This window comes from Moschus berezovskii, chromosome 15 (assembly GCF_049115385.1).
Source record: "Moschus berezovskii isolate FMDL1 chromosome 15, NW_MosBer_1.0, whole genome shotgun sequence".
NCBI classification, from domain to species: domain Eukaryota; kingdom Metazoa; phylum Chordata; class Mammalia; order Artiodactyla; family Moschidae; genus Moschus; species Moschus berezovskii.
In genome coordinates this window covers 86239851-86311939 of record NC_142474.1, presented here as the reverse complement: position 1 = coordinate 86311939, position 72089 = coordinate 86239851, and the positions used below count along the sequence as shown (strand labels likewise).

Here is a 72089-nt window from a genome sequence, read left to right as displayed (position 1 = left end):
CAGCTTTTAAATTTTTAATTTTTTAAAAATATATTTATTTGGTTGTGTTGAATCTTAGTTATAGCATTTGGGGTCTTCACTGTGCTGTCCCCGAGCTTCCGTTGTACTGCACAGACTCTCTAGTTGTGGCTGGTGGATTCAGGAGCATGGGGGCTCAGTAGTTGTGGCATGCTGGCTTAGTTGCTCCATGGTATGTGGATTCTAGTTCCCTGACCAGGGATTGAACCTGCGTCCCCTGCATTACAAGACAGATTCTTAACCACTGGACCACCAGGGAAGTCCCAATTTTTAACTTTTAAATTAAAATTGTATGTGTATATTTAAGGCGTACAACATGATCTGGTATGCAGGTACCTAGTAAAATGATTATAATAATCAAGCTAATCAACATATTCATTTAATCACCCTGGAATTGTTAACTTTTTATTGTGGTAAAATCTAAACTCTTAGCAAATTTCCAATATTCAGTCCAGTGTTATTAACTGCAGCCATCATGCTGTACACTAGATCCACAGACTTAGTCATCTTGCAACTTTGTACCCTTTGACATCTCCTTGTCTTCCCCACCTCCACACCTCTGGAAACCACCATTTCGCCCTCTGCTTCTCCATATTTGACATCATTAGAGTTCACTATGGATGGAGGTTTGTGACATTGTACAGCAGACAGGGATCAAGACCATCCCCAAGAAAAAGAAATGAAAAAAGCAAAATGGCTGTCTGAAGAGGCCTTACAAATAGCTGTGAAAAGAAGAGAAGTGAAAACCAAAGGAGAAAAGGAAAGATATAAGCATCTGAACACAGAGTTCCAAAGAATAGTAAGGAGAGATAAGAAAGCCTTTCTCAGCGATCAATGCAAAGAAATAGAGGAAAACAACAGAATGGGAAAGACTAGAGATCTCTTCAAGAAAATTAGAGATACCAAGGGAACATTTCATGCAAAGGTGGGCTCGATAAAAGACAGAAATGGTATGGACTTAACAGAAGCAGAAGATCTTAAAAAGAGGTGGCAAGAAAACACAAAATTGTGTAACAAATATCCTCACAAACAAGATAATCACGATGGTGTGATCACCCACCTAGAGCCAGACATCCTGGAATGTGAAGTCAAGTGGGCCCTCCAAAATATCACTACGAACAAAGCTAGTGGAGGTGATGGAATTCCAGTTGAGCTACTTCAAATCCTAAGGATGATGCTCTGAAAGTGCTGCACTCAATATGCCAGCAAATTTGGAAAACTCAGCAATGACCACAGGACTGGAAAAGGTCAGTTTTCATTCCAATCCCAAAGAAAGGCAATGCCAAAGAATGCTCAAACTACCTCACAATTGCACTCATCTCACACGCTGGTAAAGTCATGCTCAAAATTCTCCAAGCCAGGCTTCAGCAATACATGAACTGTGAACTTCAGGATGTTCAAGCAGGTTTTAGAAAAGGCAGAGGCACCAGAGATCAAATTGCCAACATCCACTGATTCATGGAGAAAGCAAGAGACTTCCAGAAAAACATCTATTTCTGCTTCATTGACTATGCCAAAGCCTTTGACTGTGTGGATCACAACAAACTGTGGAAAATTCTGAAAGAGATGAAAATACCAGACCACCTGACCTGCCTCTTGAGAAACCTGTGTGCAGGTCAGGAAGCAACTGTTAGAACTGGACATGGAACAACAGACTGGTTCCAAATAGGAAAAGGAGTACGTCAAGGTTGTATATTGTCACCCTGCTTATTTAACTTATATGCAGAGTACATCATGAGGAACTCTGAGCTGGAAGAAGCACAAGCTGGAATCAAGATTGCTGGGAGAAATATCAATAACCTCAGATATGCAGATGACACCACCCTTATGGCAGAAAGTGAAGAGGAACTAAAAAGCCTCTTGATGAAAGTGAAAGAGGAGAGTGGAGAGGTTGGCTTGAAGCTCAACATTCAGAAAACAAAGATCATGGCATCTGGTCCCATCACTTCATGGGAAATAGATGGGGAAACAGTGGAAACCATGTCAGAAGTTATTTTTTGGGCTCCAAAATCACTGCAGATGTTGATTGCAGCCATGAAATTAAAAGGAGCTTACTCCTTGGGAGGAAAGTTATGACAAACCTATATAGCATATTAAAAAGCAGAGACATTACTTTGCCAACCAAGGTCCATCTAGTCAAGGCTATGGTTTTTCCTGTGGTCATGTATGGATGTGAGAGTTGGACTGTGAAGAAAGCTGATCACCTGAGAATTGATGGTTTTGAACTGTGGTGTTGGAGAAGACTCTTGAGAGTCCCTTGGACTGCAAGGAGATCCAACCAGTCCATTCTAAAGGAGATCGATCCTGGGTATTCATTGGAAGGACTGATGCTAAAGCTGAAACTCCAATACTTTGGCCACCTCATGCGACGAGTTGACTCACTGGAAAAGACTCTAATGCTGGGAGGGATTGGGGGCAGGAGGAGAAGGGGACGACAGAGAATGAGATGGCTGGGTGGCATCACCAACTCGATGGAGGTGAGTTTGAGTGAACTCCGGTAGTTGGTGATGGAGAAGGAGGCCTGGCATGCTGTAATTTGTGGGGTCGCAAAGAGTCGGACACAACTGAGCGACTGAAGTGAACTGAACTGAACTGATGTTTCAGTCAGTCTGTTCAGTCTTTCAGTCCTGTCCACCTTGACTGTGAGCCACCTGCTTGGCTAGACCGCCCAGGGTCTGCTCAGTCTTATCTCTGGGAAGAGGGTGGCGCCTTCACATGCAGGAGTCCCAAAACCCAGGAGACAGAGCCCTCCTCCGAGGACAGGACACCCCATATATCTGCAAAGCGGCCAGAGCCAACCACCAGCTCAGCCTGCTCGTGTTCACACACTTCGCTTCTCGACGGTTTTGCAAGGAAACTGTGCTGCACAGAAGATAGAAGTCTGGAATCTTCCCGAGCCACATCTGTCTTCCCTCCAGTCTCCCCTCCCTCCTGACCAAACCTCTCATTTCTCTGCTCCACTTCTATCCAAGGACCTGGGGCCAGAGCACACTTGGGAATTGGGTGGGGAGGTACGACACAGTCCCGCCGTGGACTCTGGACCCTCACGGGTCTTCTGAGGGCCACAGAGGCCTCCGGATTGGTAGCCTCCCCACCCCCACCCCCCGCCAAGCATCACCTCCCAGGCCCCTTGCGGAGTGCAGCCTCCATCTCTCTCCCCCTCCTCACCCGAGGCTCTTTCCTCCAAGAGAAGGTCTCTGAGAAAAGGTAACCAATTCCACTGGGAGGCCCTGCCAAATACACTGAGCCTGCTGTGCCTGTGAGGTAGGTTTTCAGGAACCATTCCCAACCTCCTGAGCCAGCATATTGCCCCCACCCAGCCCACACTGCCCACAAGCCCTGCTACGAGGCCCTGCCTGTGCTGCTAAGTCACTGCCGTGACCCCTTGAGAGCTGCCTTCTGGAGACATGTCTCCCTCCCTGGCACCAGCTGCTGCTGCCCACTGTCTTCAGAGCACAGCGGCCCCTCCTGCCCCGCAGCAGCTTCCTCTTCTTGTCTCTCACTCTCACTGACACACAGGGGACTGGTGACAAGGCACCATGCTTCTCCATCTGAATCCCTCAACCGTGCCAGGCCTTCGTGTGCTGGCACCAGTGCCCTCCTCCTTACCCAAACCCCCAAGAGCAGGAGACCGTGTCCACCTCCTCTTCCTCCACTGTCTACACAGTCCTCCTCACACTCACCTCATCCACCCCGGGAGCAGAGGTTCTCCACCTCTGACAGCACCAGCGCCTCACCCTGGAGGAGCTCTGCCAGCAAGTCTGGTCATGTCCCCTATTCGCTCTGCAGGGCACGTGCTCTTCTTGAACTCCACCCGCCGTGTTGTCAGACACAGGGCCAGTTTCTGGCTCTGCCTTTGTCTCAAATGTTATCCCCTTACTCTAGAAGAAGGCTGGGTGGGGACCCTGGACCTTGAGGATCCCCTAAGCACACAAACACAGAAATATGCGTATGGGCGCCAAACGGTCTCCTAAGTCAGGATTCAAGCAGCAGTCATTTTTCTACAGATGAATGAATGTCACCAGTTAAGTACTTTAAAAACCTTTGCTAAAGTTTATCTCTTACTTGTGACCATTTTCCATGAAGAAGCCAAAGAAACAGTTAAATACTTATTAAGAATCACTGCCCCTACAACAATGAGTAAGAAAAACTCAGGATGCTCAGTAATCTGCTTGCCTCATTCACAAACCAGGTGATTCTTCCCACCGCAGCCAATGGCAAGTCATGTCCCAGTCTCCATTCATGTAAAAAAGACTACAGGTTATTAAACTTCTGCGACTTTTAAGAAACATCAGTGTCACAGTCTGTCAGGCCCCTCAAATGAATACACCCAAATATCAACTGGTAGGCCCCCACTTCCAAACCTCTGCCTGTGGTTTTGAGTTTTGTCGATACTGTGACCACCACTCTCCCTGGTACCAAGTTCACCCCTAAGGAATGATGCTTGTCTCTTCCCTCTCGCTGGCCACGAAGGTACAGGTTCCTTGAGGTGCGACCATGAGCAACACCCAGTCATACTGTCCACACACCAGACAGGCGCTTGTCACACTCGACAGTACTGAGGGTAGCTGCCCAGGGGAGCAGCCTCCTGTGGTGGAGGGGATCCCCTCGCAGCCTAGTCTGTTCCAGTTCGGCTCTCAGGGTTTCCAGGTTTAGAATCAGCTAGTTCTACGAAACAGAAAATGACACCTGCACCGCTTGCTTTCCGGGTGTAAAATGACTTGCACCAAAATGTGCATAACAAGTTACATTAGTAGTTATCAACTCCGAACATTTTAATTCTGAGAAAATGTTCTCTAAGCGTCACATAGCAAATATAAACAGTCAGAACAATATTAACCCTTATAAACCGTAATGAATAAGAAGTTCCATCTCAGGTGTAGAAAAGCTTCTGGAGGAAATATGGCAAGCCATTAACAATGATGACGTCTATGGAGAGAAGCTGGACTTGGGGCGGGGGTTCGGGTGGGGGGGCCAGGACTCACTCTATTGCCCTCACTCCTCTCATTGCTTTAAACTGTCTCCATGGAGCTCACCTGCATTCTGAGGCATTCCTCACATTCACTCCTCTACACCCCACTTCACTTCCTCGCGGGGTAAAACAAGTCAAACGGGCCTAGTTTCCAAGTCACTCCACTCAACCTGGCAGCTCTGTACTGTCGGCCAGGGCAGTCACTCGCCTCGTGTAGCCCTTGAGCACGTGAGACAGGCCTGTGCAAAGCTCTATGTGGAAATCACACAGAAGATTTCAATTCTTGCAGTGAAAAAAGAACATAAAGTAGCCCGTTCATTCTTAGGAAATTTTGGATTGTGTATGTGGCTCATATTATCTTTCTGACAGACAACACTGTCCACGTGAATGGCTAATGCTTTGTCTCAGCTTTCGGGTGAACCCAGAAAGGACTACTCAGAATTCTGAACCACACACAATGGCCACACATGCTAAATCCATCTATAATGCAAGCACATTCAATGTTCAAAACCAGAAATAGTATACACGATACAGCAGTCGACTAGCCATAAAGAAAACGTAACTCGACTTCTGCTAAGCATCTGTAGTGACTGTAACAACGAACCCAGCTCAATTCAGCTCTTAACAAATTTCTAAAGGATTTAGAGATTTAAGTACCTTGTTGTTTTGCATTTCTACTTGCTTTTTCGCATTTTCAACTTCCCATAGGAGAGAAATCTGAAAAAGATACACACAGTGCTTTAGGGTCAATTCTTACAGATGCTATGTGGGCTGCGGGATGGCTACTCTTCTGTCTGACAGCATAAAGCACCTCGGGAGGAGGGGTGGACCTCGCGCCCAGAGTTAAGTGCTGTCATGAGGCTGGATGACAACTTTTAACACTAACTTGTACACAGACAATCTCCTCCTTCCATGACTGATCTTTTCGATACAAGGAGGCCAGGTCCCTGGGGTAAGTGAAACTGCTTTATACTTTCTTTCAGCTTTTGCAGTTCAGTGGTCACTCAGGAAGCTGGCGCAGGTTTCACATGCCAAATTCAAACCTGAGACAAAACTATCCCAGCCTCAGGGCCAGCCCACATGTCAGGATGAAGTGAGGGGACTGCCCTTTGTGGTCTCTAGTGAGATGTGTGTTTCATCTTGGGTTTTGTGGGGGGAAAAAGTGCTGCAGAACTTGTAGTGACCACTGGTCTCTCTCAGACAAGCGTTGCCCAAGCACCAACCTCAAGGAAGATTCTGGGCCTCGTTTTTAGGGCACTGGTGCAGCTGGGACAGGTTTTCACTGAACCTGAACCAGAGTGTTGCCGACTGAGCTGGTCTGATGGAGGTTCTCAGACATTTTCCAAAGCAAATGAAAAGAGAGAAGGCTGGAGTTGGAATAAGAGAATGCTTGCTTTTAGTTTATTCAATTTTTTCTATCACATTATGTAAAAGGTCCTGAACTAAACTTAATGATTTGACTGTGTCAGGCCTCAGCTGCACAACACGGGATTCCTTTGTCGTGGTTGCTGCGTGGCATGTAGGATTGAACCTGCATCTCTGACCTTGCAAGGCAGACTCTCAGCCACTGGACTGCAAGCAAAGCCCCAGAAATAAACTTCTAAGAAAGAAATGAAGGGGTGAGGGTTGACCTAGAAGAAAGTTCTAGCACGGCAGCTGGTAACACCGGGGCCATCGGTGGATCCGGCTCACTGATGTTTTCTGTAAGGATTGAGGGCACACATCTATGTCTGTTCCTTTATACACTGCCTGTGGATGCTGTCACACTTATAGACTAGCATGAAATGCTGCTACTCAATTATTCATAACCAGTAAAGACATTCACTCTGGGGCCCTCTATGGGAACAGTTTTCCAACTCCTGTCCTGAAGTTTTCCCACACACACAGACCAGGCCAGGCCAGGCCAGATGCTCCTCTTTCTAAAGGGGCTGTGAAGTTACCTCACCTTATCCTCCAGGGCAGCCATTTTCTCCTTCAGATGAAGCCGAATCCTCTCATCTGATTTGGATAGAAGCTTATCCACAGTGTCTGATAAGCATTTATTGTGTTCTTCATTCATTTTTTTCTCTCTGTCTTGCCTAAAACAGGAAAACCAAAAACTCATAAACTTCAAGAGCAAGTATGGTGTTTCTTTTAAAAGTATCAGGGAGCTGCGACGTGAGCCGCCTGTGCCCTGGTTCCCGAGGTGGTCCCCTCCCACGGCCAACTCTGGTGGGCTCTTGAGCATCACCAGAGCAGACTGGCAGGTGTAGAGGGAGGCAGGGACTTCACTTGTCAAAGGTCACTCCCAGGTGGCCAAAGTATTGAAGCTTCAGCTTCAGCATCAGTCTTTTCAATGAATATTCAGGACTGATTTCCTTTAGGATTGATTGGTTTGATCTCTGTGCAGTCCAGGGGACTCTCAAGAGTCTTTTCCAACACCTCAGTTCAAAAGCATCAATTCTTTGGTGCTCAGCCTTCTTTACGGTCCAACTCTCACATCCGTATATGACTACTCAAAAATCCATTTCTTTAAGTAGGTGGACCTTTGATGGCAAAACATTGATCTTAGTTTTTTTTTAATGTTCCGCTTCAAGAGATTTTTTTCACTCTCTTTCAAGTTCATCAAGAGGCTTTTCATCAAGATCCTCATCGCTTTTTGCCATAAGGGTAATGTCATCTTCATATCTGAAGTTACCGATGTTTCTCCTCATAATCTTGATTCTAGCTTTTGCCTTATCCAGTCCAGCATTTCTCATGATGTACTCTGGATATAAGTTAAATAAGGAGGATGATAATATACAGCCTTGACTTACTCCTTTCCCGATTTTGAACCAGTATGTTGTTCCATATCCAGTTCTAACTGTTGCTTCTTGACCTGCATACAGATTTTTTCAGGAGGCAGGTCAGGTGGTCTGGTATTCCCAGCTCTTGATGAATTTTCTGTGATACACTGAGTCAAGGGCTCTGGTGTAGTCAATTAAGCAGAAATAGATGCTTTTCTGGAACTCTCTTGCTTTTTCAATGACCCAACGGATGTTGGCAATTTGATCTCTGGTGCCTCTGCCTTTTCTAAATCCAGCTTGAACATCTGGCAGTTCACAGTTCACATACTATTGAAACTTGCCTTGGAAAATTTTGAGCATTACTTTGCTACCGTGTGAGATGACTGCAATTGTGCGGTACTTTGAGCATTCTTTGGCATTGCCTTTCTTTGGGATTGAAATGAAAACTGACCTTTTCCAGTCCTCTGGCCACTGCAGAGTTTTCCAAATATGCTGGCATATGGAGTATAGCACTTTCACAGCATCATCTTTTAGGATTTAAAATAGCTCAACTGGAATCCCATCACCTCCACTAGGTTTATTCGTAGTGATGCTTCCTAAGGCCCTCTTGACTTCACATTCCAGGATGTCTGGCTCTAGGTGAATGATCACACCATCGTGATTATCTGGGTAGTGAGAATCTTTGTTGCACAGTTCTGTGTTTTCTTGACACCTCTTTTTAATATCTTCTGCTTCTGTTAGGTCCATACCATTTCTGTCCTTTATTGTGCCTATCTTTGCAGGAAAATTTCCCTTGGTGTCTCTAATTTTCTTGGAGAGATCTATAGTCTTTTCCATTCTATTGCTTTCCTCTATTTCTTTGCACTGACCACTGAGGAAGGCTTTCTTATCTCTCCTTGATATTCTTGGGAACTCTGCACTCAAATGGGCACATCTTTCCTTTTCTCCTTTGGCTTTTGCTTGTCTTCTTTTCATAGCTATTTGTGTGGCCTCCTCAGGTAGCCATTTTGCCTTTTCGTATTTCTTTTTTTGGGGGGATGGTCTTGATTACTGCTTCCTGTACAATGTCACCAACTTCCATTTATAGTTCTTCAGGCACTCTGTCTATCAGATCTATTCCCTTCAATCTATTTATCACTTCCACTACATAATCGTAAATGCTTTGATTTAGGTCATACCTGAATGGTCTAGTGGTTTTCCCGACTTTCTTCAATTGAAGTCTGAATTTGGCAATAAGGAGTTCATGGTCTGAGACAAAGTCAGCTCCTGGTCTTGTTTTTGCTGACTGTATAGAGTTTCTCCATCTTTGGCTACAAAGAGTATAATCTGTCTGATTTCGGTATTGACCATCTAGTGATGTCCATGGGTAGAGTCTTCTCTTCTGTTGTTGGAAGAGGGTGTTTGCTATGACCAGCGCATTCTCTTGGCAAAACTCTATTAGCCTTTGCCCTGCTTCATTCTGTACTCCAAGGCCAAATCTGCCTGTTACTCCAAATATTTCTTGACAAATTAAGGTGCCTGAGTGCAAAGTCACTTCATTCCTGTCCCACTCTGTGCGACCCTATGTGCTGTAGCCTGCCAGGCTCCCCTGTCCATGGTATTCTCCAGGCAAGAACAGTGGGAGTGGATTGCCATGCCCTCCTCCAGGGGATCTTCCTGACCCACATAGTGGCACCTGCAAAGCTGCACAAATTAGGGGGGTGTCATCTGTATTTTCACTTTGTAATCTATGGCTCTATACTATTAAAAGACTCTTACTTCTTGGAGGATCTCTTCAGTATTGAAATGTTGCTGCGATGAGCTGTGACAGATGCCAGGATTCGTGGCCTCTGGAGTAAAGGAATTCGATCCAGAGCCAGTGATGAGGCTTGATCGCTCAGAGATTTTTATGTAATAAAGTTTTATTAAAGTATAAAAGAGATAGAGAAAGCTTCTGATATAGACATCAGAAGGCAACAGAAAGCGTGCCCCCTTGCTAGTTTCTAGCAAGGAGTTATATGTGTATTCATATTAGCAAGCTGCTAATTAGAGAAAAGAAACATGGGACTCTGTGGGAGAGGGTAAAGGTGGGATGATTTAGGAGAAAGGCATTGTATCATGTATATTATCGTATGTGAAATGAATCACCAGTCCAGGTTCGACGCATGATACAGGATGCTTAGGGCTGGTGTATGGGGATGACCTGGAGGGAGGATATGGGGAAGAGGGAGGTGGAAGCGGGGTTCAAGAAAGGGAACACAGGTATACCCGGGGTGCAAAACCAACCAATATATTAATGTAAGGTAATTTGCCTCCAATAAAATAAAAAAATAAAAAATAAAGATACTGTGAAAGTGAAAATCACACAGTAGTACCCTACTCTTTGTGACCCCATGGACTGTCCATGGAATTCTCTAGGCCAGAATACTGGAGTAGGAAGCCTTTACCTTCTCCAGGGGATCTTCCCAACCCAGGGATCGAACCCAGGTCTCCTGCATTGCAGGCAAATTCTTTACCAGCTGAGCCACAAGGGAAGCCCTAAAGATACTGTAAATATCACTTAAAAAAAAAGAGAGAGAGAGAGAAAAGAAACACCTCAAACCTGAGAGAGTTGCACCAGGCACCTCACCCACAACATGCATTTCGAGATAGCATGGCACAAGGTGAGTCATGCCTGGCCATAGAACAATTGACAAGAATCTTAAAGAACGGCAGATTTCCAAGCAAGTACATAGTCTTTTCACACATTAACATAGTTTAAGGAAGACATTTCCATGAGAAAAATGCATTGGTGAGTGCTAGATTTGAGATCAAGTTAAGTTCAGGGAGAACCAGGTATTGTCATGACAACACAGAATTATAAAAGAAAAACGGAATAAAAAAAGTCCCCCAATTGCAGTTTTATTTTCTCATGCCACTTGGGCACCTCTCACCTGCCTACAGAGGGTATTAGCTCTCTGAGTATGTATACGGTTTTTTGTGTTGCATAAGCATGAATGGGGTTACCCAAATTTCACTCTTAATAAATTATCTGAGTGAGAATCCAGAAATAAAATAAGAGCGGAGATCTCTGAATTGGGAGGCACCTAACAAGACAAGAGTCTTTGAAATAGTGCTTTATGTAGTGGTATCTGAGTCAATAATGAAACTTGTAACAGTAGTGGCCTGGATTCTTCAAAGAAATGATAATAACACTGGCTATAAAATCTGTCTTATCTCCTGGTAGGCCTTATCACACCTCGTCACTGGACCTGACTTTTTTTCCCTCAGGCTTTCCTAGGTGTTCTTGCTCATTTTTCATGTGAAACTTAGAATCAGTTTATCCTGAAAATCAGTCTGAAGGGCTGTTAATTAAGATTGCATTAGATGTTAGACTAATGAGAAGTGACATTTATGTGATATTCATTCTGATCAGGAAGAACTCTGTGTGTCTTCACAATGATCCAAGAGCTTGCATGTGTGTAGTTTCCTCCAGATTGTGTTGAAGTTTCCTTTCTGTTCCCTCTGGAAACACTGGGCATCTACACTGGAGATGCGGTGTGAACACATCAGACACAAATTCCTGCCCTCGGACTTTTGGCTACCTAAAATCATGAAGTTATTCCCCTATGTCATCTACTCGTTTTTCTTTCCTTTCCACTTAGGTTTACTATTCTCTTGGAACTGACTTTTGTTGGATTGATTTTGTTCCATCTAGATGGGCAGTTAATTAAGCTGCATTTACTTAAAATCAACTTGCCTGCTCACTGGTACTGAGTCAGTGAGTGAATGAATGAAAGTCACTTAGTCGTGTCCGACTCTTTTCAGCCACCTGGACTGGACACGCCATGGAATTTTCTAGGCCAGAATACTGGACTGGGTAGCCTATCCCTTCTCTAGCAGATCTTCCCAAACCAGGAATCAAGCTGGTGTCTCCTACATGGCACGCAGATTCTTAACCATCTGAGCTAGAAGGGAAGTCACTGGTACTAGTAGTGTAATAAAGCAAGCGCTCATGTATGGGTAGAACTAGATATATCTCAAAGACAGGATCAACTTTATTTTTCTTCAGTTCATGTCTGGAGCTGGTGGAAGGAAGGAGCCAAGAATGGAATCGTTGTTTGGGCCTGAGAAACAGTAAGTGGTGACTACTTCAGGGGAGGGGCGGGGGGCACCTGGAGGAACAGAGTAGAGGCGAAAAGTCATGGCTGTGGGCCCTGCTGATACTGAGGCAACTCTTAGACTTCAGAATGAAGATGGGAGGTAAGCAGGTGGAGATGAAAGTATCAAGTTATATCTCTGAGCACCATTCCCTTTACAAAATTAGTTCTCTGAAAGCAAAAAGTATTAAGATCCTCCATGTAGTCAAAAATCTGTGTACACTTTACAGTCAGCCCTTTATAACCTCGGTTTAACTTCTGTGAATTCAAAAACCATGGGACATGTCATAGCATGTATTTATTTTTAAAAAATACAGGTGTGAGTGGACCTGTGCAGTTCAAATCTGTGTTGTCTGAGGGTAACTGTGTGTGTAACGAATTTTGTTTATCCACTGCCCATTGATGAACATTTGGGGTGCATCTCCCTTTTGTCTGTTCTGAACGGTGCTGGTATGAATGTTTGTGTACAAGTATCTGTTGGAGTCCCTACTGGCAATTCTTTTGGGTATAGACCTAGGAGTAGTTTTGCCAGCTCATATGTCAAATTTAACTTTTTGAGGAATGTGTGAACTGTTTTCCACAGTGGCCACATCATCTTCCATTCTCCCCAGCAAGACACAGGCTTCCATTGTCTCCACATTCTCCCCCCACTTGTTAATCCGGTGCACTCTTGTTATATTCTGTTGTTTCTGATCTTTACATTGAAGCTATCTTAGATTCGAGATAGTTTCTCATTGTGGTTTTACCTTACATTTCTCTAGCCTATCCCTTAATGTGACAAATCACATTAAATATCGTTTTGAGAGAGTCATTTCCTAGGCAGATTGGTAAGAAGTCTAGGGGTCCCCAAGGAGAGAGGGGTCTGGAATTCTCGAGAAAAGAACAAACTTATGTTTCCTCTGCATTTCTTAGGATTATTCATCCTGCCTGAGAAGAGTCTCTAGATTCAGTTCAGTTCAGTTCAATTGCTCAGTCGTGTCAGACTCTTTGTGACCCCATGAATCACAGCACGCCACATCCCTGTCCATCACCAACTCCCGGAGTTCACTCAAATTCATTTCCATCGAGTCGGTGATGTCATCCAGCCGTCTCATCCTCTGTCGTCCCCGTCTCCTCCAGCCCCCAATCACTCCCAGCATCAGAGTCTTTTCCAGTGAGTCAACGCGTTGCATGAGGTGGCCAAAATATTGGAGCTTCAGCTTTAGCATCAGTCTTTCCAATGAACACCCAGGATCGATCTCCTTTAGAATGGACTGGTTGGATCTCCTTGCAGTTCAAGGGACTCTCAAGAGTTTTCTCCAGCACCACAGTTCAAAACCATCAATTCTTCGGCAATCAGCTTTCTTCACAGTCCAACTCTCACATCCATACATGACCACTGGAAAAACCATAGCCTTGACTAGACGGACCTTGGTTGGTAAAGTCATGTCTCTGCTTTTTAATATACTATCTAGGTTGGTCACAACTTTCCTTCCAAGGAGTAAGTGTCTTTTAATTTCTGGGCTGCAATCAGCATCTGCAGTGATTTTGGAGCCCCAAAAAATAAAGTCTGACACGGTTTCCACTGTTTCCCCATCTATTTCCCATGAAGTAATGGGACCAGATGCCATGATCTTAGTTTTCTGAATGTTGAGCTTCAAGCCAACCTTTTCACTCTCCTCTTTCATCAAGACGCTTTTTAGTTCCTCTTCACTTTCTGCCATAAGGGTGGTGTCATCTGCATATCTGAGGTTATTGATATTTCTCCCAGCAATCTTGATTCCAGCCTGTGCTTCTTCCAGCTCAGAGTTCCTCATGATGTACTCTGCATAGAAGTTAAATAAGCAGGGTGACAATATACAGCCTTGACGTACTCCTTTTCCTCTTTGGAACCAGTCTGTTGTTCTGTGTCCAGTTCTAACTGTTGCTTCCTGACCTGCACACAGGTTTCTCAAACCTGACTAATTTTCCAGTGGTCATGCATGGACTGTGAAGAAAGCTGAGCGCCAAAGAATTGATGCTTTTGAACTGTGGTGTTGGAGAAGACTCTTGAGAACCCCTTGGACTGCAAGGAGATCCAACCAGTCCATTCTAAAGGAGATCAGTCCTGGGTGTTCATTGGAAGGACTGATGCTAAAGCTGAAACTCCAATACTTTGGCCGCCTCATGTGAAGAGTTGACTCACTGGAAAAGACTGATGCTGGGAGGGATTGGGGGCGGGAGGAGAAGGGGACGACAGTGAGATGGCTGGATAGCATCACCAACACGATGGAGATGAGTTTGAGTGAAGTCTTAGAGTTGGTGATGGGCAGGGAGGGCTGGCGTGCTGTGATTCATGGGGTCACAAAGAGTCGGACATGACTGAGCGACTGAACTGATTGCATTTTTCATTGTATATTGACTTTTTTATTTCTTCTAGATCCTTGTTAAGCCTTTCTTGCATCTTCTCAATCTTTGTTGCCAGGTTATTTATCTGTAAATCTAATTTGTTTTCAAGATTTTGGATCATTTTCACTGTCATTATTTGGAATTCTTTATCAGGTAAATTCCTTATCTCTTCCTCTTTTGTTTGGATTGGTGGACATTTATCATGTTTCTTTACTCGCTGGTTATTTCTCTGCCTCTTCATCTTGCTTATATTGCTGTGTTTGGGATGGCCTTTCTGTCTTCTGCAGTTTGTGGAGGTCTCTTTATTGTGGAGTTTCCTCGCTGTGGGTGGGGTTGGACGGGTTACTTGTCAAGGTTTCCTGGTTAGGGAACCTTGTGTCGGTGTTCTGGTGGGTGGAGATGGAATTCTTCTCTCCGGAGTACAATGAAATGTCCAGTAATGAGTTATGAGATGTCAATAGTTTTGGAGTGACTTTGGGTAGCCTTTATATTGAAGCTCAGGTCTATTTTCATGTGTTACTAGAGAATTTGCATGGTATGTCTTACTCTGGAACTTGTTGGCCCTTGGGTGGTGCTCCGTTTCAGTGTAGGTATGGAGACATTTGATGATCTCCTATCAATTAATGTTCCCTGGAGTCAGGAGTTCTCTAGTGTTCTCAGGATTTGCACTCAAGCCTCTGTCTCTGGTTTTCAGTTTTATTCTTGCAGTAGCCTCAAGACTTCTCCAACTATCAATTCCAAGGTGGTTCCCACTGTTTCAGCTTCTTCTGTTTGCTGGTCTCTTCAGTGTCTAATTTCTGCCCTGACACAAGGGGGCAGTGGTGGACACTTTTTTAGGCTCCCTTGTTCAATTGTGCTGTGGGGAGGGAGGAACACTGCAAACAAATATCACTCGCATTTGTGGGGAGTGATCGCAGTGTCTAGGCCACACTGGGTTTGCCCCCACTCACGGGCTCACGGTGTGTGTGCTTTCCCAGTCTATACTGCTTAGGCTCTAGGTTGCTCTGTCGGGAACTGTCTGAGGCAGGCCCTGGGTTGCATGCACTTCCCAGGTCTAAGCCGCTCAGGTTCAGGTACTCGGGTACTCCACAAAGGTGAAGACTTGGTTGGGTCTGCGTTTTGTGCCCTTCCCTGGCCCGAGCAGCTCAGGTGACCGGGTGTTTGGCGAGCACAGTCACTGCGATTTATCACCTCCCCATCCCTGCTGCTCGGTTTTCTGGGTGTACAAGCGGCACACCTTCTCAAGCAATGTCAACCGGCCAGAACGAAGCCTGCTTGCAGTTCGGTATCGGATGCCTCTTTGGAGCCGCGATTGCCCTCTTCTGGCTCTGGCTGCCCTCCCCTGCCTGTTTCGGCAGGGGATGGGGGATGGGCCGTCTGCAACCGGCTAGCCCTGCTCAGTCCCCCGCTCTGTGAACGGGTCCAGCGGTGTCCCAGGTCAGGGCTTTTCGCCTTTTCCTGTGCTATTTATTTTTAACAACTAAGGAAATTCTGACATGTGTTGCAAAGTGAGTAAAGTTTGAAGTCATATGCCAAATGAATCAAGCTAAACAGAAATGGACAAATAATCTATGATTCCACTGTGAGATGCGCAGATAAGTCCACAGCAAACACAAAGTAGAATAAGGCTGCAAGGGGATAAGGGGCGTTGGACCTGTTTTACTTGGACAAGGGCTAGTGACCCTGCATGATGATGGTGGTGATCAGTCTGTCAGCCAGTTCAGTCACTGTGTTTTGTCCGATTCTTTGTGACAAAGGCCTCCCTGTCCATCACCAGCTCCCAGAGTTTACCCAAACTCATGTCCATTGAGTCGGTGATGTCATCTAACCATCTCATCCTCTGTCGTCCCCTTCTCCTCCTGCCTTCAATCTTTCCCAACATCAGGGTCTTTTCAAATGAGTCATCTCTTTGCATCAGGTGGCCAAAAGATTGGAGTTTCAGCTTCAACATCAGTCCTTCCAATGAACAACCAGGACTGACTTCCTTTAGGATGGACTGGTTGGATCTCCCTGCAGTCCAAGGGACTCTCAAGAGTCTTTTCCAACACCACAGTTCAAAAGCATCAGTTTTTCTGCGCTCAGCATGAGGCACAGGACACAGCCAGCAGCAACACCTTCTCACACAGATTTCCAGTCAGTGCCTGTCAAATTTCTGCACCCTTGGTTTCTCTCCTTTGGGTCTGAGAGCTCAAGCCCTCATGAAATTGAGGTGTTCTCCTTCTCAGAAAATGGAACCCATCACTCAACCTCATGCCGCATTCTGCCAGCCAAGGCTATCAGCTCCTCTTACTGAAGAGCCATGTGTCACACGTTTTCTATATAAGTCCTCAAATTAACAACAACAATGCCAACGAGAAGGTCTTGGGTGGGGGAGGGCTGAGATTATATCACCAGATGCACCAGACTGCCGGCTGCTAAGGTGTGTGGCATCAAGTTCCCACTGGCCTGACATCTTGGAGGTCATGTCCTCAAACTGGTGACAAACACCTATCAGGGACACTCTGGCAACATGATCAGCAGGTAGTGAGACCTGGAGGGAAAAGTAGAAGTGGACAGAAGGTGGATCCTGCAGCAAGAGCAGATTCTCCGAGTTGCTGTCCTTGGCACGTGCTATGCTTAGTTGCTCAGTTATGTCCGACTCTTTGCGACCTCATGAACTATAGCCCTCCGGGCTCATTATCCATGGGGATTCTCCAGGCAAGAATACTGTACTGGGGGATCTTTCCAACCAAGGGATCGAACCCACATCTCCTGCATTGCAGGCAGATTCTTTTACTGTCTGAGCCTCCCCAGAAGAGAAATTGTAAATGGAACTGAGTAAAGGTCAGGTTATTTGACCAGAGACCAAGCCCTTGGCCTCTGAAAGTTCTTGAATTTTTATTTGCTTTGCTCTCACTACTCTTTCTTGACTTTTGAAGAACTTCAGAAGGTTAGGGGGTAGGGAGAGAAAGGAGTGAATGATCAAGGAGAATTGGAGTCCTACATCTAAACTATGATCCTAAGATATTGTCAGTTATAAAAAGACATCCACCTCCAAGAACCCAACTCAGGAGATATTCTGAGTTTGAATGTTGCCAAAGAAATTTTCATTTGTTTCTTCCATATTGCATAATGCACCCTCCTTAATTTTCAGTCTCTAAAATCTAAATTAATGTGGATATCTGCTTCCAGCAAATGCAGTCAGTGTTGTCTTGCCACCACCAGTATGCATAAAACCAAAGGAAGAAACAGAAGAGTAAAAAAGGAAAACACAGTACAGCTTCCAGAAACCAGACCCTTTCCCAAATCACCACCTTTCCACAGCCATCTTGCTTCCTCCCACGTGTCTCAATCTGCTGTTATAATTCAACTGCAAATACACATGTGTGCTCAGTCACTTCAGTCATGTCCGACTCAGTGCGTCCCCATGGACTGTAGCCCTCCAGGCTCCTCTGTCCATGGGATTCTCTAGGCAAGAATACTGGAGTGGGTTGTCTTGCCCTCTTCCAGGAGATCTTCCTGACCTAGGGATCAAACTTTTATCCCTAGTCTTCTGTGTGTCCTAAATTGGCAGATGGGTTCTATACCACCAGAGTCACCCAGGATGCACCCTGCTAAAAATACACTCAACAGGAAATGCACTCCAGGCTTGTTTGGTCTGTCATCAATCAAAAACCATCAAGATTTGGCAAAATCTGAAAAATTCAAACAATAAAAACTTTGTAAAGACAAACCATACTCAAGGAATCTGCATGCCCATGACCAGTGCAGCCACAAACAACTCCACAATGGAAAGTCTAACTCTTTCTGGGGAGAGAGGTGCCCCACTCTCAGCCTGATGGTCGTTAGGTCCCCCAACATGGCTTTTGCTCTAGGCCAAAGCTGTCCAGTGAGGTGTACTCTGGAATACAAATTCAAGGTCCATATAAAAACTTAAATTTTCTAGTAACCACGTTTAAAAACAAAAAGAAGCAGATGAAATTAATTTTCAAATTATATTTTAATCCAGTAAACAAAAAAAATATTATCATTTCAACATATGATCAATATGTCACAAGTCATGGCTGGCATGCAGATAAGTCTGACCTTATTTTGATGACTAAATACATTTCTTTCTAAGACAAAGAGCCACTCTTAGGATGGGAAGCTAAAATGGGAACCCCTTTACCTTGGGAGTAAGCCTGTCAGGTAAAATACAAGACATCTACTTAAATTTGGTTTTCAGTGAATAATTTTTCAGTATAAGTACATCCCAAGTATTGCAGGAGATGGACTTCTACTAAAAAAAAAAAGCTTTCATAGTTTCCCTAAAATTCAAATTTAACTGGGATTCCTCTATTTCTGCTTGGTAAATCCAGCCACCTAAAAGGCATGATTAGAACGGATTCCTTCTTTAGCTAAAAGAGGGTACATCAGTGGTGAGTGAAGACAGCTCTCTCCCATCAGGGCCAGAGTTATGATCACGGGAGGATGACGTGTCATCAGGTGGCCAGTAGAGCAGTAGAGTTCGGAAGTGTAAAGGTGTGTCTTCTTTGGCCCGGCACAGACCACAAGGTACTTGCAACCCCACAAAAGAGGAGGAGATAAAGGCAGGAGAGATGAAGGCAGAGGGAGAAAACGTGGCCAGCTCAGGAAGCAGCAGCAGGTGATGGTGCCCAGAAGGCCACAGGCCAGCCTGCTGGGGAGCCTCACAGTTCCAGGTGTGAAGCACTCTTCCCAGGGTCCAGTGGTGATCACACCTGCAGAAAAGGGCACAGCTAAGCAGTAGGGGGTCACTGAAGCCAAGTAGGTACTCTGCTCCACCCTTGTTTCTTTTTCATGAAGTTACAAAATATCCATACAACCTGTACTCCCGGGAACCTTGTACAAAACCTTGATCTTATTGCGGCATCTGCACCTTTCCAACCTGCTGTAGGATTCTCTTCACGAATAAAATTGTCCTTTATTTTTACTTTATGTACTAAGAACTCTCACAATGGGTGACGAGAGAGAAGAATCGTGTCCAACTTAATAGATACTCCTTAGTGTCTTCCAAGTGAGAGCAGTGACACATGTCCCCCAAATTCCTAAAAGTCCTAAAAATTCCAAAACAGTAGTACCTGGTTAAAGCTAAGGGGCACAGTGGTCCCAGAACCTTGGGGAAGATGTGTTTCAGGTTGATTTAGTGTTGAGCAAGTGCAAGGCTTGGAGGAATGATTCAGAGTGTCTCATACAGTAGATTAGGGTGGACCTTTAGAATCTCCATTTTTAACCACTTCCCAGGTGATGCTAACACTGCTGGTCCAGTTATGACCCGTTGAGAACCACTGACTTAAACAAGGAGAGAGCTTCCACAGAAACTGAAACGGCACTTTTGGAGACACTTACTCTATTCTATTCTGAGAGCTTCCTCACACGGAAAATCCAGATGCCAACCTGAAAATTAGCAGAGTAGCTCTTCCACAACTAAGGATGTAAAGAAAAAAACCACATGGAGATGCATTGGAAGGGCAGAGATGCAGTCTAGTCAGGACCCATACTCCTGATGGGTGACCCAGAATTAGGAGGGGACATTTCCAAATTGGTATCTTCCTGGGGAGGACATGCTGAGCACCTGAACCCTGGTAACCTGAATGAGAAAGATGAGCTCCCATAATATCTTGATTTGAAACCAGCAGAACTAAGTCTGGGAGAGAGCTTGGGGCTGTGATAAGCAAAGACCCAATGCTTAATAGGTTAGTGCTAAACTTACTGACGCTGAATGTTGGGACAGGTCACATGGGAAGAATGATGTACTAATTTTAGGACACGTGCCAAAGGGGCAAGGATTTCTTGAAACTTTCTCCAGGGATGAAGTCACTGACTGATGACATTTTAAAAAATAAAAATCCTCCCTATACCCAGCTGGTCCAGTGCTAGCAGGAGACATTTCTGACATTCCCCACTTAGCTTGTTAGCACTGCTTGCCTTGCTAGTCTCTGTGTTCCCTGTGGAACAGACATATCCAACCTAGCAATGTTCGCAATGCTCCTCCAAAATGGCTTCACCCCCAAGGGCCTGGATTCCCCCAAAATAGCTTCCTTTCCTACCACTCACAGTGGGTGGACTCAGCCATGACTTGCATCCCCTCAAGGTGATTCCCACTCCTGGTCACCTCCAGCCAGAAGTACATCTGCAACTGTTGATGTGGGGCTCACATTCAGCTGCACTGGGGGCCAGCCAGACCCACCAGCATGCCCAAAGCAACGCGGGTACATCTAACAGGACACCACACTCAACCTACAGAGGAGACACCCTGGATTTCCTGTCTCTGGTGACCTGGTGGAACTCTTCCTTTGGGCTGCACAGGAGACACTCTACATAAATCCACTTATTCAACATGGAGACATAGTTCATCTCAGTTCAGTTCAGTTCAGTCGCTCAGTCGTGTCCGACTCTTTGCAACCCCAAGAATCACAGCACGCCAGGCCTCCCTGTCCATCACCAGCTCCCGGAGTTCAATCAAACTCATGCCCATCGAGTCGGTGATGCCATTCAGCGATCTCATTCTCTGTCGTCCCCTTCTTCTGCCCTCAATCCTTCCCAGCATCAGAGTCTTTTCCAGTGAGTCAACTCATCACGTGAGGTGGCCAAAGTATTGGAGCTTCAGCTTTAGAATCAGTCTTTCCAATCAACACCCTACCTAATATTAATGCGTAGAAACAAAAAGGCAAAATAAAGAGACAAAGAATCTATGCTAAGTGAACAGCTATAACATAAAGTCAGAAAAAGAACTAAACAAGAAGGAGATAAATAACCTACGTCAGATGACTGCAAAGTAAGGATCATACCTGGGTCTTCCCTGCTGGTTCATTTGCTAAGATTTTCCTGACAATGTAGGCGACAAGGGTTCAACCTTTGCTCTGGAAACTAAGATCCCAGGCTGCGGGGCAAGTAAAACTGCATGTGACAGCTATTGAACTCATGCACCCTAGAGCCTGTGCTCCACAACAAGAGAAGACAGAACAATGGGAAGCCCACGCACCAAAGCTAGAGTGTAGCCCCCAACTCCATGCAAATAGAGAAAGCCAATGACACAGCAAGACCCATTGGTCCCATTAAATCAATGAATAAAAGATGTTTATTTCTATCAGGGAAAGCATGAAAGAACGGAATGAGAACCTCCACAGACAGGCAATAAGTATAAAAAAGAACTGATTATAATCGAAGAATACAATAACGGACATGAAAAATACAGCAGATGAGTCAGCAGATTAGATGATTCAGAGGTCAGATCAGTAAGCTGAAACACACAATAGTGGAAATCACCCAGTTTGAGCATCAAAAAGAAAAAAATAAGTCAGAAAACTGAGGATGGTTTAAGGCATTTGGTGGATAATATCAAGCATACTAATATTCATATTATAAGGATTCAAGGAGAAGAGAGAGAGAAAGATAAAATCTCACTTGAAGAAACAATGGCCGAAAATTTCCCTCTATTGTTGAAAGAAACACGCCCAGGTCCAAGAAGCACAGAGAGTCCAACACAGAGTAAACCAAAGTAGAAACATGCCAAGGCATATATTAATCAAAGTAAAAAGCAGAGACAGTACTTTGCCAACTAAGGTCCACCTAGTCAAGGCTATGGTTTTTCCAGTGGTCATGTATGGATGTGAGAGTTGGCCTGTGAAGAAAGCTGATCGCCAAAGAATTGATGCTTTTGAACTGTGGTGTTGGAGAAGACTCTTGAGAACCCCTTGGACTGCAAGGAGATCCAACCAGTCCATTCTAAAGGCGATCAGTCCTGGGTGTTCATGGGAAGGACTGATGCTAAAGCTGAAGCTCCAATACTTTGGCCACCTCATGCGACGAGTTGACTCAACGGAAAAGACTCTGATGCTGGGAGCGATTGAGGGCAGGAGGAGAAGGGGACGACAAAGAATGAGATGGCTGGATGGCATCACCAACTCGATGGAGGTGAGTTTGAGTGAACTCTGGGAGTTGGGGATGGACAGGGAGGCCTGGTGTGCTGTGATTCAAGGGGTTGCAAAGAGTCGGACACGACTGAGCAACTGAACTGAACTGAACTGATCTACCTTCAGAGGAGTTATAATGTATGAGAAGTCAGAAATTCCTGATTCAGTAATATCATCTCACTTCTTTTTCAGTGTTCTTGTGCCAATAGTACCCCTTTTTTAAAAATTTAGCAAGGTGATAAATGATAGGAAAGCTTGATATGACATTTATTATATACATATAATATATATCGTAATGTATAGTTATCCTGCTTTTCACACATCCATATTTACATCATGCAAATGGTTTAAAAAGTTAAAATTATGATCATAAGATACATGAAGCGTGTAGACAATTAGCATCTTAATACCAGTATCAGAACTATTTGAAACCAAGGAGGAAGATTAGTTAAAAGTTACATCTTGTTTAATAAAGAGAGCTGTATTCCTCAAGACTTACGCTTAGACATATTATTATTTTAGCTATATTTTGCCTATCTCATTACATGAAAAACAATTTTAATCTAGTTACTTTGTTTTCTTTATTCAGCTCTTCTTCCCCAGTTCTCCTTCAAAGCATTAAAAACAAAATATTTAAGCTGATTTTGTCCAGGACTTTTCACCAAGCATGTAGAATATCCTGCTTGTGGCCTCGCTGTGTGGTGTTTATTCCCTGGCACTTTACTGACAGGTTTCTCTGAACCTTAATATCTAAAACCCATGACCCAAAGTGCTAAGAGATCTCTCCCTTCAATTCAATTTCTCAACTGTGTCCAGCCCTTTGTGACCCCATGGACTCTAGCACTCCAGGCCTCCCTGTCCATCACCAACTCCCAGAGTTTACTCAAACTCATGTCCGTTGAGTCGGTGATGCCATTCAACCATCTCATCCTCTGTCATGTCTTCCTCCTACCTTCAATCTTTCCCAGCATCAGGGTCTTTTCAAATGAGTCAGCTCTTCGCATCAGGTGGCAAAAGTATTGGAGTTTCAGCTTCAGCATCAGTGTCCTTCCAATGAATATTCAGGACTGATTTCCTTTGGGATGGACTGGTTGAATCTCCTCACAGTCCAAGGGACTCTCAAGAGTTTTCTCCAACACCACAACTTGAAAGCATCAATTCCCTGGCGCTCAGCTTTCTTTATACTCCAACTCTCACATCCATACATGACTACTGGAAAAACCATAGCTTTGACTATACAGACCTTTGTTGGAAAAGTAATGTCTCTGCTTTTAATAGGCTGTTTAGGTTGGTCATAACTTTTCTTCCAAGAAGCAGCGTCTTTTGATTTCATGGCTGCAGTCACTATCTGCAGAGATTTTGTAGCCCCACAAAATAAAGTCTGTCACTGTTTCCACTCTCCCCACATCTATTTGCCATGAAGTGATGGGACCAGATGTCATGATCTTAGTTTTCTGAATGTTGAGTTTTAAGCCAACTTTTTCACTCTCCTCTTTCACTTTCATCAAGAGACTCTTTAGTTCTTCTTCGCTTTCTGCCATAAGGATGTGTCATGACCATATGTGTCATATGCAGATGGTGTCATCTGCATATCTGAGGTTATTGATATTTCTTCCAGCAATCTTGATTCCAGCTTGGACTTCATCCAACCCAGCATTTCTCATGATGCACTCTGCATATAAGTTCAATAAGCAGGATGAAAACCTACAGCCTTTCCCTGTACTCCTTTCCCTGTAGGGAAACCATTTGATTTCTGCTCCCCTTGTCTTCCCATAAAAGGAAGTTTGGGAGGATAATTTTCCAGGAAAGCTTCAGTGGTTTTAAGATCAAAGATTGCTTTTGACGCTTTATCTCATTCCTTCCAGCTGTTTTGAGTTCTGTTTTCCTCAGTTAGCAAAAGCTTTTAAAAACGCATTGGTTATTTTGCAGCTTCACAGGTGAGAGCAGAGGCTTCCCGAGGGCCAAGTCAGTTCCAGTTGAGTCTGGACCAGTCACCCATGTAGGGGTCTCTCGCTTTCATCAGCTGTCTTGTTCTGTGTAGAGTGAAGACGGTGTGCAGAGTGAAGGTACAGGCAAGCACACTTCACGGTTCATGTGTTCCAAGAACAGAGATGCTCCACCAGCTCACTTTCCAACCTTGTTTCCTGGACTCATTTGTTTGAGTTCTGAGCTGCTGTCAGAGTGGAGAGTCTGATTGGATGTCCATGTTAACCAAAACGTTCAGCACTTGTTCATAGCGTGTTGACGATTTCTAGCTTTACGTCCTGGAGTCTTCCTGGAGGAAAGGCTAGCAGGGACTTGTTCTTGTGTATTGTCAGTGGTGGTGTCTTAGATCAAATGCCTGCGATGTTCCAAAATGTGACCCGAGTCAGGTGACCCAGCCCTCTTTCCCGTGTAGTGAACAGCTTCAGGGACGTCTCTCCCCAGCGGTGGTACTTGAACGGTATATTCTCATCTTCATCATGATAGTGTAGCCAACTCTTCGTGCTTGGCAATGAAAAGATGATTATAATCCATGTGGCTCTGGATGGAATAAAGACAGTTATATCATGAGACACAATCTCTTTCTCATACGCATACACCACACTCATATATGTTTGATTTTAATTGTACTCTGCATCTATTATACTCTTCTCTTGACTTGGCCCACACCGTCATGGATCGTGGGGTCCAGAAAGACAGCTAGGGAGGGACCAAACTGACCCTCCACTGGTGGTTATTTGACAGCTGATCATAAGGCTTCAAGTTCATGGTTACAGTGGGTGCTGCCCCTGCATCAGTAGCACAAAAACCTTCCTGTTGTACCAGAACATCCATCTAAAAACAGGTAACATCATTAGGATGTTAGGAAGGCTGGGGCAGAGGGTAACACTGCCCTAGCAGGTTAGCAGTCCTTGAAAACCAACCAATCTCAGGTCCCCTGGAAACTAGAGAGGCCTGTAGTTGTCATGAACAGGTCAGACCATGTATGAACCCACAAGAGACTCAGTCTGGAGCTATGGGGACCAGAGCAGATGATTTAAAGTCTCTTTCTATATAACTGTGTGGTCTTTGGGAGAAAAGATTGGGGAAGGGGAGAAAAGTGATTTCAAAAATTCTATGCTAAAGAATGTCAAACAGCTTTCTTTAGCCTTTAATACTCAGGTTTGATTGCAAAACTCTAAGAGGGAGAAATAAAAGGGAGATTTTCCCAAATGTTTTTCAACTGGGATTTCCTCTTCACTGGGAATCACTCACATTTCAACGTGCACAAATGCTGCCCCCCCTACCCCCACCCCAACCCAGTTGGAGAATGGCAACTGGAGAGGTCAGGGAATCCCCAGCTGTCCAGGGTTGCCAGCTCTGCTGAGACTCAGCTCCCAGACAGTCCAAGTTGGGTAGCTTTCACAATCGGACCCCCACATGCTCGCTAAGGTACAGCAATATGTGGATTAAAAAAAAAATTGAAATCCACAGCCTCCCTGTGCACCCTTTCCAAATATTGCTCTGCTGAGGGCTGAGCGGCAGTAAGCGGTCCCTGGTGGGCAGAGGGTTTTGCTTTCTACAAAGACCTCTCCATAGAGGTGAGACCTGCCTCTCTCCCTCTGCTTACTATGATGAGTTTCTCCAGGGCCCACAAATCTCTTGAGTGCCAGACAAAATAGTGTCTTTTGAGAAAGTGAAAGAGTCTATTGATTTTGTATTAAATCTTCTTGCAACTCAGATGATTTCTAATACTTTACTTTCATGAAAATTGAGGGAAGACCTAATTGAGCTCTGTCAGAAGTTAGATCATTAAAAATCATTTTGGTGATAGATCACCCAATCAGAGGGAGCTCGGTAATGGACATTGCTATGATAAAATTCCTTTAATTTTCGTGAAAAATGTTTCATAGTGTGTACAATTACTGTAACAACAATAATTGTACAATGAGATTAATGTTGGTGAGAATTGTCATCTATTTTAGGAAACTTGGTTGGATGTCAAAACACCAGTCATTTAAAGACACTGACTTTTAGAAACCAAGAGAAATACTAAACCTATTTCAACCTCTAAGTGCTCAAATTATATATATATATATATATATATGACTGTATCACTTTCCTATACACCTGAAACAAACACAAACACAACACTGTAAATAAAATATAGTACAATATAAAATAAAAATAAGTAACAGATCTTTGGGGCTTTACACTGTTAGAGTTCCTATTAGAGGGATAACAGCACCACAGCCGCACTGAATCCTCATGAAGGAGGCACACGAATGACTGGGTTACAAGAGTTACAGGTATGAGAGCTGCTCATTTCCCAGAAAGTACAGCTCACAGAAAACCAACAAAGGCACGAGATACAGACCATTCACTTATGAATGTGTAAAACTCAAGAAAGTCCACATCACTCCTACAACATGTCAAAAGTCCCTCAGAATTCACACAATACCAACTTTCTCATGGTTCTGGTTAAATTACATATGCCAGATTATAACAAATGGCAAAATCTGTAACTCTGTTCAAAGTTTTGAAAAATTACTTAATAATAGTTTCTTGTATTTCTTTGCCACCTTTATAGTTCTGGTTTCTCATTTCTTAATTAGTAAATTCAGCGTGCAGGTTCTATCCCAGGCTAATTTATACACTTCCGGAAGAAACGGTCTCTCAAATCCACAGAGTGTTGAGGTGGGGAGCCCCCAACCACGTCAGATTCATTTCACATATGATAATATACATGTTTCAATCCATTCTCCCAAATTATCCCACCCTCGCCCTCTCCCATAGAGTCCAAAAGACTGCTCAACACATCCGTGTCTCTGCTGTTGTCTCGTATAGAGGGTTATCGTTATCCTCTTGCTATATTACATATATATCTGTTCAGTTCAGTCGCTCAGTCGTGCCTGACTCTCTGCGACCCCATGAATCACAGCACGCCAGGCCTCCCTGTCCATCACCAACTCCCGGAGTACACTCAAACTCATGTCCACAGAGTCGGTGATGCCATCCAGCCATCTCATTCTCCGTCGTCCTCTTCTCCTCCCGCCCCCAACCTTTCCCAGCATCAGAGTCTTTTCCAGTGAGTCAACTCGTCGCATGAGGTAGCCAAAGTATTGCAGTTTCAGCTTCAGCATCAGTCCTTCCAATGAACACCCAGGATTGATCTCCTTTAGAATGGACTGGTTGGATCTCCTTTCAGTATAAGGGACACTCAAGAGTCTTCTCCAACACCACAGGTCAAAAGCATCGATTCTTCGGTGATCAGCTTTCTTCACAGTCCAACTCGCACATCCATACATGACCACGGGAAAAACCATTGCCTTGACTAGACGGACGTTGGTTGGAAAAATAATGTCTCTGCTTTTTAAGATACTATCAAGGTTGGTCATAACTTTCCTTCCAAGGAGCAAGCGTCTTTTAATTTCATGGCTGCAATCAGCATCTGCAGTGATTTTGGAGCCCAAAAAAATAAAGTCTGACACTGTTTCCACTGTTTTTCCATCTATTTCCCATGAAGTGATGGGACCAGATGCCATGATCTTTGTTTTCTGAATGTTGAGCTTCAAGCCAACCTTTTCACTCTCCTCTTTCACTTTCATAAAGAGGCTTTTGAGTTCCTCTTCACTTTCTGCCATAAGGGTAGTGTCATCTGCATATCTGAGGTTATTGATATTTCTCCCGGCAATCTTGATTCCAGCTTGTGCTTCTTCCAGCCCAGCGTTCCTCATGATGTACTCTGCATAGAAGTTAAATAAGCAAGGTGACAATAGACAACCTTGACGTACACCTTTTCCTGTTTTTCCATGTCCATTTCTAACTGTTGCTTCCTTACCTGCATACAGGTTTCTCAAGAGGCAGGTCAGGTGGTCTGGCATTCCCATCTCTTTCAGAATGTTCCACAGTTTATTGTGATCCACACAGTCAAAGGCTTTGGCATAGTCAATGAAGCAGAAATAGATGTTTTTCTGAAACTCTCTTGCTTTCTCCATGATCCAGCGGATTTTGGCAATTTGATCTCTGGTGCCTCTGCCTTTTCTAAAACCTGCTTGAACATCTGGGAGTTCACGGTTTACAACTGCTGAAGCCTGGCTTGGAGAATTTTGAGCATGACTTTACTAGCGTGTGAGATGAGTGCAATTGTGCGGTAGTTTGAGCATTCTTTGGCATTGCCTTTCTTTGGGATTGGAATGAAGACTGACCTCTTCCATTCCTGTGGCCACTGCTGAGTTTTCCAAATCTGCTGGCATATTGAGTGCAGCACTTTCACAGCATCATCTTTCAAGACTTGAAATAGCTCAACTGGAATTCCATCACCTCCACTAGCTTTGCTAGTAGTGATGCTTTCTAAGGCCCACTTGACTTCACATTCCAAGATGTCTGGCTCTAGGTCAGTGATCACGTTATCGTGACTATCTTGGTCGTGAAGATCTTTTCTGTACAGTTCTTCTGTGTATTCCTGCCACCTCTTCTTAATATCTTCTGCTTCTGTTAGGTCCATACCATTTCTGTCCTTTATCGAGCCCATCTTTGCATGAAATGTTCCCTTGGAATCTCTAATTTTCTTGAAGAGGTCTCTTGTTTTTCCTATTCTGTTGTTTTCCTCTATTTCTTTGCATTGATCACTGAGGAAGTCTTTCTTATCTCTCCTTGCTATTCTTTGGAACTCTGCATTCAGATGCTTATATCTTTCCTTTTCTCCTTTGCTTTTTGCCTCTATGCTTTTCACAGCTATTTGTAAGGCCTCCTCAGACAGCCATTTCACTCTTTTGCATTTCTTTTCCATGGGGATGGTCTTGGTCCCTGTCTCCTGTACAATGTCACGAACCTCCGTCCAGAGTTCATCAGGCACTCTATCAATCAGATCTAGTCCCTTAAATCTATTTCTCACTTCCACTGTATAATCATAAGGGATTTGATTGAGGTCATATCTGAATGGTCTAGTGGTTTTCCCTACTTTCTTCAATTTAAGTCTGAATTTGGCAATAAGGAGTTCATGATCTGAGCCACAGTCAGCTCCTGGTCTTGTTTTCGCTAACTGTATACAGCTTCTCCATCTTTGGTTGCAAAGTATATAATCAATCTGATTTCAGTGTTGACCATCTGGTGATGTCCACATGTAGAGTCTTCTCTTGTGTTGTTCGAAGAGGGTGTTTGCTATGACCAGTGCATTCTCTTGACAAAACTCTATTAGCCTTTGCCCTGCTTCATTCCGTGCTCCAAGGCCAAATTTGTCAGTTACTCCAGGTGTTTCTTGACTTCCTACTTTTGCATTCCAGTCAGCTATAATGAAAAGGACATCTTTTTTGGGTGTTAGTTCTAAAAGGTCTTGTAGGTCTTCATAGAACCGATTAACTTCGGCTTCTTCATCATATATGTGTTAATATACTGTATTGGTGTTTTTGTTTCTGGCTTACTTCACTTTGTATAATAGGCTCCAGTTTCGTCCACCTCATTGGAACTAATTCAAATGTATTCTTTTTAATAGCTGAGCAGTACTCCATTGTGTAAATGTACCACAGCTTTCTTATCCATTCATCTGCGGATGGACATCTAGGTTGCTTCCATGTCCTGGCTATTATAAACAGTGCTGTGATGAACATTGGGGTACATGTGTCTCTTTCAATTCTGGTTTCCTCGGTGTGTATATCCATGAGTGGGATTGCTGGGTCATATGGCAGTTCTTTTACCAGTTTTTTAAGGAATCTCCACACTGTTCACCATCGTGGCTGTACTAGTTTGCATTCCCACCAACAGCGTAAGAGGGTTCCCTTTTCTCCACACTCTTTCCAGCATTTATTGCCTGTAGACTTTTGGATAGCAGCCATTCTGACTGGCGAGAAATGATACCACATTGTGGTTTTAATTTGCATTTCTCTAATTATGAGTGATGTTGAGCATCTTTTCATGTGTTTCTTAGCCATCTTTATGTCTTCTTTGGAGAAATATCTGTTTAGTTCTTCAGCCCATTTTTTGATTGGTTCGTTTATTTTTCTGGAATTGAGCTGCAGGAGTTGCTTGTATATTTTGGAGATTAATCCTTTATCAGTTGATTCACTTGCTATTATTTTCTCCCATTCTGAAGGCTGTCTTTTCACCTTGCTTATAGTTTCCTTTGCTGTGCAGAAGCTTTTAATTTTAATTAGGTCCCATTTGTTTATTTTTGCTTTTATTTCCAATATTCTGGGAGGTGGGTCATGGAGGATCCTGCTGTGATTTATGTTGGAGAGTGTTTTGCCTACATTCTCCTCTAGGAGTTTTATAGTTTCTGGTCTTACATTTAGATCTTTAATCCATTTTGAGTTAATTTTTGTGTATGGTGATCGGAAGTGTTCTAGTTTCATTCTTTTACAAGTGGTTGACCAGTTTTCCCAGCACCACTTGTTAAAGAGATTGTCTTTTCTCCATTGAATATTCTTGCCTCCCTTATCAAAGATAAGGTGTCCATAGGTGCATGGATTTATCTCTGGGCTTTCTATTTGGTTCCATTGATCTATATTTCTGTCTTTATGCCAGTACCATACTGTCTTGGTGACTGTGGCTTTGTAGTAGAGCCTGAAGTCTGGCAGCTTGATTCCCCCAGTTCCATTTTTCTTTCTCAAGATTGCTTTGGCTATGCAAGGTTTTTTGTATTTCCATACAAATTGTGAAATTATTTGTTCTAGCTCTGTGAAAAACACCGTTGGTAGCTTGATAGGGATTGCATTGAACTTTTAAATTACTTTGGGTAGTATACTCATTTTTACAATATGTATTCTTCCAATCCATGAACATGGTATATTTCTCCATCTATTAGTGTCCTCTCTCATTTCTTTCACCAATGTTTTATAGTTTTCTATATGTAGGTCTTTTGTTTCTTTAGGTAGATATATTCCTAAGTATTTTATTCTTTTCTTTGCAATGGTGAATGGAATTGTTTCCTTAATTTCTCTTTCTATTTTCTCATTATTATTGTATAAGAATGCAAGGGATTTCTGTGTGTTGATTTTATATCCTGCAACTTTACTATATTCATTGATTAGCTCTAGTAATTTTCTGGTAGAGTCTTTAGGGTTTTCTGTGTAGAGGATCATGTCCTCTGCAAACAGTGAGAGTTTTACTTCTTTTCCAATTTGAACTCCTTTTATGTCTTTTTCTGCTCTGATTGCTGTGGCCAAAACTTCCAAAACTATGTTGAATAGTAGTGGTGAGATTGGGCACCCTTGTCTTGTTCCCGACTTTAGGGGAAACGCTTTCAGTTTTCCACCATTGATGATAATGTTTCCTGTGGTTTTGTCATATATAGCTTTTACTACATTGAGGAATGTTCCTTCTATTCCCGCCTTCTGGAGGGTTTTGATCATAAATGGATGTTGAATTTTGTTAAAGGCTTTCTCTGCATCTATTGAAATAATCATATGGTTTTTATTTTTCAATTTGTTAATGTTTTGTATCACATTAAAGTGCATAAATTAATAGTTATTTCTGGCTAAGTTGACTTCACCTATGCTTTTGTGTTATTTTTGGGATACCTTTTTTTTAAGTGTATTCAGACATACAGTTTAAAAAATAATAACTCTGACTTTGGAGCTTGATACTTCATTCTTCAATGTGTGAGGTATTTCATTTGAGACAGCCCTTAAGATCGTCATAAAGTTAGTTGGAATTTAGGGTCACAAAAATTCAGACACAACTTAGCGACTAAAGAATAACTGAACAACAGAATGATTGATTCAATAGGACTTAAAGGAGTCGATCTGTAAGTCAGATACACAGTGAATAATTTTAGTTCGCTTAGCACACACACATGATTTACTAAAAGACTATGGCATTATAACCAGCCAAAGGTTGCTCTCCAAGACCACCTGAAAGTTCAAGTGTGCAGATGGCCAGGAGTTCAACAACCTGGACTTATTCTACCTGTCCTCGTGGATTGGTTCCAGCTGTTTCCTTCTGAGCACAACTCAACTTGCTGAGTAGTGAAGCTCACTTTCAGTGACCGACGTGCATAGATTGGCCAGCAGGGAAGGGTGAAAGAGACCAGTATAAATGACCTCTCCTGACAGTCGGGGCAGGAAAATCTATTTCTGTGAAATTTTGCTGTACAGGAGAAACAGCATCCAGACCCCTGGTGTCTATATATCAATAATGCTTCTGCTACTATTATGAGGTGAATAAAAGTCACCTCTCCCAGAGTTTCAAACACTGAGGATCATTTTACTTTCAGCTGCCAGCGCTGCATGCAGGGAGGACACAGGGCTCCAGGGAGGTGGAGGGGCTTGCCTGAGATCATAATGCAAGTTATTAATGGTAAGTCAAATTTTTTTCCTGATATCTCTTGACTCTAAACACCCATCTACTACTCTCCATCTGTGAATTTTGAATCCATTTACAGATTAATTTACTACTCATGGCCAGTGTTTGTGAAGTGTTATAATGTCCTCTGCAAAAGATACTTGTGTGCATGCTCAGTTGCTAAGTTTTGTCCAACTCTCTGAGACCCCATGGACTGTGGTCTGCCAGGTTCCTCTGCCCGTGGGATTTACCAGGCAAGAATACTGGAGTGGGTTGCCATTTCCTCCTCCAGCGCATCTTTCTGAGCTCTCCTGCCTCCCCTGCATTGTCAGGCAGATTCCTTACCACTCCACCACCTGGAAAGCCTTCAAAGATGCTGCTGCTGCTGCTAAGTCACTTCAGTCGTGTCCGACTCTGTGCGACCCCATAGACGGCAACCCACCAGGCTCCCTCATCCCTGGGATTCTCCAGGTAAGAATACTGGAGTGGGTTGCCATTACCTTCTCCAATGCATGAAAGTGAAAAGTGAAAGTGAAGTCGCTCAATCGTGTCTGACTCTTTGCGACCGCATGGACTGGAGCCTACCAGGCTCCTCTGCCCATGGGATTTTTCCAGGCAAGAGTACTAGAGTGGGGTGCCATTGCCTTCTCCGTCAAAGATGTTAATAGTATTTTATTAGTATGATTTGATATTTACTTACAGTGGAAGGCAGTAGCAACAGAGTATAAGCTATAGAAGATAAGTTGGAATCCATTCTGAAAGTACTTGAAAAAAAGAAAAAAGAAAAAAGATCAGGGATGGATAGAACACAACTGTGCCCCGACCGACAGCTTTGGGAGGAGTGGGACATTCCAGTCTGGAGTAGTCTGGAATATTATCCATATGCCCCAGTGCTGAGCAACAAGCCTGGCTCAACGGTGACAGCCAGCCAGCGTGTGTTCATCCAGAGTGAAGTATGTGCGTGTTTGCGTTTGAGCTGCTCTCTCATTTCCTCAATAGGAGCATCTTAAGAGTTTTTCATTTCTGATTCCTCCAGGGGTTCCTATCAGGCTCCCCTGGGCTGTAGAAAGGAAATCGGACCCTGAAAGTAGCCCAGGTAAGTGGGAACTCAGAAGGCATGAGTTCTTGCCTTGAAGTTCAGTATCTTGAAGCAGCCATTCAAGATGTGGCCAGGACGAGCTGCCAGTGCTGCTGGGCTAGTGTGTAGAAGAGGCCCTCTGGCCAGATCATAAATCCCCCCTGCCCAGGAGCTCATCCAGAGCAAGGTGCTGGTTTCCAGATGCTCCGAGCTCTGTGAGCTTCATCTATATCAATGTTTCTATCCTGCTGATGCAGGCTGCGTGTGAGTACAAGGAAAGGAGCCACTTGGGCTCACATGCAAATCCACCTGAGCACTCCAGCCTGCTGCTTGCTGCCTGCCTTCCAAGAGAGATGTGGTAGCTCTGCTGCTGAGCCTCAACAAGTCCTCTACATGTGTTTGTGATAGGAGCTTCCTCTTCTGGAACACAGATACTGCTGGCTGTTTGTTTTTCTGAAACAATCTACTTTTGTTCTTTCCCAGCGGAGCGGCTACAACAGCCTTAGGCTTCTGTTTCTCTGGACTGTGGAAACACTACTCTCCTGTTCAGCGCTCCTTGGAAAAACGTTAGGGACCTTTTAGAGAGGAAAGCTATTGCTTGGCATTCTAAGTGGATCCGAGGAGGAGTAGGGTGGTGTGGGCACAGATGATACATGCACCAGTTTCGCCAAATGAGACAATGCTGAGTGTCCACAATATCAAATGATACACATCTGGAAATCACAGCTGGCCAGGAGGTTCACAGTTTAAGAAATGACTTTGCAACATATTCAGAGTGTGGCAAGTTTTGCAGGACTCTGAGCCCAGTATTTTCTAGCTACTCAATGACATGAGAAAGCAGGGGGAAATGTTCTAATGTGAAAGAAATGTAAAAGAGACCTAAGTCACATGATAATAACCTTACATAGTGTCTCAAAGAAGCCTACGGTAAGAAAGAGTTTTTGAGGAATTTTTGGATATTTGAGGACAAATAGAAATTTGTCCACATCTGCTAGGTTATCAGATTTTTTGGTATATAGTTGTTCATCAAAGTCTCTAATGATCCTTTGTTCTTGTATCTTATCATTTGTAATGTCTTCTCCTTCATTTAGAATTTTATTTCAGTCCTTTCTTTTTCTTGATGAGTCTAGCTAAAGATTTGTTTGTATTTTTAAAAAACAGAGTTTATTAGTTTCATTGATTTTATGTTATTTTTTACTTTCTATTTCATTTATTTCCATTCTGTTCTTTGCCTTCCTTATATTAACTTTGGGCTTGGTGTGTTCTTATTTTTCTTGTTCCTTATTAGGTTGCTTATCTGAGAGCATTCTTTAAATTCAATAAATGAGTACACATTTATTGGTATAAACTTTCCTCTGAGAACTTCTTTTGCCCCATCCTTTAAATTTTGGTGGTATTTTTTTTCTTTCTCTCTCTTTTTAAAATTTAAATTTCTAAACAATATCTTGCTGAGCAATTGTAGAATGTTTCTAAATTTGTAGTTAAATTAAATATTTAAAAATTGTAAATGAAGCTGACTTTTGTCTCTGTCTTGACATCACCTGGATGAATGATGACTGAGATAGCAATGATAGGGAGTCTTTAAATTGCAACTAGTTTTCGTTGTGTAATCATTGTGATTAAAATATCCATTTCAGTCAGTGCACACGGGTTTATGGTTTGATAGTGTTTCCATGATGTTTATGGCACAGAGAAAAGTAGCCCTTGTTAAATGCATTCTCAACCCATTTTCTCATTTGACCTCTCTCCATCATAGAAGAGCAATCTAATGGTTCTTCCACAGCACTGTGGCTACGTTGGGTCTTAGTATTGAGAGCCGTGAACCTGGAGGACGTGCTTTAGCTGTGCAGTCACAGTTGGCCTCTGAACACTTCATCCTAAGTCAGACACGTCATCCCAAGTCAGACACTTCCCCATGCAGGCCTAAGAGGTGGAAGCAAATGCTTGACCCCCATCCCAGACACAGGCTGCCTACTGCACACCCAAGTTCACGGTGCTGTGGGCACATACATCTTTTCAAAGAAGAGATTTGGAACCAAGCAAGCACTTCCTAGTTCCTTGTCCAAACTCACTCATTAGGTAAATCTCACTTCTCATGAGGAGGGTAGTAGTATAAGTCCTCCCCTTGAAACTTCAGGCTGAGGAAATGAAGTTCAACTGTAATTTCTGACCAGATTTAGATTATAGTTGAGATCTCACTCATACTTTTTGTATATGCTGACACATGATGAGAGCTTTGGATAGAAGTATGCTAGACAGTAAAGAGAGATCTGTTGTGTGTTTTAATGTTTTTCCTAAATAAAACAAAATGTGGATGATTCATTTGTTGACTCATTTTAATAAAACACGTTTTTATCTGGAGGAAATCCTGGAAACATCCTTTTAAGGACCAAGGTCTTCACTTTTGGCCTGCTTGATTCAAATAAAGATTTTTTCCTTCAAGTTCCCTTTCCTGTGTTTAAAAAAAATTCATGTTTTATAAATTAAATAGATCAACTTCTCCAAATAGGAGTTGGATATTAATTTATTTTTGCATGTCTTTATTTTTTTTTTCTTATTAAGTAAAGTTTTTATTTCAGAACAGTTTTAAATTTACAGGATGATTGTGAAAATAGTGCAGAATTCCCATATAGCCCATGCCCCCGGTTTCCCATTTTTAACATCTTATGTTAGTATGATACATTTGTCATAATTTGTGAACCAATATTGAAGTTGATCCATGCTTTTTTTTTTTTTTTTTACCTAAAATGGTATTAATTTTCTTTTTTTTCCTTTTTTTATCTTTTTTTTTTATTTTTTCAAAAACAATTTTAGGAATCTTTACTTAAAAACAACCTTATCTTAAAATGGAGTAACTTTGGTTTTACGAGCAGCAAGCAAAGTACAGAAGCAAAAATGCATTACAGGAGCATTAAGTTCTACATTAGGTCACAGCGTCTAATCTGAAATCACACACATAATATCATTTTTCAGGATATCTGGGAAATAGTTATTTCCCAGGATGTCTGAACCATAGCTACTCTATTTTTACTTTTAATTGTAAAAAAAAAAAAAAATTTTTTTTAATAGCCAAAGCAGATTGCACCATTAACGACATCAGTGTTTTTCTAGGTATGAGAAGATGCAAGAATTGGAACTCATAAAACCTTTTTCTGAAAAGATCTAACTATCTGAGGGCCTGTTCTGCCAGTTTTTTGTTTTTTTTTCAGAGCACAGAGTGCCTCATTCCTGATTTTCACCCTGAACTTCTTTCAGGGGGTGTTGAAGGTCAGCAGCTTGCAATGGTCATGATGTAATCTTTGTAGAGGCAGCCGGCAAGTACCAACTTCCAGTCAGCAGGGTCCCTTCATAGCCACATATCTGACCACGTGACACCATTTCATGGCCATTGTGTCCCGTGGTGCTGGGAAGGCTCATTCCCAGGTCTAGGGAAGTGATGGGCCACTCAGTGTGCTAAAATTGGTCCAGGCCTTGGGAGTAGCAAAAGTCTCTGGACCACTGTCTTACTAGCCTCCTGGTCCAGGAAAATATTTCCTCTTGTTGCTTTTTCCCATACCCAAAGTCACATTATTACAATTATTGATCTTATATGGAACTGTCAGTTCAGCATTATATCACAGGCTCAGTGAAACAAGTTACATAGAAAATAATATAGCCATAGCTAGCAGTTATTAGTAAAATAAGAATTATAAGTCAAGAACTTTCATTAGATAAAGCCTGGTATACCCCAAGTCACCTGATTTCATTCGTTAAATGATTATAGTCTTAGTTAGAAAGCTACTACATCATGTCATGCCACAAGCATTATTGAACGATAAAGAAGGTTTCACATATTCATTTTCTCTACATTATAGTTAAAATTTATGTGTTTTTTCTTAATCTGAGGAAGTAGCTGGCATAGGGCTCTGGACTCAGAAGGCCACTGACTTTGTTACTTCTTTTGTTGAATTAGGAAATTTGACTAAATCAATGAGTCTCATACCTTAAAAAAAAGTTTTTTTTTCCCCCAAAGAAAACAACTTTTCTTTCAAAGACAAAAAAAAAAAAAACTTTTCCATGGAACCATATTATATAAAATGGAGACAAGTATAGAGCCCTTTAACTAAAGGAGAGGCCAGAGAAGCTGCAGCTGTGATTTCTCTGCTTTTCAATTCTGCAGTGACTTCTGTGGGACCTTCCACTTTTATGGAACATAGTTCAGAAACTAACAGTTATGAGAGAGTTCTTCTCACTAAATATCTTTAGAATTAAAACTTGCTGGTATGTTGTTTTCTTGTGTATAATTTTCTCACCTTTCTGTGTTTTTGTTAAATGGAAAAGTTTAAAGAAAATCACAGATGTTTGCTTCTTATTAACAGTTTGATTTCAAACTACTTCCTCCATTTGAACTTGATCCTCACCAAGAAATCAAAATATAGATCTCAGAAGTATGCATTTAGGCCAAGAGCTTTTGGGGGAGAAGATAGTCATCTTGTGGGTCATTCCTAGGACTATGCATGATTCCCTCATTCTCTGAGGGAGAATGTGTGTTCTCGATAGACTGTTATTTATTGTATTTTTTATCAGCTTAATCTAAATAGCATTCCATATATATGTTCTCCGTTATCTAAAAGCAGAATAAGTGGGAATTCATTTTCTTTTATTTCTGTGATTATTTTTCTATTTAAGTAATCTTCAAGTTAAGTTTAGTCTCTAAAAGTATTATTTAAATGTCACATTTAGTCAGTTCTGTGTCATTCCTATGATAATATATCTTGCTTAACTTAAATAATATTTAATATTTGACTTATTTCAGATGCAGCGGGAGTTGGCCAGGAGTATAACTAGAGACCTAACAAAGGTATGTTGCCAAAACTTATGAATTAAATTTAGACATTGATTTCTGAAATACACTGAGAATGGTAAATGGCATCTTTTCCCATTGTTTGGATAACAGATGCTATGTTAAATAATGTTTCTTATACATAGCTAATGAAAAATGTGAAAGCGTGAACAGTCATAGTAAAAAATATCCTTCTTCCTCATTTATTCATCGTGTTCCATAGCTTTACAAAAAATCTCAACAGGTCTATGTAGTTCTTGTTTTTCTCAATTTTGGGTTTTTTTTTAAATTTATTTTGATTGGAGGCTAATTACAGTATTGAGGTGGTTGTTTTTGCCATAAATCGACATGAATCAGCCATGGCTGTTCATGTGTCTGCCCGTCCTGTACCCACCCCGCCCCCCAACTTCCAAAGGACTCTCAAGAGTCTTCTCTAGCACCATAATTTGAAAGCATCCTTCCACTTTGAGGAACCACAGTCTTTGCTCTGACAGCCGTTAACTGATGATGCCCCTGGACATTATGGAGGGTAATCAGTTTTATTCAAAGTTACTGATTTAAGTACTAATCACATCTAAAATATACCTTCACAGAAACATCTAAACTGGTGTTTGACCATACAGCTGGGATCATATTCTAGCCAAGTCGATAGATTAATTAACCATCACACTGGGCAGATATTTAAACTATCAATTTTAAGGAGAATATTGAAATTGTCTAGTATTTCTCCAAGTCTAGGCTAGGTTTTATGGAGAACCTATAATACAAGCTATTTATTCCTTCCTGTCCTCCTACAGGAGTTTGTTATTGATTTTGTTACCCAACCAGACTTGGGTCCACTTGCCCAATATAAAGTCAAACCAATCTACTGAAACCAGGTTGTCATGAAGGAAACCGTGGTGTTTCTTGCAAGGTGCCCAATGTGGGGCCAGGCAAGGAGAACAGAGGGTTCCTTCTCAAAAGACCCAAAGTCTCTGACGGCTTCCAGGGAAGGGTTTTATTGTCGGTGGTTTTTTTTCTTTAATGTCAGTGATTTATTGTTAAGCAAGGCAAGCTTCAAAATACTACAGAGCATACTTCCAGTATGGAGAAATAGCTAGATATAGACACACATAAACACACACACAGGAGTAGATATAGAAATAGCGGTATAGAAATATATGTTCCCAAGTATTGCATTAAACTGTTAATCTTTTCTTTCCAAGGAGGACAGGCTAGTTTATGAGAGAATTAACAAAATTTTAAATATTTCCCAATAGTTAGAATACTTGGAAAGAAATGAATGCACCTTTTGGTAAAATAGAATAAAGAAAAATATGTGGCTTCAGTTCAGTTCAGTTCAGTTCAGTCGCTCAGTCGTGTCCGACTCTCCGCGACCCCATGAATCACAGCACTACAGGCCTCCCTGTCCATCGCCAACTCCCGGAGTACACCCAAACTCATGTCTACAGAGTCGGTGATGCCATCCAGCCATCTCATTCTCCGTCGTCCCGTTCTCCTCCCGCCCCCAACCTTTCCCAGCATCAGAGTCTTTTCCAGTGAGTCAACTCGTCGCATGAGGTGGCCAAAGTATTGCAGTTTCAGCTTTAGCATCAGTCCCTCCAATGAACACCCAGGATTGATCTCCTTGAGAATGGACTGGTTGGATCTCCTTGCAGTATAAGGGACTCTCAAGAGTCTTCTCCAACACCACAGTTCAAAAGCATCGATTCTTAGGCGATCAGCTTTCTTCACAGTCCAACTCGCACATCCATACATGACCACGGGAAAAACCATTGCCTTGACTAGACGGACCTTGGTTGGCAAAGTAATGTCTCTGCTTTTTAAGATACTATCAAGGTTGGTCATAACTTTCCTTCCAAGGAGCAAGCGTCTTTTAATTTCATGGCTGCAATCAGCATCTGCAGTGATTTTGGAGCCCAAAAAAATAAAGTCTGACACTGTTTCCACTGTTTTTCCATCTATTTCCCATGAAGTGATGGGACCAGATGCCATGATCTTTGTTTTCTGAATGTTGAGCTTCAAGCCAACCTTTTCACTCTCCTCTTTCACTTTCATCAAGAGGCTTTTGAGTTCCTCTTCACTTTCTGCCATAAGGGTAGTGTCATCTGCATATCTGAGGTTATTGATATTTCTCCCAGCAATCTTGATTCCAGCTTCTGCTTCTTCCAGCACAGCATTCCTCATGATGTACTCTGCATATAAGTTAAATAAGCAAGGTGACAATATACAACCTTGACGTACACCTTTTCCTACTTGGAACCAGTCTGTTGTTCCATGACCAGTTCTAACTGTTGCTTCCTGACTTGCATACAGGTTTCTCAAGAGGCAGGTCAGGTGGTCTGGTATTCCCATCTCTTTCAGAATGTTCCACAGTTTATTGTGATCGACACAGTCAAAGGCTTTGGCATAGTCAATGAAGCAGAAATAGATGTTTTTCTGAAACTCTCTTGCTTTCTCCATGATCCAGCGGATGTTGGCAATTTGATCTCTGGTGCCTCTGCCTTTTCTAAAACCTGCTTGAACATCTGGGAGTTCACGGTTTACATACTGCTGAAGCCTGGCTTGGAGAATTTTGAGCATGACTTTACTAGCGATTGAGATGAGTGCAATTGTGCGGTAGTTTGAGCATTCTTTGGCATTGCCTTTCTTTGGGATTGGAATGAAGACTGACCTCTTCCATTCCTGTGGCCACTGCTGAGTTTTCCAAATCTGCTGGCATATTGAGTGCAGCACTTTCACAGCATCATCTTTCAAGACTTGAAATAGCTCAACTGGAATTCCATCACCTCCACTAGCTTTGCTAGTAGTGATGCTTTCTAAGGCCCACTTGACTTCACATTCCAAGATGTCTGGCTCTAGGTCAGTGATCACGTTATCGTGACTATCTTGGTCGTGAAGATCTTTTTTGTACAGTTCTTCTGTGTATTCCTGCCACCTCTTCTTAATATCTTCTGCTTCTGTTAGGTCCATACCATTTCTGTCCTTTATCGAGCCCATCTTTGCATGAAATGTTCCCTTGGAATCTCTAATTTTCTTGAAGAGGTCTCTTGTTTTTCCTATTCTGTTGTTTTCCTCTATTTCTTTGCATTGATCACTAAGGAAGTCTTTCTTATCTCTCCTTGCTATTCTTTGGAACTCTGCATTCAGATGCTTATATCTTTCCTTTTCTCCTTTGCTTTTCGCTTCTCTTCTTTTCACAGCTATTTGTAAGGCCTCCTCAGACAGCCATTTCGCTCTTCTGCATCTCTTTTCCATGGGGATGGTCTTGGTCCCTGTCTCCTGTACAATGTCACGAACCTCCGTCCAGAGTTCATCAGGCACTCTATCAATCAGATCTAGTCCCTTAAATCTATTTCTCACTTCCACTGTATTATCATAAGGGATTTGATTGAGGTCATATCTGAATGGTCTAGTGGTTTTCCCTACTTTCTTCAACTTAAGTCTGATTTTGGCAATAAGGAGTTCATGATCTGAGCCACAGTCAGCTCCTGGTCTTGTTTTCACTAACTGTATACAGCTTCTCCATCTTTGGTTGCAAAGAATATAATCAATCTGATTTCGGTGTTGACCATCTAGTGACGTCAATGTGTAGAGTCTTCTCTTGTGTTGTTGGAAGAGGGTGTTTGCTATGACCAGTGCATTCTCTTGACAAAACTCTATTAGCCTTTGCCCTGCTTCATTCCGTGCTCCAAGGCCAAATTTGTCAGTTACTCCAGGTGTTTCTTGACTTCCTACTTTTGGCTTAGGTTTCCTAAAGATGAAAACAATTTTTAAAAAATACTTATTTTATATTGGAGTATAGCCAACGAACAATGTGGTGATAGTTTCAGGGGCACAGTAGAGTGACTCTGGCACACGTATACATGTATCCATTTCCCCCCAAATTCAGGGAAGGTTTGTTGATGGCAGAGTTCTGGGTGAGAGTGTGAGGTGCCCAATAGCTTGTGTACATCCTTCTGGACTGGTTGGTGGTGAGGTAACTGGGTGACTTTAGGAGTCAGTATCATCAACCATCAGATTTCAATTGTTCTGGGGTGTGCATAGGTTTAGTCAACATGCAGTTATCTTCTTCCACCTATCGGGCATTTCAGTATCTGCAGAAGAATTCAAGGATATGGCTCAGAACGTTATCTACAGCCCTTGAGGAGGAATTAAAGATTCTTGACTTTGTTTGAAGGTTTAACTATTGCTATTTTGTCTTGCTCAACTGTTTTTATTTGTTTCAGCATTTTCTTACTTCTCTGATTACATTTGCTCTTTGGGCAAAACCTCAGAGGCTAAAGCTTTTCTACAAACAGAAGGCAGGATCTGTGGGCAAGTCCTCACAGGGTCCTACTCCGTTTCTATCGGTCTTTCTTTTTAGTGTGTCCTCCTTTTTTTAAATAGATTTAAGAGACGGAGAGAGGGTTCCGAGTTAGAAGTTTTCCATTCATAGCCCACCTAGGCTGGAACATTTAGAAAAATCTCTCTTCTTAAAATCATCTGTGTGTCATATTCCTCCACCTCATATATTAAATACTCATCATGTCCTTCAAAAGCCACACACCCTTCTTTCGCGTCTTCGCATCCGTTGCCGCCGCCTCTTCCTGCCTCCTCCCGGCTTCCTCCGCCGCTCAAGCCACATCCCAGCCCCGGGACCAAGTGTCACCGTATTTATCTCCTTTTTTCGCCACTACAGCCTCCTGACACGGTGATCCGGGAGGGCCCCGCAGGAATTTTATCCCCACAGGGGCCTCACACTAGTATCGCATGTCCACTATCCAGAACCTCCAATCTTTCAACCCCTTTGCTGATGCAACTAAGGGTGACGACTTACGCCCGGCAGGGACTGAGGATTACATTCATATAAGAATCCAGCAACGGAACGGCAGGAAGACACTGACTACTGTGCAGGGCATTGCGGATGATTATGACAAAAGAAACTTGTGAAAGCTTTCAAAAAGAAATTTGCCTGTAATGGTACTGTGATTGAACATCCGTAATACGGAGAGGTTATTCAGCTTCAAGGTGACCAAAGAGAAAACATTTGCCAATTTCTCTTGGAGGTTGGCATTGTCAAGGAGGAACAGCTTAGGGTTCATGGATTCTAAAATGAACCAAAATACGTGGAGGATTACTTGAATATTTTTGTTCTCTGACCCAGTTTGGCTGCCTTGTGAAATGATTCTCTGCAGTAAATGGACTTTTCATTTATTTAATAGTTCAAACTTCCATTCACATCTGCATGATTACAGAAAACATGGGGTATGTAGGCTAGTAACACATAAGCCTTGGACTGTGTCGATCACAATAAACTGTGGAACATTCTGAAAGAGATGGGAATGCCAGACCTCCTGACCTGCCTGTTGAGAAACCTGTATGCAGGTCAGGAAGCAAAAGTTAGAACTGGACATGGAACAACAGACTGGTTCCAAGTAGGAAAAGGTGTACGTCAAGGTTGTATATTGTCACCTTACTTATTTAACTTCTATGCAGAGTACATCATGAGGAACGCTGGGCTGGAAGAAGCACAAGCTGGAATCAAGATTTCCGGGAGAAATATCAATAACCTCAGATATGCAGATGACACTACCCTTATGGCAGAAAGTGAAGAGGAACTCAAAAGCCTCTTGATGAAAGTGAAAGAGGAGAGTGAAAAGGTTGGCTTGAAGCTCAACATTCAGAAAACAAAGATCATGGCATCTGGTCCCATCACTTCATGGGAAATAGATGGAAAAACAGTGGAAACAGTGTCAAACTTTATTTTTTTGGGCTCCAAAATCACTGCAGATGCTGATTGCAGCCATGAAATTAAAAGACGCTTGCTCCTTGGAAGGAAAGTTATGACCAACCTTGATAGTATCTTAAAAAGCAGAGACATTACTTTGCCAACCAAGGTCCGTCTAGTCAAGGCAATGGTTTTTCCCGTGGTCATGTATGGATGTGCGAGTTGGACTGTGAAGAAAGCTGATCACCGAAGAATCGATGCTTTTGAACTGTGGTGTTGGAGAAGACTCTTGAGAGTCCCTTATACTGCAAGGAGATCCAACCAGTCCATTCTCAAGGAGATCAATCCTGGGTGTTCATTGGAAGGACTGATGCTGAAGCTGAAACTGCAATACTTTGGCCACCTCATGCGACGAGTTGACTCACTGGAAAAGACTCTGATGCTGGGAAAGGTTGGGGGCGGGAGGAGAAGAGGACGATGGAGAATGAGATAGCTGGATGGCATCACCGACTCTGTGGACATGAGTTTGAGTGTACTCCGGGAGTTGGTGATGGACAGGGAGGCCTGGCGTGCTGTGATTCATGGGGTCGCGGAGAGTCAGGCACGACTGAGCTACTGAACTGAACTGAACTGAACACATAAGAAAATTGCGGTAAGATTGTAACGAAGCCCCGTATTCATCCTAACATGTTTCCAATGGAAAATGTTTTGTTTTGAGTGTTTATTTGTTTATTGTTCAGTTTATTACTTTTCACTCGATTAAATGTTTTTCTGTTGTATTGAACCATGTATGTTGCAGCTAATAATAATAATAAAAAAAAGCCACACACCCAAAACCAACCAATTCCAGAGTCCAGTCTCTGCTGGATGGTAGAGATTCAAAAACAAACAAAATGTGGCTTCTTCTCTCACGTTGGTTGTTACTGGTTGCCACTGGGCCCCTCAATGTTCATGACACTTTGGACTGAATAAAGATCCTTTATGAAACTGCAAAGACAATGGAAGGAAGTCAAAGGAAAGAACCCTTAGCTCCTGAGATATTTATTGGGAGTTGGAGAGATTTGTTCTGAAAGGATGTAAAGCCTTGTCCCAGCAGGAAATAATTGTTAAAAGATTTTTATTGGACTATATATGACTTACAGTGTTGTGCTAGTTTCAGGTGTATAGCAAAGGGAATCAGTTTAATATGCATATACACATATATGTGTGTATGTATATTATATATATATATATATATATATATATAACTGATATATCTATATATGTGATTCACACATATATATCCCTTCTTTTCAACTTCTTTCCCCATATAGGTTATTGAGAAATTCCCTGTAATATATTGTTGCTCTTTATTAGTTCTCTATTTGTATCCCTTCTGGGGAAGAAAATGGCAACCCACTCCAATATTCTTGCCTGGAAAACCCCATGGACAGTGGAGTCTGGCAGGTTCCAGTTCAAAGGGTAACAAAGAGTCGGACACGACTGAAGTGACTTAGCAGCAGCAGTGTATATATATCAATTCCAGTCTCCTAATTTATCCCTCCCCCCATGTTTCCCGTTTGGTAACTATAAGTTTGATTTTGAGATCTGTGAGTTGGTTCCTATTTTGTAAATAAGCTTATTTTTATTAGATTCCACCTTTAAGTGTTATCATGTGGTATTTTTTTCTCTCTCTCTGAGTTACTTCGTTTGGTATGAAAATCTCTAGATCTGTCCATGTTGTTGCAAAAGTCATTTTTTTCATTCTTTCTGTGGCTGAGTAATACTCCATCGTGTGTGTGTGTGTGTGTGTGTGTGTGTGTGTGTGTGTACTGCATCTTCTTTATCCATTCCTCTGTTGATGGACACTTAGGCTGCTTCCATGTATTGGCTATTGTAAATATTGCTCCAATGAACATTGGGGTGCATGTATCTTTTTAAATTATATTTTTATCTGGATAACTGACCAGGAGTGGGATTGCTGAATCATATGGAAACTCTATATTTAGTTTTTCAAGAAACTTTCATACTGTTCTCCACAGTGGGTGTACCTAGTTACATTCCATAAGCAGTGTAGGAGGGTTCCCTTTTCTCCACACCCTCCCCAGCATTTATTGTTTGTAGATTTTTTATGGTGGCCATTCTGACTGGTGTGGAATGATACCCCATTGTAGTATTTCTGCACTTCTCTAATAATTAGGGATGTTGAGCATCCTTTCTGAGCATCTTTCATGTGCCTTTTGGTCTATGATGCATACGTCCTGAGTTGCTTTACAGATGCTAAAACCGCCACCAAACAGAAGAAGTTAACTACCTGGTGATAATGAACACATCGCCCCAGAGCTACTGGGGCCTAAAAATTTATGTTAACTGTCTGCTCCTTTACCATCATCCGAGAATTGTGCACCAGCTGATCATGTGCCCTGTGTCAACTATAGACAGACACTTGCCATGGGCACTTTCCATCTACCTTTACCAGGATTAAATTATGTGCTGCTGTAGTTGTTGACCTTCAACACCCCCTAAAAGGAGCGCAGGGTGGAGAGCAGCAATAAGGCACTCTGTGCTCTGGGGAAGCAGGGAACTGGCCATATTCTCAGGAGGTGATTTTATAAACTCACTTCCTGTATCTCGTCATATAGAAAAGCACTCAAATCCTTCATGGTGACGATGGTTTCTCATAGCTAGCAGAAGCTTCATGAGACTGGCAGAAACTTTCTACGAAAAAAAAAAAAAGTGCTTGATTGCACATATTCCTCCTTTATCAAAATCAAATCTATACTGTCCTTCCCCCGTGACTCTTTAGAGCAATTTCGCTGTCTCCCAGGCCACAGTCTTCATTTTGTCCAAATATAACTTAACTAGCAACTATCACACTGAGCATTTTTTTAGTTGACACCTGTGACCCCCCCCCCAACCCCACTTGTCCTTTGCAATTGCTTTGCTGAAACCCTTCATAGATTTGGGATTTTAAAGCACAAAGCATCTGTCCTCTACATGTTGCTGCTTTTACAATGAACACTTCACTTACCTTCACCACAGCCTGGTGTCAGAAGACTGGCTTTACTGCACTTGGGCGTGTGGACACAAGTTGGGTCTGGTAACACTGGGCCTCCCAGGCTCCCACTTCCATGTGCCTGAGTGACTGTCAGTCCCTCCTCCAGAATCTATGACAAGTCTCCATACTAATTCCCCGTGACACCCACAGCACTGGCCCAAGCCCAATACCCACAACAGGCCCTGACAATGCAACATGTCCCCATGGTGCATCTCACATGCCACCCCAACCCGGTATTTTGGAAACACAAACAAGACCCATGATGCTCTCCTCCCTGTGATTTCCCCCTCCCCTGATGAAGCCAAGCCTTGATCCATTCCAAGTGATTCCAGCGGCCTCATTATTCTGAGAACCCACCCACAAGGCTGTTTGTGCCGGTCTATATGAGACCTTAGTAATCTCCTAAAATGAGGGCTACATTATACACAGAAAATGGATTGAATGGTGGCCCTAAACGATGTGTCCCCCCAGAACATGTGACCAGGACTACATCTGGGAAAGTATCTCCATAGATGTGTTTATGGATCTCAAGGTGAGAAGATCTTGGGTGAGAGTGGCCCTCAATCCAGCTAACAGCATCCTCACAAGAGACAAAAGAGGGGAGACACAACACGGAGGAGAAGCCACATGAAGACGAAGGCAGAGACAGGGATGCAGCTGTAAGCCTGGGGACGCCTGGAACCCCAGAAGCTGGCAAAGAGAGAACTCTATGCTGGAATCTCTGGAGGTACTCCAGCCCTGCAATACGTTGATCTCAGACGTTTGGTCTCTACCTATCAGTTGATGGGCACTTGAAATATTTTTACCTGTCAATTCAGTTCAGTCGCTCAGTCGTTTCTGAGTCTTTGCGACCCCATGAACCACAGCACGCCAGGACTCCCAGTCCATCACCAACTCCTGGAGTTTACCCAAACTCATGTCAGTGATGCATTCCAACCATCTCATCCTCTGTCATCACCTTCTCCTCCTGCCCTCAATTTTTCCCAGCATCAGGGTCTTTTCCAATGAGTCAGCTCTTTACATTAGGTGGCCAAAGTATTGGAGTTTCAGCTTCAATATCAGTCCTTCCAATGCACACCCAGTACTGAACTCCTTCAGGATGGACTGGTTGGATATCCTTGAAGTCCAAGGGACTCTAGAGTCTTCTCCAACATTACAGTTCAAAAGCATCAATTCTTCTACACTCAGCTTTCTTTATAGTCCAACTCTAACATCCATGCATGACTACTGGAAAAACAATAGCCTTGACGAGACAGACATCTGTTGACAAAGTAACATCTCTGCTTTTTAATATACTGTCTAGGTTGGTCATAACCTTCCTTCCAAGGGGTAAGCGTCTTTTAATTCCATGGCTTCAATACCCATCTTCAGTGATTTTGGAGCCCCAAAAAATAAAGTCAGCCCCTGTTTCCACTGTTTTCCCATCTATTTGCCATGAAGTGGTGGGATCGGATGCCATAATCTTAGTTTTCTGAATGTTGAGTTTTAAGCCAACTTTTTCACTCTCCTCTTTCACTTTCATCAAGAGGCTTTTGAGTTCCTCTTCACTTTCTGCCATAAAGGTGGTGTCATCTGCATATCTGAGGTTATTGATATTTCTCCCAGCTATCTTGACTCCATCCTGTGCTTCTTCCAGCCCAGCATCCCTCATGATGCACTCTGCATATAAGTTAAATAAGCAGTGTGACAATATACAGCCTTGACGTACTCCTTTTCCTATTTGGAACCAGTCCGTTCTTCCATGTCCAGTTCTAACTGTTGCTTCCTGGCCTGCATACAGGTTTCTCAAAAGGCAGGTCAGGTGGTCTGGGAGTCCCATCTCTTTCAGAATTATCCACAGTTTGTTGTGATCCACATAGTAAAGGCTTTTGCATAGTCAATAAAGCCGAAATAGATATTTTTCTGGAATTTTCTTGCTTTTTTGATGATCCAGCTGATGTTGGCAATTTGATCTCTGGTTCCTCTGCCTTTTCAAAAACCTGCTTGAACATCTGGAAGTTCACGGTTCACGTATTGCTGAAGCCTGGCTTGGAGGATTTTGAGTATGACTTTACTAGCGTGTGAGATGAGTGCAATTGTGCGGTAGTTTGAGCATTCTTTGGCATTGCCTTTCTTTGGGATTGGAATGAAAACTGACATTTTCCAGTCCCGTGGCCACTGCTGAGTTTTCCAAATTTGCTGGCATATTGAGTGCAGCACTTTCACAGCATCATCTTTCAGGATTTGAAATAGGTCAACTGCAATTCCATCACCTCCACTAGCTTTGTTCGTAGTGATGTTTTGGAGGGCCCACTTGACTTCACATCCCAGGATGTCTGGCTCTAGAGGAGTGACCACACCATCGTCATTATCTGGGTCATAAAGATCTTTTTTGTACAGTTCTTCTGTGTATCCTTGCCACCTCTTCTTAATATCTTCTGCTTCTGTTAGGTCCATACCATTTCTGTCCTTTATCGAGCCCATCTTTGCATGAAATGTTCCCTTGGTATCTCTAATTTTCTTGAAAAGATCTCTAGTCTTTCCCCTTCTGTTGTTTCCTCTATTTCTTTGCATTGATTGCTGAGGAAGGCTTTCTTATTCTACGCCTTAGCTACATGAATAATGCTTCAGTGAAGCGTAGTGTCCAAATCTCTGTTTAAGCCCTTATTTTCAGTTCTTTGCAGTATATACCTAGGACTGGAATTAGTCAGTTGTATGATAATCCACTGGTTAGCTTTTTGAAGAAGCACCAAACTATTTTTCACAGAGGCTGCACCATATTATATCCCACCATCAATGTGTAAGTGTTCCAATTTCTCCACATTCTAACCATGATTATCTTTTTAATAAATCTGTTGGTTATTTGTGTATCTATTTTCTTTGGGGCTCCCCAGGTGGCACAGAGGTAGAGAATCTGCTTGCCAGTGCAAGAGATGCAAGTGACTTGGTTTTGATCCTTGATTTGGAAAGATGTGCTGGAGAAGGAAATGGTCAGTATTCTTGCCTGAAAAATTTCATGAACAGAAGAGCTTGGTGGCTAGGGTTCACAAGGAATCAGACAGCTGAGTGACTGAGGTTACACGCATATCCTCTATGGAGAACTGTCATTCAAGTCCTTTGCCCTTATCTTGGCTGTGCCCAAAGGCTTGCAGAATCTTATTTCTCCGACCAAGAGTTGAACTTGGGCCCAGGCCCTTCGTAGTGAATGTTCACGGTTCTTGGTAGTGAAAGTCTACTGGACTACCAGGGAGTTCCCACCTTTGTTCATTTTTAGTGAAGTTGTTTGTCCCTTTGTTGTTGAATTCTGTTGTTGATGAGTAGATGTCTTAGATAGTAAATCCTTATCAAGTTATAGAACTTGCAAATATTTTCTCTCACTCTGTAGATTATCTCTTTACTTTCTTGATAATGCCCTTTAATGTACAAAGACTTTAATTAAGATGAAATTCAACTTATTTATTTTTATTTTTTTACTTGTGTTTTTGGTGTTATATCTAAGCTTCCATCAACAAGTAAGTTCGTGTGCATTTACTTTGTTTCCTTCAAGAGTTTTATCGTTTTAGCTGCAGTGTTTGGGTGGTTGAAATTTTTTAATCATAGATGTATATGATGTGAAGTAGGGGTTCAATTTCATTCTTGTACATGTGGAAATCCAGTCATCAAGTGCCATTTGTTGAAGAGACTGCTCTTTCCCAGTTGATTTGATTTGGCATCCTTGTCAAAAAGCAATGGGCTGTAGATATATGGATTTATTTCTAGAGGCTCAGCTCTACTCCATTGGTCTATATATCTGTCCATACACTAGTATCCTTCTGTTTTAAATACTTTTGCTTTGTTACATGTTTTGAAATCTGGAGCTTCTGAGAGGGTGCGTGAACGGCTCCCTGCAGACTGGTCATGGCGCTCCACGTCCCCAAGACCCCGGGCTTTGCCCAGATGCTCAAGGAGGGAGCGAAGCATTTTTCAGGATTAGAAGAGGCTGTGTACAGGAGCATACAGGCTTGCAAGGGCTGGCCCAAACAATTCGTACAGCATATGGACCAAATGGAATGAACAAAATGGTTATCAACCACCTGGAGAAGTTGTTTGTGACAAATGATGCAGTGACTATTTTAAGAGAGCTAGAAGTACAGCATCCTGTTGCAAAAATGATTGTGATGGCCTCTCACATGCAAGAGCAAGAGGTTGGAGATGGCACAAACTGTGTTCTGGTTTTTGCTGGAGCTCTTCTGGAATTAGCTGAAGAGCTTCTCAGACTTGGCCTGTCCGTTTCAGAGGTCATAGAACGTTATGAAATAGCCTGCAAAAAAGCTCATGAGATTCTTCCTGACTTGGTATGTTGTTCTGCAAAAAATTCTATGAGATGTTGATGAAGTGTCGTCTCTACTTCATACCTCTGTAATGAGTAAACAGTATGGTAATGAAGTGTTTCTGACCAAGCTTATAGCTCAGGCATGTGTACTCATTTTTCCTGACTCTGGCCATTTCGATGTTGATAACATTAGAGTTTGTAAGATTCTGGGCTCTGGTGTGCATTCCTCTTCAGTACTGCATGGCATGGTTTTTAAGACGGAAACTGAAAGCGATGTAACATCTGTCAAAGATGCAAAAATATCAGTGTACTCTTGTCCTTTTGATGGCATGATAACAGAAACTAAGGGAACAGTGTTGATAAAGAGTGCTAAAGAATTGATGAATTTTAGTAAGTGAGAAGAAAATCTCATGGATGCGCAAGTAAAAGCTATTGCTGATACTGGTGCAAATGTCGTAGTAACAGGTGGCAGAGTGATAGATATGCCTAGTCACTACGCAAACAAATACAATATCATGTTGGTGAGGCTGAATTCAAAATGGAATCTCAGAAGATTATGCAAAACAGTTGGTGCTACAGCTCTTCCTAGATTGAATTCTCCTGTCCTTGAAGAAATGGGGCATTGTGACAGTGTTTACCTGTCAGAGGTTGGAGATACACAAGTGGTTGTGTGTAAGTATGAAAAGGAAGACGGTGCCATTTCTACCATAGTGCTTCGAGGATCTACAGACAACCTGATGGATGATATAGAGAGGGCAGTAGATGATAGTGTTAATACTTTCAAAGTTCTCACGAGGGAAAAACGTCTTGTACCTGGAGGTGGAGCAACAGAAATTCAATTAGCCAAACAGATCACATCATATGGAGAGACATGTCCTGGACTTGAACAGTATGCCATTAAGAAGTTTGCAGAGGAATTTGAAGCTATTCCCCGGGCACTGGCAGAAAACTCTGGAGTTAAGGCCAATGAAGTAATCTCTAAACTCTATGCAGTACATCAAGAAGGAAATAAAAACGTTGGATTAGAGATTGAGGCTGAAGTTCCTGCTGTAAAGGACATGATGGAAGCTGGTGTTCTAGATACTTACCTGGGAAAATACTGGGCTATAAAACTGGCTACTAATGCTGCCGTCACTGTTCTCAGAGTGGATCAGATCATCATGGCAAAACCAGCGGGTGGGCCCAAGCCTACAACTGGGAAGAAAGACTGGGATGATGACCAAAATGACTGAATGGCTTCATTTTTACTGTAGGTGAAGGTTGTATTTGTAGTAGTACTATGGGAATTGCCTGATATTTTCATATTCTCCTTAAATTAAGAAGTGTTTTGTGTTTGTATCTTGTATTCTTGAATGGATGATACAATAAACATGTTACTATTGAAGCCTCTTTGTCTGAGGACCACTGTTCTTGGATCTGGATGACCTGTTTTGTCTCAGCCTTGTTAATGTAAAACTGTGGCACTTAAGGGAAGTCACCCAAGTTATCAGGGAGTCTGTTTGCAGTATAAATCTGGCCTGCTGTTTAAAAAAAAAAGAAAAGAAAGAAATCTGGAAATCTCAGTTGTCCATTTCTTTTTTCTTTTCAAGCTTACTATGGAATATCCAGGGCTCCTTTAACTCTATATAAATTTGAATGTTGACCTATACATTTCTGGAAAAAAGCTGTTGAAATTTTGATAGAGATTGTGATTAATGTGTAGATCACCTTAGGCGAGATTTTCATTTTTGACAATATTAAGTGTTCTTCCCCATGGACTATGAAAGTCTTTCCATTAATTTAGGTCTTCTTTAGTTTCTTTCACCAATGTTTTGTAGTTTTCCATGTACTAGTCTTTCACTTCTTTGGTTAAATGTATTCCTAAGTATTTCATTATTTTAAACACTAAATGAAATCACTTTCTTCATTTCTTTTTGTGATTGTTCATTGTACATGGATAGAAACAACTGAATCCTGTGTTGATCTTGTATCTTGAAGCATTACTGAATTTGTTTACTAATGTTAGTAGCTTTCTTTGGATTCATTGGAGTTTTCATACATATGATCATACAATCTGTAAAAGGATATAAAGTTCTTCCTTCCTAGTTTGAATTTCTTTAAAGTCAACATCCTATCTAATTACGCTGATTAGCACTTCTAGTACATCTTTGAATGCCACTGATGAAAGTGGGCATCCTTATCTTGTTCCTGATCTTAGAGGGAAAGATTTCTTTTTCTCACCGTTGAGTACAATGTCAGCTGTGCAGTTTTCATAATTGCCCTTATAATTTTGAGGAACTTTCCTTCCATTCCTTGTTTTTGAACGTTTTGTCAAGTGCCTTTTCTGTACCTTTTGAGAGATTCATATGGTTTTTTATCCTTTGTTCTGAAAGTGTGCTGTATTACATTGATTGACACTCTCATGTTGAACCACTCTTCCATTCCTGGGTAAATCCCACATGGTCATAATGTATACTCCTTTTAACATGCTTATTGAATTGTGTTTGCTCGAATTTTGTTGAGGATATTTGTATCTATAAGTATTATATGTAGCTTCCTTGTGCTATCTTAGTCTGCATTGATATCAGTGTAACATGGCATCATCAGAAGAGTTAGGAAGTGTTCCCTTCCTTTCAGTTCTTTTGAAATAGTCTATGTTGTCTATTGGAGAAGGCAATGGCAAGCCACTCCAGTACTCTTGCCTGGAGAATTGCATGGACAGAGGAGCCTGGTGGGCTGCAGTCCATGGGGTCGCTACTAGTTGGACATGACTGAGCGACTTCACTTTCACTTTTCACTTTCACACATTGGAGAAGGAAATGGCAACCCACTCCAGTGTTCTTGCCTGGAGAATCCCAGGGATGGTGGAGCCTGGTCGTCTCCTGTCTATGGGATTGCACAGAGTCAGACACGACTGAAGCGACTTAGCAGCAGCAGCAGCATGTTTTCTATTAACTGTATAGGCGCTCCTAGCCTCTTTTGGTTAGTATTCATAGGAAGTATCTATTTCATTCCTCTTATCTTTCAATCTATTTAAGTCTCTGGATGTAAACGGTATCTCTTGTAAATAGCATATATTTGAATCATGCTGTTTTATCCATTCTGACCATATCTGCTTTTTGACTGGAAAGTTTAATCTGTTTAGATTTAAAATAACTCCTGACAAGGAAGGACTTACTTCTATTGTTTGGGTGTTTATATTATGTATATATTATAGCGTATTATAATATTTCATCCATTGGTGCCTCTTTTGGAGGCAAACCCAGGCCCCAGCAGTGAAAGCACCAAGGAGTCCTAACCACTGGACCACCAGGAAACCCCTGATTTATGCTTTCTTCAATGTGTAGTTTCTGTTTTTCTAGTAGCTGTTTTGATTGGTCACTTTGCTGCCAGTGATGCCCAAGTCCGCCTGAGCAGTAGAATCACATGTAGAAATTTTTACACACATGGATTCTGCAACTTCTCTACAAACTGTAGATCAGAGTCTGCAGAGCTATGTTCTAGGATTGCAGGAATCTAAAGTTCTAAGACTCCCTAAGTCATAAAACTGCCTAACCAAAGTCCTCCTTGGGGACTAGAAAATCTGCAAGTGTATTCACTAGTGTTCTATATACACGTCTTCCCTTCCATTGCCTATTGAAAATTAAAATAAAGTTCACTTAGAGAGAGTCAACACAGCAACTAGTCAAAGTCAAATAATCACTCTAGCCAATAATATACTTCACTCCCCCCATCCTCTGAAAAATTTATACCAACAATCCAGAAACCTGAAAGAGGGAATAGAGTTAAACATGTCATATGTAACTTTTATCCTGTTAATCTTTCTGATTTCAAGGTTCATCTGTGGTACTTTTATCTTAAACTTCTGTAAGCCAATGTTGTTGCTTTAAGAAAGTATTGGTTGTAATCAATTTCTTTTTCTGTAATCAAAACAAAATACGTTGTGTGTGTGTGTGAGTATGTGTGTGCGTATGTTGATTTGGGGCCCTGAGTTTAACTGATAACAACATCAGTTTGAGAAAAAGTGAAATACAGACCCACATAGCTGTTTTAATAAGAGGAAAATTTAGTTATTTTAATGTGGCCTTGCATGAACAAGGTCTTAGTTATATTCTTGCTTTTTGGAAATCAGTAGCTCCACTTCCATAGTTTACTGTGCTAGTCTTCAAACGAAACTTAGTTTTTCTCTTCTACTAAATTTTCTAGAGGCAGTTGTCAGTCATTTGTTTGGAATAATTTAGCAATGAAGTAAAACAGGAACCTAGAGATTGTCGTCAATATTTTAAGATGGAAAGTTGTGCTTGTTGGGGAGTTAAAGTATTAAATCCAGTCTTTTTTAAATGTTGTGTATATATCCCCATTTTTGTTGCTCCAACCAAGAAACAGGCCTAAGATGTTATTCAAAATGGAGTACATGTTACTTTTTTTTTTTTTTTCGTAATTAGTAGCCACCTTTCTCGGAGAAGGCAATGGCAAGCCACTCCAGTACTCTTGCCTAGAAAATCCCATGGATGGAGGAGCCGGTCGCTAACTGAGCGACTTCACTTTCACTTTTCACTTTCACACATTGGAGAAGGAAATGGCAACCCACTCCAGTGTTCTTGCCTGGAGAATCCCAGGGACGGGGGACCCTGGTGGGCTTCTGTCTATGGGATCACACAGAGTCGGACACGACTGAAGTGATGCAGCAGCAGCAGCAGCCACCTTTCTTGGGCTTCCCTGGTGGCTCAGCGATAAAGAATCCGCCTGCAATGCAGGAGACACAAGAGATTCAGGTTTGACCCCTGGGTGGGGAATATCCCCTAGAGGGAGGGTATGGCAACCTACTCCATTAATTGTGCCTGGAGACTCCCATGGATAGAGGAGCCTAGTGGACTAGAGTCCATAGGGTCACAAACAGTCGGACCTGACTGAATCGACTGCGCACACACGCACACACACACACACAGAGCTTGTTTTCTAGAACACACATCTCTAGCAGAGGAGAACCACAAAAATCTTTTAGAAGAAGGCTTTCATTCTTTTTGTTAGCCACAATATATATTAAACCAGCTTTGACATACAGGAGATATTTAGGATTGTGTTTCTAGCTAATTTGACTCATAAGTGGGTGAGAAGATACCTGGACATGGGCCCTTTCATACTGCTTACTTCCATTCACGCTCCTGTGAAGATCAGAGTGGAATTAGCTCTTTGCAATGCTTTAGTATATCTTTGTGATTTTGAAAGTCCAGTCAGTGGATTCATGCTTGGCTTGCTGCTTAAGAATCAACTGGTATAGTTTGGTAACAGCACAGATTCCCAACTATTCTGTCCATGCCTCCCCCCTCCCCATCTTCTGTTCAGTTGGCCTGGGCTAGTGCCTGGAAATTAAAGTTCTCCAGCAGACAGATATGGGAAATATTGCGCAAGAGGTCTCTGAAGATGTGTCCGAGTCAAGAATGTTATGAATTGCTGGAATTTCAGTGTGGAAGCTACCACCACAAGTTCCATGACTTTTCCCCTCCATATTTGCAGGTGTGGCTGTGTACGAAACAAAATGTGGGTCGCAGCCTTTGGAGTCATTTCTGCTGCCTTGGTAGTGGTGAGCAATTTTGGCCTGATGTTGTACATTGTGGTGCCATTTGTGATCATAGCTGCAAATTCACTATTTCTTATTCTAGGTGAGTAAAACAAAGCATAAGGCTGCACACTGTGTATGTGGGGGTGTAGGGTGGGTAAAGGAAGGGTACTGTGATAGATTAGTCAAAATAGTTATATGAAGGTGACTCTACAGATCCAAAATGAGGAATTGGGAGAAAAAGAAAATCAAATGGAATTATGTGCCTTTCAGTTCAGTTCAGTTCAGTCACTCAGTACTGTCCAACTCTTTGCAACCCCACGGACTGCAGCATGCCAGGCCTCCCTGTCCATCACCCACTCCCGGAATTTACCCAAACTCATGTCCATTGAGTCGGTGATGGCATCCAACCATGTCATCTTCTGTCTTATGTGCCTTTAAGAGTTGGAAAAATCTAGTACCCCAGATGGAAAAACACAGACCAGAGACATGAACAGGCAGTTCACAAACACACACACACACACACACACACATATACAGAATCCAAAACACTTATCATTGAAAATATAAGAAAGAAATATTTGACCTTTCCATTAATCAAGGGATGCAATTAAACTAAAAGTGAGACACTTTGTCTTTTTATTAGATTAATGAATATTATAGCAAGACTGAAGGTTTGGGGAAGGTTGTATGCAAATAAACAAGCATTCTGCTGAGGGAAATGTGTAAATTGGTGCACATTTAAAATATAACTTTGCAATTTTAAATGGAATCTGAGCTGCCAACTCCATTTCGGGGAATTCGTCCTAATTATTGGACAGGTGCTCACAAAATAGAATAAGGATGTTTATTTCAGTGTGATTTAGAATAGGAAAAAACAAAAACTAACTGTATGATAGCTTACTGTGAATGATGTTGGATTCGTGATCTCCAAAGAAGAATATTTAGCTTCTTCTCCACCAGGGACCAGGCTTGATCACTCAAAAGCTTCTGTGTAGCAGAGGTTTATTAAAGTATAAAAAGGGACAGCAAAAGCTTCTGACATAGACATCAGAAGGGGAAGGCAGAGTGCCCCCCTAGCTAGTCTTATCAAGGCCTTATATACTTTTTTCAGACCCACTTCCACAACATACATCTTAAATGAACAAGATTAGAATGAACAATAGAAAGATCTTACCAGACCCACTCCTATAATATCCATTTTAAGATGACAGGATTAGTCAGAATGTTCTTGTTAAGCAGAAACATGTCCTTGAGCAAGATGCATTGTTATATTCACTAAGACAAAGCAATGTAGCAAAGATCGTTTGTCCTTTTCTCCTTGGGAGCCTCAGATCCCTTTCTTCTTCTCGATGGCTCTGGACCCCTTTCTCCTCCTTGGGGACCCTGGTCTTCTTATCAACCTACCTAGGAACTCTCTCATTCCCCCCTTTTCTTTGAGGAGGATCATGTTGACAAGGAAAAGGGCCATTGTTTTCATTCCATAACTACTTCCTGTTGTTGAGGGACATTGTCCCTATGTTGTAGAGGCAATATATTCTCTTAACCATCATATTGAGGGTCTCTGATCCAGGGGCCCCGAGTAATAGTTGGAGGAGGCTGTGGCACTCGTAGGAGCCTGGACAACCATTTGTAACGTAGAAGCTTTCAGATGGTTAGAAACAAACCCCATTTTACAGTTACAGATGTAAGGCAAAATACCCATTAAACCAAGTTAAAACATAATCAAAATTAAAAGTCACATTATGTCCATAGTTACATCATCTATTTTAGGGTTGTTAGATGTCATCAGATCAAGACGAGACATCATATATGATTGCTGTAAGTGCAGGTATTCGCAGAGCTGAAGAAAGTCCTTTCCTTGAAGTGGAGAATCCCACCATGCGAAGTCTTTCCCTGATGAGGAGGCTGAAAATCTGAAAGCTGAGTCACATAGTTAATTCTAAGCTTTCAGGATCTAGGACAAAATCCATGCATGAAAACAGTCTCGTAGAGACAGCCCCTTCTTCTTAGGGGCAGTTCAAGCCCTCGTTAAAGTTATGGGGAAAACTTTAAACCAACTGTCTTGTGTTTCCCGAGTTAGCTTACATGGATGTCCTTTAATAACGGTATTAGCCTTTTCAACATTTCCTGAAGATTGGGGTCTCCAGGAACAGTGTAAGTAATATTCTATTCCGAGAACTTTTGACACCCCTTGAGTTACAGTATCTTTAAGATGGAAAATTATTGCTCTGAACTTTAGAGTTTAAGATCCCACTTACATCATGAGAAGTCAGTACAGTAAGGTTTTGCCTATTCCTTAACCTCAGGCTTTCGTGTATACTGCTATTGATATGAAAATAGGTGAGGGGTTTTGAGCTTGATAACAACAGAAACAGCATTTTGTGCTCAACCCACAGTTTTTCCATCAGCCCACACTCTAGGATTTACATTTTGTTCACTTAAAAGAGCAGGCTCCATATTCATGAAAACAGAGGCCTGGACCATGTTCAGCATATGCCTCCCTAGAAGGGGTGAGGGAGACTGCAGCTTAATCAGAACTTCGTGAGAAAACAGCATGGAGCCCCAGTTGAAGCTTAAAAGATGACTGAAATAATAGCATTTGGCTCATCCAGACAGCTCATCCCATTACAGTAGTCAGGAGGAAAGCAGACCAGGGGCTTCAGTGAGCACAGTGAAAGTTGTCCAAATGTCCAAAAGAAAATTGATCAATTGTCTTCCCATAGTTATTAATTCTCAGGTTTCCACAGGTGTAATTAGAAGGGGAGCTTGTGTGGGGACCCCCAGGTATTTTCAGTCCAGATTGCCTTGAGAGTCCAACCCCTGGGACCTGTGTCTCAGAGGACAGTCTCTCCTCAGGTGTGGTCATTTTATAGACCGGACATGGAGCCGGGTGCAGGTTAGATGCCTGAGGGCAACCCAGCTTGAGATGCCTCGCCTTTCCACCGTAATAACAAGTCCACCCCTTTTCACCTGGGTTACTCTGGACACTTTTCCTCAGTCTATTTCAGGATGGATCTAACAGGTATTGCTGGGGCTTTGTTCTTTTGCCAGGTTTTTGTTTTTTTTTTTTTTTCCTCCTACTTTCCTCCTGGTATTCTTTACCATGATATACCATCTGAGCCAGCTGTAACAGTTTTTTAAAGACTGGTTTGGTCCAAATGCCTGTTTTCATAACTTATGGCAGATATCTGGAGCTGACTGAGTGAGAAATCAACTTTCAGATTATTCCTTCCTCTGTACTTTTGGGATCAAAGTCAGTAAACTTCCGGAGAGCCTCTTGTAGTCTATCTAGGAATTTATCAGGAGTTTTCTTCTATCCCTGTTCTGTGTCAGCCAACTTAGTATAGTTTAAAGTCTTCATGTGCACTCGCCTGAGTCCTTCAAGGATACACCTGGCAAAGTGATTCCGATCCCACCTTCGTTTAGGCATGCTATAGTCACAGTCTGGCTCGTCATGGGAACTGGTTGGCTCCCAGGAGGGAGGAGGGCTATTTTGTGTTCCCTCTTTCCCCCTTGTCTCGTGCTTAAGCCACTCATCTTCAAAAGTAGTAGTTTCTTACCTTAAACGTAAATGGGTTGAAATTTTCAAAAAGGCTAGGAAATAATTCTCATAGCCATCAATAGTTCAGTGTTGAGTTCATGAATAGTTTTTAAAGTTTGGAACAAACTGTAGTATTTGCTATTTGAAGTACTATTTGCAATTGGCATATTACGATGTAACATTGGTCTTCATTTCCATCTTAAAACACCTAAAAATGCCTAACAGGTTTTTAGATTTGTGAATTTTAGTTGAAATGTATTTTACGATGTTACTAAACCTGCAGAAATATTGAAATATTTCAGAGAACTTAAAAAAAAAAAAAGTAGTAGTTTCTCCCAAAACTCAAGTTCTCATGTCAGGAGTGAGCATCTGTCCCAAGATTGTTATATCTCTCCAAGTAAGGTCATAAAGTTACTCCTATAAAAGTGTCTATGAATTGGGACTGTATGAATTTCTACTGAGACTGAGGCAATCCCTTCTGGAAGGGTGCCCTGACTCAGCCTGTTTAGTTGGGAGCCCCAGACACAGGGGCAAAGTAAGAGAAGAGGAGGCAGCTGAAGGTTTCACACCCAAATCTGCACCCTTAGGACATAAGTCTGGCATGTCTCGCAGAGCGATAAAGAGCAACACATATGGCACTCCTACCCATTTCTCTTGTTTTCTACAGAACTGATCTAATTGTAAAACAGTATTATAATTGAGACCCTTCAGCCAACCAGTGTTCCCCTTCTTCCAAAGGATACCATGGCCATTCGGTATCAAAGAAAAAGATCAGGCATGTCTTTCTTACACTCTGGGAACCAAACTTGTCCCTGCTTATAAAAATACATTTTAAAGAGGTGGTTCTGGACCTGCTAGCTCCCCCTTGCAAGAGAGAAAAAAACAGCATCCACAGCCGTGGCTTCTTTCCACCGGAGGTGTCCCTCCCTGCTCTAGATGGTGGTTTAGACAGATGTTCCACCGAAGCTTTCCTTCCCTGGTTGGACTTATTCTGTCCCTTACCAACACAGGTGACTTATCCGTCCCTCCTGGTTCCACTACCTAGGTGGGGTGGAGATGCACCAGGGGTATACCTGATGGCATCCCAGATTGGTGTCCAGTTCCTCACCATTAAGACCTTTGTCTGATTTTCACTTCTCTGATGCCACCTGGGGTGGATCAGAGTAGCTTTCCTGGAATGTTTCCCAAGCTAGTCTTCTAGGGGAAGCATCCATGTTCCATGTGCCTGTGCACATTCCTGAGTACAGTCCTAATCACATTGGAAGCTTTGAGTTATAAAGAGATGAACAAAGAATCCAAGATGTCTCTTCTGAGTGTCGCCACACCAGTATATGTGACAGCAAAAGAGGGAGGGAAGGGTCAGTCAGCGAGGAAAAAGTGATTTCGGTCCTCAAGTTACTAGGGCCAATCCTTTCAGTTCATTCCCACACATTCCACAGAAGGAATATCTAGGGAGTTGAGACATGAGCCATTGGAGAGCTTTCTCTGGACTGCTAAGAGCTAGCAATACCAAAGGTACTTGCACTTCCAAGCTGACCAGATCCTGCAATTCCCGATCTGTGTCTTCAAAAACCTCATGGTCACCATCAAGTCTTCTACCCACATAGATCAGAGGCACAGCCATGACAAAGACTTACTTTTAGGACTCTGGACCCTGAGGCAGCCATCCATGAGAATGACCTCTAGCCTGACAGCTCTGCCTTGATCCCAAATGTACTCTTGTAACTTTCAGCTCCTAGCAAGGCTAGGCGCTTCCATCCGAATAGTTTCAGGTCTAAGTAAAAGTACAGAGTAACGACATGGATCACAAGTCCCTTGAAAATCGAGCTGAGCACGGGAAGATGGCCGAGGAATAGGATGGGGTGGTCACTTTCTCCCCCACAAAATCAACAAAAGAACATTTGAACGCTGAGTAAATCCCACAAAAAAAACTTCTGAATACCGGCAGAGGACATCAGGCACTCAGAAAAGCAGCCCATAGTCGGCGAAAGGAGGTAGGAAATAGATAAAAAGATAAAAAGAGAGACAAAAGAAGGAGGGATGGAGCTCCGTCCCGGGAAGGGAGGCTTAAAAAAAAAGAGATAGAGAGAAGTTTCCAAACACCTGGAAACACTGGCGAGTGGAACCTCAGAGGGCCACATAACTGGGAGACAAAAGACATAATTAAAACTCACAGACTAAGTGCCCAGAGGAAACTCTCAGTGGAGAAGCGGCGCAGACACCCACGCCCCTCACTAGCAGGTGGGGGCTGGACAGGGAGGCTCCAGCAGCAGCGCTTAGAGGGTGAACTGGCGGCTGTGCTTAGAGGGAGAACGGCTGTGCACTTAGAGGGAGAACTGGTGGCTGCGCTTAGAGGGAGAACCGGGCTTGAACGCCCCAGGGCAAACTGAAGGCTCGAACTTAAGATACCAGAGCAGAGGTTGCAGCTGAAGGGCGAGAGGGCTGGAAAAGGCCTGCGAAAAGCCCCAAACCAGCCCCGCCCACAGAACCGGGCGCTGAGCAGAGCAAGCCGGCAGCGGGCGGCCCATCCCCCAACCCCCACCGACGCAGGCTGGGAGGGGAGCCAGCGCTGGGGCGGGGGCAGCTGCGGCCCCAGAGAGGCTTCCTGTGCCAAGCTGCAGGCAGGCTTCCTTGCTGGCCAGGACTTCTTGGGTTCAGGCCGGCCGATATCCGCCTGAGAAAGTGCGCCAGTTGTACTCCTGGAAAACCGAGCTGGCAGGGACCGGGAAGGTGATAAGTCGCAGCGACCGCGCTCGCCAAATGCCTGGTCACCTGAGCTTCTAGGACCGGGGAAGGCACAAAACGCAGGCCCAGCCAAGTCTGCGCCTTTGTTGAGTACCCAAGGACCTGAACCTGAGCCGCTCAGACATGGGAAGTGCATGCAACCCAGCGCCAGCCGCGGACAGCTCACAGCAGAGCAAACTAAAGCCTAAGCAGCATAAACAGGGAAAGCAGACACTCCTGGAGAGGGAGCATTCCCAGTGTAGCCGAGACACCGCGAGCACTCCCCACAGACGCCAGGGATATTTGTTAGCTGTTCCTACCTCCCTATAGCAGGACTGAATAGGAGAGCCAGGAAAAAAAAAAAAAGTGTCCACCACCGCATCCTGGTGTAAGGACGGGAATTAGACACTGAGGAGACCAGAAAACAGAAGAGGGAGAAGCCTTGAGCCTCCTGCAAGAATAAGACTGAAAATCAGAGGCAGAGGCTTAAGGCCAAATCCTGAGAACACCAGAGATCTCCGGTTCCACAGAACATTAATTGATAGGTACTCATCAAAGGCCTCCATACATGCACTGAAACCAGGCACCACCCAAGAGTCAACAAGTTTCAGTGAAAGACATACTACGCAAGCTATCCAGCAACACAGGAGAATAGCACTGAGCTTCAATATACAGGCTGCCCAAAGCCACCCCAAACCCACTGACATCTCAAACTCATTACTCGACACTTCATTGCACTCCAGAGAGAAGAAACCCAGCTCCACCCACCAGAACATCTACTCAAGCTTCCCTAACCAGGGAACCTTGACAAGTCACTCATCCAACCCCACACACAACGAGGTAACTACATAATAAAGAGAACTACACAAACTGTCAGAAGATGGAAAGGCCACCCCGAACACAGCAATATAAGCAAGATGAAGAGGCAGAGAAATACCCAACAAGTAAAGGTACAGGATAAATGCCCAACAACACAAACAAAAGAGGAAGATATAGGGAACCTACCCGATAAAGAATTTCAAATTTTACTTGTGAAAATGATTCAAAATCTGGAAAGCAAAATGGAGTTACAGATAAATAAACTGGAGAAAAGGAATGAGAAGATGGAAGAAATGTTCAATAAGGAATTAGAGGAAATAAAAAAGAGTCAATATACAATGAATAATACAATAGATGAGATCAGAAACACTTTCGAGGGCACAAACAGTAGAATAATGGAGGCAGAAGACAGGATAAGCGAGCTAGAAGACAGAATTGTAGAAATAAATGAAACAGAGTCGGAAAAAGAAAAAAGAATTTTAAAAAATGAGGACAATATTAGAGACATATGGGACAATATTAAACGTCCCAACATTCGAATCATAGGAGTCCCAGAAGAAGAAGACAAAAAGAAAGACCATGAGAGAATACTTGAGGAGATAATATTTGAAAATGTCCCTAAAATGGGGAAGGAAATAATCAGCCAAGTCCAAGAAACACAGAGAGTCCCTAACAGGATAAACCCAAGGCAAAATACCCCAAGGCACACATTAATCAAATTAACAAAGATCAAACACAAAGAAAAAATATTAAAAGCAGCAAGGGAAAACAATAAATAACACACAAGGGGATCCCCATAAGGATAACAGCTGATCATTCAGCAGAAACTCTACAGGCCAGGAGGGAATGGCAAGACACATTTAAAGTGATGAAAGAAAATAACCTACAGACCAGATTACTGTACCCAGCAAGGATCTCATTCAAATATGAAGGAGAAATCAAAAGCTTTACAGACAGGCAAAAGCTGAGAGAATTCAGCATCACCAAAACAGCTCTCCAACAAATACTAAAGGATCTTCTCTAGACTGGAAACAGAGAAAGGGTATATAAACTCGAACCCAAAACCATAAAGAAAATGGCAACGGGATCATACTTATCAATAATCACCTTAAACGTAAATGGGTTGAATGCCCCAACCAAAAGACAAAGCCTGGCTGAATGGACACAAAAACAAGACCCCTATATATGTTGTCTACAAGAGACCCACCTCAAATCGAGGGACACATACAGACTGAAAGTGAAGGGCTGGAAAAAGATATTCCACACAAATAGAGACCAAAAGAAAGCAGGAGTAGCAATACTCATATCAGATAAAATAGATTTTAAAACAAAGGCTGTGAAAAGAGACAAAGAAGGAAACTACATAATGATCAAAGGATCAATCCAAGAAGAAGATATAACAATTATAAATATTTATGCACCCAACATAGGAGCACCATAATATGTAAGACAATTACTAACAATTATGAAAGGGGAAATCAACAATAACACAATAATAGTGGGAGACTTTAATACCCCACTTACATCTATGGATAGATCAACTAAATAGAAAATTAACAAGGAAACACAAACTTTAAATGATACAATAGACCAGTTAGACCTAATGGATATCTATAGGACATTTCACCCTAAAACAATTAATTTCATCTTTTTCTCAAGCGCACACGGAACCTTTTCCAGGATAGATCACATCCTCGGCCATAAATCTAGCCTTGGTAAATTCAAAAAAAAATGAAATCATTCCAAGCATCTTTTCTGACCACAATGCAATAAGATTAGATCTCAATTACGGGAGAAAAACTATTAAAAATGCCAACATATGGAGGCTGAACAACACACTGCTTAATAATGAACAAATCATAGAAGAAATCAAAAGAGAAATTAAAATATGCATAGAAATGAATGAAAATGAAAACACAACAACCCAAAACCTCTGGGACACTGTAAAAGCAGTGCTAAGGGGGAAGTTCATAGCAATACAGGCACACCTCAAGAAACAAGAAAAAAGTCAAATAACCTAACTCTACATCTAAAGAAACTAGAAAAGGAAGAAATGAAGAACCCCAGGGTTACCAGAAGGAAAGAAATCATAAAAATTAGGGCAGAGATAAATGCAAAAGAAACAAAAGAGACCATAGCAAAAATCAACAAAGCCAAAAGCTGGTTCTTTGAGAAGGTAAATAAAATTGACAAACCACTATCCAGACTCATCAAGAAAGAAAGGGAGAAGAACCAAATCAATAAAATTAGAAATGAAAATGGAGAGATCACAACTGACAACACAGAAATACAAAGGATTTTTAAAGAATACTATCAGCAATTATATGGCAATAAAAGGAATAACTTGGAAGAAATGGACAAATTCCTAGAAAAGTACACCTTGCCAAAACTGAACCAGGAAGAAATAGAAAATCTGAACAGACCCATCACAAGCACGGAAATAGAGGGAGTAATCGGAAAGCTTCTAGCAAAAAAAAAAAAAAAAAAAAAAGCCCAGGTCCATACGGCTTCACAGCTGAATTCTACCGAAAATTTAGTGAAGAGCTAACACCTATTATACTCAAACTCTTTCAGAAAATTGCTGAGGAAGGAAAACTTCCAAACTCATTCTCTGAGGCCACTATCACCCTAATCCCAAAACCTGGTAAAGATCCCAAAAAAAAGAAAACTACAGGCCAATATCACTGATGAACATAGATGCAAAAATCCTTAACAAAATTCTAGCAATCAGAATCCAACAACACATTAAGAAGATCATACATCATGACCAAGTGGGCTTTATCCCAGGAATGCAAGGATTCTTCAATATCCGCAAATCAATCAACGTAATACACCACATTAACAAACTGAAAAATAAAAATCATATGATTATCTCAATAGATGCAGAGAAAGCCTTTGACAAACTACAACATCCATTTATGATAAAAACTCTCCAGAAAGTGGGAATAGAAGGGACATATCTCAACATAATAAAAGCTATATACGACAAACCCACAGCAAACATTATCCTCAATGGTGAAAAACTGAAAATGTTTCACCTAAAGTCAGGAACAAGACAAGGGTGCCCACTCTCACCACTACTATTCAACATAGTTCTGGAAGTTTTGGCTACAGCAATCAGAGCAGAAAAAGACATAAAAGGAATACAAATTGGAAAAGAAGAAGTAAAACTTTCACTGTTCGCTGATGACATGATCCTCTACACAGAAAACCCTAAAGACTCTACCAGAAAACTACTAGAGCTAATCAATGCATGCAGTAAAGTTGCAGGATATAAAATCAACACACAGAAATCCCTTGCATTCCCATACACTAATAATGAGAAAATAGAAAGAGAAATTAAGGAAACTATTCCATTCACTGTTGCAATGAAAAGAATTAAATACTTAGGAATATATCTACCTAAGGAAACAAAAGACTTGTACATAGAAAACTATAAAACACTAGTGAAAGAAATCAAAGAGGACACTAATAGATGGAGAAATATACCGTGTCCGTGGATTGGAAGAATAAATATTGTGAAAATGAGTATACTACCCAAAGTAATTTATAAGTTCAATGCAATCCCTATCAAGCTACCAACAATATTTTTCACAGAACTAGAACAAATAATCTCACAATTTGTATGGAAATACAAAAAACTTCGAATAGCCAAAGCAATCTTGAAGAAGAAAAATGGAACTGGAGGAATTAACCTGCCAGACTTCAGGCTCTACTACAAAGCCACAGTCATCAAGACAGTATGGTACTGACATAAAGACAGAAATATAGATCAATGGAACAAAATAGAAAGCCCAGAGATAAACCCACGCACCTATGGACACCTTATCTTCGACAAAGGAGGCAAGAATATAAAATGGACAAAAGACAGTCTCTTTAACAAGTGGTGCTGGGAAAACTGGTCAGCCACTTGTAAAAGAATGAAACTAGAACAATTCCTAACACTATACACCAAAATAAACTACAAATGGATTAGAGAGCTAAATTTAAGACCAGATACTATAAAACTCCTAGAGGAGAATGTAGGCAAAACACTCTCTGACATAAATCACAGCAGGATCCTCCAAGACCCACCTCCCAGAATATTGGAAATAAAAGCAAAAATAAACAAATGGGACCTAATTAAAATTAAAAGCTTCTGCACAGTAAAGGAAACTCTAAGCAAAGTGAAAAGATAGCCTGCAGAATGGGAGAAAATAATAGCAAATGAAGCAACTGATAAAGGATTAATCTCCAAAATATACAAGCAGCTCCTGCAGCTCAATTCCAGAAAACTAAGTGACCCATTCAAAAAATGGGCCAAAGAACTAAACAGACATTTCTCCAAAGAAGACATACAGATGGCTAACAAACACATGAAAACATGCTCAACATCCCTCATAATCAGAGAAATGCAAATCAAAACCACAATGAGATATCATTTCACACCAGTCAGAATGGCTGCTATCCAAAAGTCTACATGCAATAAATGCTGGAGAGGGTGTGGAGAAAAGGGAATCCTCTTACACTGTTGGTGGGAATGCAAACTAGTACAGCCACTATGGAGAACAGTGTGGAGATTCTTCAAAAAACTGGAAATAGAACTGCCATATGATCCAGCAATCGCACTCCTGGGCATACACACCGAGGAAACCAGAATTGAAAGAGACACATGTACTCCAATGTTCATTGCAGCACTGTTTATAATAGCCAGGACATGGAAGCAACCTAGATGTCCATCTGCAGATGAATGGATAAGAAAGCTTTGTACATATACACAATGGAGTATTTTTCAGCCATCAAAAAGAATGCATTTGAATCAGTTTTAATGAGGTGGATGAAATTGGAGCCAATTATACAGAGTGAAGTAAGCCAGAAAGAAAAACATCAGTACAGTATACTAACGCATATATATGGAATTTAGAAAGATGGTAACCTGAACCCTGTATACGAGACTGCAAAAGAGACATAGGCATATAGAATAGTCTTTGGGACTCTGTGGGAGAGGGTGAAGGTGGGATGATTGGGGAGAATGGCAATGTAGCATGTATATTATTATAAGTGACCAGTCCAGGTTCGACGCATGATACAGGATGCTTGCGCCGGTGCACGGGGATGACATGGAGGGAGGATATGGGGAAGAGGGAGGCGGGAGGGGGGTTCAAGAAAGAGAACACATGTACACCCGGGGCGGATTCATGTCAATGTATAGCAAAACCAAACAATATATTAATGTAAGGTAATTTACCTCCAATAAAATAAATTTTAAAAAATAAATAAATTAATTATTTAGCCATAAAAAAAAATCGAAATCTATGATCCGACTGGTTAGGTTAGTAGTTCTAATTTCCCATGTAACTATGGAAAGGCCAAAGAGACCAGGAAAAGGTGACCTAGAAAGGAAACTTCAGTCCAGACACTTTGCCCATTTCTGTCCCTTTTCCTCACAGGAATGCTGGGTGTCTCTTGGCACTGAGAGGTTGAATAAAGCCCGACAAGTCTTCCTAAATCACATTTTAGGGTCTGCCTTCAGTCATTATAAGGCACCACAAAATCCCAGTGCAGGGCTCATCACTTGCTTTGCACAGGATATATCATTCAATCACAGAAGCACACCGCCAGATCAGTGAGGCATTGAGAGACAGGCAAAGAAAACCATTTGAGTTGATCTTGTTAATTTTAAATGGATGGTTAAGAAATGTGGAGACTCTGTTTCTTTCTCTAACAGGTGTTGGGATCGATGACATGTTTATTTTGATTTCTGCCTGGCAGAAGACCAGTCTCATGGATAGCATAAGTGAGCAGATGTCCAATGTCTATTCAAAAGTGGCAGTATCCATTACAATTACCACCATCACCAATGTCCTGGCCTTCTATACAGGAATTATGCCCTCTTTCGGGTCCGTACAACACTTTTGCATATATATAGGAACAACCCTGCTCTTTTGTTATTTTCATAACATCGTCTGTTTTGGAGCATTTATGGCCATTGATGGTAAAAGAGAAGTAGTCTGTCTACACTGGCTGAAGAAGCAGGAAACTCCTGATCAAAAATTTTCTCCATTAAAAAAGTCTTTTCTCCTCCCAGGTAATTTTCTCCAAGATGAATATAAAGCTGATATCCATCCAATGAATCTGTTCTTTTTTCAATTTGTTTTTTAATTGAAGGATAATTGCTTTACAGAATTTGGTTGTTTTCTGTAAAACCTCAACATGAATCAGCCATAGAGATACAAATATCACCTCCCTTTTGAAACTCCCTCCCCATCCCACCCCTCTAGGTGGATTCAGAGCCCCTGTTTGAGTTTCCTGAGCCATGCAGCAGATTCCCGTTGGCTATCCATTTTACATATGGAATCCAGTGAACCTATTCTTTAGAGAATATTTTAGTCCTTTTCTCACAAGCACCGAGTCCAAGTGTTTTGTAGTGCTCCTCTACTTTGTACATCATAAGCACTATATATGGGTGTTTCTGAGCGCAGGAAGGTTTCAGTTCAGTTCAGTTCAGTCACTCAGTCGTGTCGACTCTGTGCGACCCCATGAATCACAGCACTCCAGGCCTCCCTGTCCATCACAAACTCCCAGAGTTCACTCAAACTCATGTCCATCGAGTCGGTGATGCCATCCAGCCATCTCATTCTCTGTTGTCCCCTTATCTTCCTGCCCCCAATCGCTCCCAGCATCAGAGTCTTTTCCAGTGAGTCAACTCGTCGCATGAGGTGGCCAAAGTATTGGAGTTTCAGCTTTAGCATCAGTCCTTCCAATGAACACCCAGGATTGATCTCCTTTAGAGTGGACTGGTCCGAAATTTGGCAAGTGATGACTCCTACACCACACAATGTTGTAATGTAGAAGAACATTTTTCAAGTTATGGTCCCAGGGTAATGGTTATCATTACTGAGACTCTTGACTACTGGCTTAAAGATACTAGGCAAAAATTGGAAAAATGTCTGGCAGATTTTGAAAACAGTGAGTATGTAGATAAAAATCATACAGAGTTTTGGTTATGAGAATATATATAAAATATGTAGAAAACCTTCGTCAAGATATAAATGATAAGACAGCTTTTCTACGCAATAAACACTTTTTAAATGGAATTTCCACTTTTTGTGTATAACATTAATATTACATCATCATGGAAATCATTTGTTCCCAGGCCTTCATTTAAACCATGAGTATGTCTTCTTCAACCAATAGGAAACTGATGCTACACCAGTTCTGAGACATGGCTAAGAAGTGTGAAGTTCCCCTAATGGTATGCAACCAGGTTTCCATATATTTTGATCTGTATTCTGCAATATTAGAAAACACTGTTCAAAATGTGACTGTTGTATCAACAGCTATGTTCATTGTTTCCTTATTGTTAATTCCTCATACCCTGTGTTCTTTGTGGGTAACTTTTACTATTGCCTCTGTGATTATGGGCCTCATGGGTTTTATGGCCTTCTGGAATGTCAATCTTGATTCCATAGCCATGATTAATATTCTCATTTGTACAGGGTTTTCTTTTGACTTTTCTGCTCACATTTCCTGTGAATTTGTTTCCAGTTCAGAGCCCTCAGTAAACTGAAAACCCATTGAGGCATTGTATCTCCTAGGCTACCCTGTGTTACAAAGTGCATTTTCAACAATAATAGGGATGTGTGTCCTGTCTGCAGCTAAAGCATACATCTTCAGGACATTATTTTAAGATTGTTTCTTGTGATGGTATTTGGAGCTGCTCGTGGTCTAATTTTTAACCAGTTTTTGAAAGTTAGTTTGAAAAAACCAGTAACAAATCAAAGGCCAAATGAATAATTCATGATTAGTCTGACCCGATCTGATGAAAAGGCACTATTAAGAAGAGTCAATAAGCTAAAAGCAAACGCATGTTTCCTTGGCTTCGCAATACCATTTAAAATATTATTTAAAACATCCTGAGAGAGGACAGAACAAGATGGAGGAGAGACGTGGATGTGGAGTACATCTTTCTCCACATATACATCAGCAATACATCTTCAGACACAGAAGTGCATGCAGAACACCAGCTGAGAGTGGACAGGAGTACCTGACCTGTGGAAAAGAATATATAGAACCATGAAAAACTCAGTAGGATGAAGGAACTAGGGGGCAAAACAGGAGTGGGAGATCTCAGATGTCTATTCAGGGCTA

General features: G+C 42.1%; 3 pseudogenes; all 3 read left to right on the top strand.

The window, feature by feature from the left end:
* The first annotated feature begins 42984 nt into the window (after positions 1-42984).
* LOC148775508 (eukaryotic translation initiation factor 1b pseudogene) lies at positions 42985-43560 on the top strand (annotated as a pseudogene).
* A 7347-nt stretch (positions 43561-50907) lies between these two features.
* LOC129555155 (T-complex protein 1 subunit theta pseudogene) lies at positions 50908-52654 on the top strand (annotated as a pseudogene).
* A 3063-nt stretch (positions 52655-55717) lies between these two features.
* Positions 55718-71735, top strand: LOC129556185 (patched domain-containing protein 3-like; annotated as a pseudogene).
* The last annotated feature ends 354 nt before the right edge of the window (positions 71736-72089 follow it).